We start from the raw sequence: 72,089 nt of genomic DNA, 5'->3' as shown, positions 1-72,089 counted from the left end.
ATTTAAGGAAAAATTAAAAAAAAAATCAGAGTTTTTTCATGTATTATTCCTCACTCAGTATCAGAGATTTCCAAAGTCACAAAACATTCATATCTCCCTTCAATAGGTGATTCAAAGATAAGGGACACAAATTATTTCTTTCCAAAACAAAGAAGAACATACAACAATCAGACAAAAACTTCATCAACATTCATATAGTGTTTCCAACTTTCAAATTCATTGAATTTGTCTCACACAAAAAATGGAAAACAAATTGTATGCATTAACTAAAAAAATCAAGACTTTAATATAATGTTTTCTCAAAACTACAGTATAAAATGAGGTACAAGTTATGCAGTAAGAGGAGAAGAAAAAGACGATAAAAACAAATTCCACAAAATTCTACAACTTTGACGGAAGATTCGAAAAACTCGCAAACACAAGGAGAATTATTTTCACACCGAGAACAATTCTCATACAACCCTAAGCCTCTTCCCGGTAGCTTTGTCATCGACATTCACACCTCGCTGTAGCAGAAAAGAAACTTATGAAGCGATTCGAAGGAAAGCAAAGAGGAGTAGAATATAACTCAAAAGAGTAGTGTTTACCTAACCAAGTTCTCTGGAATCTCGAATTCCATTTGGTAAGTTTTCGAATGCTTGCTCCAATTTACTTGCTTGCTCATGTACTGCTTATACATATAACTTCCTATCTAATTCCTGCAAATAATCATAAACTAAGTCAGTATAAGTGGGATTTGTTTGTTTTTGGTGTCATATATTATGAATCATATTGTGTGATTGTTGTAAAGTAACAAAAGGGAGAGATTAGGATAATAATTTTAAAACAAATTAGGTAAAATCATAGACATATTTGCTTAACAAAACTACCATCCGGATCGCACTGAGTCGGGACAACACTAAATCATATTAAAATCTAATAAAAAAATATATAATACCAAAACTTGACTAAACTATAACCCAATATTGAAATCTGAAACAATATCAAGTTTGGCATAAAAAACCACCTCTATAAAACTCAGGAATCAATTCAAATTGAAACCGCAACCCGTCAAAACAAATCATAATTAAAATTTGTTTCAAATCACAAAGCACAAACAGTTACAAACCTAGAAATTTCTTAGTAATAGATCACATCCTCTTTCAAACCATAAACCAATGTAGAATGAGACCAAAACCTCATACTATATTGTTATGGGTTTATTTTCTAAAATTAAAATAATCATCATGTTTTTGTAAATTAACTAAGGGATAAAATCAGGATAAGAGATATATTAAATTGCATCTTATTTAATTTAATTTATTAATCAAAATAAAGTTTTACAATTGAATAAGGGATATAAATATGGGATAAAACATGAGATAAAAGTTTAGGATCTTCAAGGGGTAAAATCAGGGATAAAATCGGGATAAAGGGGTTATGTCTAATATTCTAGTGTAATCACTAATTTATTTTCTTAAATAAATTAAATATTATCTTTACAAACAATCAAGGGATAAAATCAAATTCAACACACTTCAAATTGTAAGACCTCTACCATAGTGTATTGAGGCATTTTCTCTAAATTAATTACTTCAACGCCCCCGATGCGTGGGAATTTTCAAGGGATAAAAATAACAAACAAACAAAATACTTTCTACCAGAACTACAGGGCTATGATCCTTCAATAAATTTGAGGGTACGTAGGCATAAAGTTGTAAGACTCTAGCGAGTATAATAATCAAAAACATTTCTTAGGGATTCCCTTATTATAATAATAAAACATTTTTGCAAATAAATAAATAATTAATAAATAATTAAATATTAAAGCATACACCCTAGAAACACACATTAACCCTATATTTGAAGGAGGATCCCATTGAGCACAATGGAGGTAAGGGGTGCCTAACACCTTCCACTTACTTAACCGACTCGCGAACCCAGTCTCTCACCTTTAATTCATAGGTTTTATCATTATTTCCCTGTTCATTAGGAACGAATAAAAGATGGTGGTCACTCTGTCATTTTCCCAGCCGCGACATCAACCATGAAAATTGAAAAGGATTATCAACCGTGAAGGTAAAAAACAAAGGATTATCAACCATGAAGGTTGAAAGCAAAAGGGTTATCAACCACGAAGGTTGGAAAAAGATTCATCAATCATGAAGATTGATAAAAAGAGGATCATCAACCATGAAATTTGGAAAAAGATTCATCGATCATGATGATTGGAAACGAAAGATTATCAACCAAAAAGGTCAGAAACAATGATCATCAACCATGAAGGTTGGAAACAAGGGCCAACAACCATGAAGGTTGAAAACAAAGAGATTATCAACTGTGACGGTCGAAAAAGGATACCAAGAAAACTGGGCCTTAAAAGATGCCAAACATGTTGGATTTTGAGGGAAATGTCAAACAAGACTAGGCTTTTAAAAGATGTCGGGCGGGTTTGGGGTTTGGAGATGCCAATAAAATATTGGGCTTTAATTTTTCTGATTTTCACACACGGCTTCATGTTATGCTAAATGAATGATATACATGAGTGAAGCGACGTGATTAGTACATGATGTTGAGTTATGCAATGGTTAAACCAAATATCATATGAAGGGATGTGGGGATTTTGGGCTAGGATAAGGGTCATACATACATGATTCTACGACACCTATTTCAAGCTTATCAATTGTTGTCACACCTCTGGACTTGATATGAGGCATGGAGAGAATTGGTACCTTTGTGGCGTATATTTGCATATATTTCCCCTGTTACAAGCTATGAAGCAGTCTTATTTTTTGAAGATCTCAAACTGGCTTGCCTCAGTGTCTTGAAACTGTATCTCCTTGATTAACCATTTCTAAGAGTGATTGACTTCTCGTGCTCTCGAGGTAGCCTGCCCCAATATGAGACTTGAAGTAACTTTGCCCCGACCTGGCTGATTTAGAGAGATTTTTCTAATCTTGACGTGATTGCCCCATATTAACTGAATCCTGAAGAGACCTGTGCTTCGAGAACCAAAAGAATGTTCAACATTCCCAATGTAAGCTTTCTTGAAGTCAAGTGCTTGTTGGCAAGTAAAAATGCTCAGATGACATATAGTGAATGAATCACTAGTTAGAATTTCATATTAGTATCAATACAAATGACAAGCAAATCTTTAGGAGTCAGCTTTGACGTGATCTTACCATAGTATGATTTTGAAATAAACCCCACTTCAATTAGGTCTTTTGAAGGTTGTAATGTGGCCTGGTTCACGGTTTCCGAAAGAAAGGATATAAAGCTCAAAACCTATTCTAACCCATCCATTCTCCGTGATATTCTCCAGTCCTACGTTCATTCAGCTTGAAACAAGCGTTCATCTTTTAGAAAGGAATTTTGAATATTAGCAATGATGGTTATGGAACCCAATGAGAGTTTCGAGTAATAGACACTCACCTTCTGCTTTTGTTTGTAGTCACAAATTTTCTCTTATTGAGGAATTTTGCTATTTATCCTCTTTTCTTTTATCTTTTGCTTTCCCTTATTTTTTCCTGGACGGGTCCTTTTGAATTTGTAGTCCACCGGGATGCCTTAACTTTTGCCTAAGTCAGTCTTGTTTTCAAGCTTTTGACTTAGCGGGCTCTTCTTTTGCTTTTGATTTTTATTTCTCGTCTTTTTTTTTGTATTAGAGAAAATCATGTGACGTTTGCTTGCTTGATTTGGTGCAAGGGTTGTGACTTTCTCACCCCTTTTGTTGGTAAGGGATAACCATTCTGAATTTGTGATTCAATCCTCTTGAGAGGGATAATATGTGACTGATCCTTTGATGGGATATTCTCCTTCTAAATTTTGAACGCAAGGTTAAGCTAACTGAAGACTACCCTACCCCTGGTTAAAATTGAGGGGTTTTATGTATTTAAAGAAACTCCTACTTCAAGGCCCAAAGGAGTTGACTAGGGTTTGTCTTCCTTATATCTCTAGTGTTTAGGGATTTGAACAATGCCTTACATCATTAACACGATCTTATTTAAAAGCATACAGATAGTGATCTTGTGCATTTTATTTGCATCATCTCTTTTAATTTTGCGTGAGAAAAAGTTTGATACTGATAAATAAAATATGATTGAACACGAATGGATTTATTCAAAACATGCAAGTTTATTTCATTATTATTATCATCTAAAAACCAGACAAGTTTTACAAATGAACAACAAATAACAAACAAGAAAAATTACAAATGAGACATGATTGATCAATGGGATATTGTTGACATGACTAGCCTTGATACTCATCCATGGAGGTAACCGAATTTGTGCCATCTCCACCAATAACTGCATCCACTACTTGTCCACTATGATCTGGCAACGGGTTAGTTATGACATTAGGCCCTGCCTCAGAGAAGGACAAGATATTCTGATTGATCAACTCTTGTACCCTGGTTTTGAACAGTCCAAAATCTTGGTTTGATTACCCTATATAGTCGGGGTGTAATGCATAAGAAGCATTAGAATTAAACTTCGGGCCATAAGGGTAAACAGTTGGTGGTTTTTCTTTCGACACAATGGCTCCTCACTGGACAATAAATGGTAGTAAGTGAGCATATGATACCAGGATCCGTGCACATTGAGGACACTTCTTATCATAACATCTCCCTTGACCCTAACTCCAATTTCTATTATCTTACAGAGGTCGTTGATTCTGAGGTTGGTATGCAGGTTGTTGATATTGGGCAATGGCAATGTATGGATAAGGGTTGTATGGCACGGGAGCCATGGGAGCTTGAACTTAAGGGTAAACATTTTCTATTACAACACTTACCTTAGCCTCTTTCTTCTTAGAAAAACCCTGTTATTTCTTAACCATTGTTTGATTATCAACACTAGAAATCTTCCCTATTTTCATCCCATTCTCAATTAGTTGTCCAATGGTTACTATATCGGCAAAATTGGACAATAAACTGTCAGCCATCTTCTTATAGTACATACCTTGAAGAGTGATCATGAAAATATCGATGAGTTCAGCGTCTGTCAGCACAGGTCTAACTCGAGAATCCATTTCACGCCACCTCTGTGCATATTCTTTGAGTATTTCGTCGTGCTTGCATGCTGTATTTTGCAGTTGTAACTTGGTGGGAGCCATATTCAAGTTATACTTTAATTGCTTGAGAAAGGCTTCAGACAAGTCCTTCTATGATCTAATTTTACTACGCTCCAAGCTCTTGTACCAATCTAAGGATGCCCTATATAGGTTATCCTAGAAGCAATGGATAAGAAGATCATCATTGTCAATGTAGGAAGCCATTTTCCTACAGTACATCGTAACATGACTTCTTGGACAACTTAATCCTTTGTACTTTTCCAAGTCTGGCGCTTTAAACTTATGATGGAGCACCACATTAGGAACTAAGCATAAATCATTAGCATCCATACCGTAAGCAGAGAAACCTTCAATGGCTCTTATCCTCTCATCTAATAACCGATAATCTTCCTATCTATTTTGATTTGTACCTAAAGCAATCTGGTTGGCAGGCTACAGATTAGTTTGATGATTGGGGATTTGAATGCCCTGAGAGGTTGCTTGAGAAAGGACTAGAGGAGAAGAAAATTAGGGACATCCTTGAGGATACATCAATCCAAGATTAACTATTTGACCAGCAGCCTGACCATACTAACCCTGATATGGAGCATAGGATGCCCCAGGATACACAAATAGAGGTGTAACATCAGAAGATGCCACAGGATAAGGAAGAGGTATCTGAACACCTTGATTCAAATTCTGAACAGTAGGTTGAGCAGCTTGAAGAGGAACATGAAAATGAAGGTGAGGGTATATGTACTCATCTTCGTTATCATCAGGAGTTTCAACAGTAACTGGCGTAGAAGTCTGAAGAGCCTGTTCAGGGTTAAACTCATGATTGTCAGCACTAACCATCTAAGGAGAGTGATTGGTCATGCCCCAAGGATGGGCAACATAATTCCCATTGGAGGGATGTGCAACAAAAGGTTGATATGGCATAAAAGCATTCCCATTAACAACTTGGGTAGTAAAGTTTAGAGGCAAACCCCAAGGATAGGTAGCAACATGCCTACTAGGACCTGACTGACAGATCAACTAGCTTACCACAGGTTGGATCATATTATTAACAGCAATATCATTAGTAGTAGTAGTGACAACAACAATATCATCAATAACCACAGTAGTAGCAGGATTGGAAAAAGAGTTAGAGGTAGTAGCCTTATGAGCTTGAAGGTACTCCATTATGGTGTTCATATTACCCTGTAAAAGATCCCTCTTTCCTTGGAACTGAGCAAAGGTTTCCCTGTATGTAGCATTCTCTTATTCCAGATATGCCATAATCTTCTATTTATTAGCTCACATAAAGTACTGGTGTCGAAGAGTCGTCATCTTTCTGGCTGAAAAAAGGACAAAGTGAGCTCTTTCTGGTTGATAAGCATGAGATGCAAATGAATGAATGCACATGTTGAGGATGGAATGCAAATAATTTTGCAACATCCATAGATTAAAAGCATTGATGGTATAATAACTTAGGTTCAAAATTATGGCATATATACAACAATGCAAAAATGATATGCAATAATGTATGTTAACAACATAAAATAATTTGGATAATCTGCATATACTGCCCGATGCAGGATCAAAGGTCTGAGGTATCCATGAGAATAAAGGTATGTGAATTCTATAGTTTCCTGAAGAAAAGCGCATATACAGGTAGTTTCTAGCCTTCAAAAGGTAGTTCCTATAAGGTTCCCAGAGTCATCGATCCAAAAGGAAAATACCCTTCCGTAGCGAATTCTCGCAGGACAAAAGTACTTCCAAGTGAATCTAGCTTGGGTGTGGTTCTCGTGGCAATCCAAAATGTGAAACGCAGGTGAACACGACTATCCACGGATCTATCATGTGTGTGTACTCAGTGTCATACCCTAATTTTTAACCCTAAGATCCCACATACCATTGGCATCCTTGCACATAAACAAGGTCACATCTTGATCATCCCCCCTTTCATCTTTGGGTTTGCTTTTTGCAGGGATCACCAAGCACCTATTTATTGGTGTTTTACCTTTGTGTTTATATGATTAATTTCTTATCTAAACACTAATCAAAATAGCAAAAATATGTTTTATTTTCCTGAAGTTTATTGTGCAAGATAGGGTTTTCCAATCAAGAGCATCTCAAAGTCTTGTTGCTTACTTCTCAAGGAAATTCAAAGGTTCGTGTGTTTACTTCCATGCCTTCTTCAATAAGAAACTTCACTTTGAGCAATCTAATCAAGAGGCAATCAAGTACGTTTTATCTTGAGTTCATATGATCATCCATTTGCTTTGAAATACAATAAAAGTCCAAGTACACAAGCTTGTTCCAAGTGGTTTGACCTAAAAGTCAACATTTTGAAGTCAAAGTTCCAAGGATCACAACTCCTTCAATTATCAACATTTTTGAATACTTCTTTTTACATATGACTCTTTTCAACATCTACTTATTTAATTTATGCTCTAGGATAGTCTCTTCTTCTCCTCTTCTTCTTTAATTTTAAAAATCTCCTCCCTCTTTTTTTCAAAACATTATTGTTTTCCAACTTGAATCATTTTCTTAACAAACCTTGACTTTTGTCAAGTGATTTTCAAAACTTTTTCCTAATAAATGCTAATTCATCTTAAGCATATCCAGACCAATTTCAAAAGACTTAAAAAATGCATAACTCATTCAAATTGTTTTTGTGCCCTTTGTGACCCTTTCCTTTTAAAACTTTTCTCAAAGTTTAGACATGAGTCATTTCCATAGTTGAGATATAATTCTCCTATCTCCATAGTATTGATGATAATTATTTTCCATCCAAGAGAGCTAGTGGTATATTTGTTGATCCTTATTCAAGTTGGAGCCGTTCTTATTATGATGCAAAGTTCTCATACTTGTGGGTGACTAGTTAAGTATTCTCCTTAAAATGTCAAAATTTATTTTCATTAAAAATAATTCAAAGCAAACACCTTTTTTATTTTTACTACAAACTACGAGATTTTGATCCTTCATTGCACTTTTTTGACACGTAGGTATGAGACTTCAAAAGATCTTGGCAAACACCAAAAATCATAAAAAAAACATTTCTTTTCCCATCACTCCAATCTTTTGCAAACAACACCTTTTCAAACTAAAATCTACATATTTTCAAAGAGGTTACCATTGAATACCATGGATGTTTAGGGTGCTAATAACTTCCCTTTGCATAACTAACCCCCAGACCCTTGTTCTATTTTTATTAGTTTTCTTTTAAAACTTCTTCGGGTTTTATTCGTACTTTTTTCCCTTTTCTTTTGGAAACAATAACAACATGGTGGAAACTCTTGCTTTATGAGTTAAGTTCATCAATGGCTTAATCTAAAAAATTTTACCGCTCCCCTCAGCTCGGGTATAAAGCTTCTCTCATGTAGCATAATCCCAACCCAACAAAGAGTATAACAAATATCCAAGACATATTGAATATTTTAAAGCAATAAAGAATGCGATAAATAAAGAAAGTAAAGCATAAAGATAAACACCTAAAGCAAGCAAAAAATAACCAAATCTAGGTGTAACACCTCAAAATTTGCCCTCCTCTCTTGGGACTAGCTTAGCATATTGCATTTCATTTTTAGGGCATTAGTCATTGCATATTTGCATATCATGTGGGAAATAAACAAGTGATCCTCCTAAGTCTTGCTCAGAAGATAAAAGGTTAAAAGATTCAAGCCTGAGGGTCTCATAAATTGATCACTAATCATCTGGGGTTTGTGCTTCAATTAGGGTTTATTGGTTCCTCAAGGAGGATGAGTGTTACCTTATTGGCCAGAGTATATCATCATCATCATGGTTCATTATTCCTGATCAGATTCCTTGGGATTAGGGTTTTGACCTCTGGTCAACCCTAATCAGTTGCATTGTACCAATCAGGGTTTTTCAAGGAGATGAGGTTTGCATTGATGTGGAGATCATCATGTGATTTTGTTGAGCCTGTATAAGCTAGGGTTTCATTTTGGAGCCATTTCATCCAGAGGTTGAGGCTCAAATTCATCTGTGCATGGCCAGGTCATCTATCAACTGCAAAAGTCAACTGCAAAGTCAACTGTTGGATTTGGAGGTGGGAAGTGATTGGAAATACTTCATTCATATTCAAACAAGTCTCATTTGACATTTCAAACGTCAATTGTGAAGAAAATAAAGTCAGGACAAAACTTTCCAAAAATAGAAAGTGACTTGTAATTTGAAATTGCCAAAAATGGAAAGGTTTTCAACTCAAGATTACATCATCAAGAAAGCTTCAAATGAAATTTTGTTGAACATGAAAGTTGTAGATCTTTCTCTCCCATTTCCAAAAAGTCCAAGATCATCAATTTCGCATGTGTGGTTAAGGAGATATGGATCAAACTTGGCCAAGTGAACATGGAACTTCAAATGAGCATAACTTCTTCACCGAAACTCCAAATCAAATGGCTCTTTTTGCATTGTTCTTGTGTTAACCTCTAGTTTCCAAATTTGGCATTACATGGCATGCATTACATGGCATGCATTACATTCACATAAATATTTGAAAATTCACTTGATTTTTGGAGGGAAAAATGAAATTCAAAATTGGTGAATTATTTACACATGTGACCATCACCATTGGCTTCAAAACAGGTTTTTGAGTGAGATTAAGTCCAAATTCGTACTGTTCACCATGCATTTTCATGCATAAGGGTGAAAAACCCAATTTTGCAAAACACCTCCAAAATTAATCCATTCCATTACCACTTGGCTTAGGCTTAATTAATCATGTTTAGCATAGCATATAAATAGCAAATCTCTAACTGTTTTTCACAATTCCCAATCTTAGATCTAGAATCACAAAAGTCTCTCAAAATTCTCTCTCAAAATTTCTCCAAATTTCTTCACATAACTTCACTTTCTCTTGATTAATTCCTCATTCTGAAGCATTTGTGAGCAAGATTGAAGGAAGAATCAAAGGAAATCGTGGCAAGGTTGAAGCATACATCAAGATTAAGCAACAATGGTGAAATCAAAATTCTGTTGAATCAAGAGCATTTGAACCTCAAGCCTTCATCCATTCACTTGTACAAGCATTCAAGAAGACTTTTGAAGCATTGCCAGGCCTGGAACACGCGAATTACAAAGCTGCACTCCAAGAAGTCACAGATTCGATCTCTTTATTTCTTGAAATTGTTATGCTAATCTTGTAGATCTCTTTGCTGTGATGATTCTGAGCTTTGAACCACTAAAATCCATGCATTATTGAACAAGTTATGGTGATTTGAAGTTTTGTGTATGAAACTTGAATTGTTCGATTCTCTTTGTTTATGATGTTATATGCTTAGCCAATAGTTGATTCTTGATCTATGATGAAAGATCTTCATGTAAATGTGCTCAATTTTGAGATCTGGAACGAATGTTCTTGAGGTGGTTGAAGGATTCACTGTTCATGCATGAACGCGTGAAGAAGATGAGTTTCAGAGCTAAGGCCACGGTTTTTCTTGATGCATTCTGGCCACGTTAAAGCGTTGTCTTAGGTTGCGCTAGGGCTCGCCTGTGATTGGCTGCATGGAAAGCCATGCAGCGCGCCAATTCCATTTTGAAATGCTACTCAGTTCGAACCTTGGCCGTGTACATTTTCACATGCTTCATTCAATTTTCCCTCCACATGTTCATATATGCTCCACATGCATTTTTTTTATTTTTCTTCATCTTTAAAAAAATAAAATAAATAATAATCATCCAAAAAATACCAGGATTTTTGTATTGTGTCAGATTTTCTCTCTAGTTTTTTATGGACATTTTTCCTTAAATTGTGCATGGCTGGTTTATTTTTTGTGCTAGGGTTCTTGTACATGTATCATGTTTTGACTTTGCCTTGTTTCTTCATTTGTGAAATGCTCAATTTTAATCCAATGCTCATGAAATTTTACATGTTGAAACTAGACATCTTGCTGGACATTTTGGTGTTGAGTTTGCATTTTTATCAATTTCCATTGCTGATTTATGATTTTTCTAAGTTAGGTGTGACAATTTGTGTCACACCTTGTGATGTCCAACATGATTGATGAATTTTCCTTGCCAAATGAATTCCAAATGTTCTGATTTTTTGTATGGTGCTTGATATTAATGTTGTGATTGCTCATGAATTTTCTTGGAATTTTTGGATTGATTCTGATTTGATTAAGATTTTTCATTCTGGTTGATCATATGTGAGCTTTTGAATTGCCTTGATTTTCATTTGATTGTGAAATGCTTGTGGTTTATCCAATGGATGTGAAATTTTGCACACTCTTTCTAGACATGTTAGAGGTTGTTTTGGATTTGGTTTGAGGTTTTTATCATGTTTCATTTCTGTTTTAGGCTTGTGCTAAGTTGGTGTACCAAGTTGTGTCACCTATGTGCTTGTTTGTGCTTGCCTTGACTTATTCAATTTGATTACCATACCTAATATTGTCCAAATGCTCTAATTTTTTGTGTGATGATCATGTTATATGTTCTGTTTACCCATGAATTTTGCCAAAATTATTTGAACCATTTTTGATTTAATGTGCATTTGTTCATTCTGTTGTCACAATGTGGTTACAATGTGCATACCTTGCCATATTTGGTTCATGAAATGAATTTGGTGATTGATATTGGGATGAGACCTTTTGGATGATGTTCTTAATTGATTGAAGTTGATTCATGTCAATTTTCATGTTCTGTTTTGAATTTTTTCTCCCTCTTTGACCCTAGGCCTTGACCTAGTGGTTTGTCTCATCTTTGAGCTTTGATTTCAGGTTGAACATCCAGGTTATATGGTTCATGATGCTACCTCACTTGAGCATTTGATGCTTGCTTTTGGCTACTAACTTTGTGTGTTTTGTAGGGTTGTTAACTCATTTGAGTTTGACTTGTTGGCTTATGCCTTTGCTCATTGGGTTTGACTGTTTGATATTCATGATTGTCTGTTTATCTGTATAGTTGAACTGACTTGTGTGATGTTTCAACAGGTACATAAGTTGCTTAAGTTCAATTTGAACTTGCTTTTGCTTGGTTGCTTAACCATTGAGGTATAACCTTCTGACTTCATGTAGTCTGGAAGACCTGTCCTGTTATGTGGGCAGGCACCTGTCTGAAGCCCTCCTTAAGAGGCAATGCTTGTGAATGTTTATTTTTGTGCCAAGCAGGAAAAGTCCTTTGATAAGGCAATTGGCAGATAAAAGAGATGTGTAGTCCATCTCCTGCTATTCAGTGTGTCATCCACTTTGCTCACACCTTGTGTTGATGCATTGTGGATATTAACCCAAGATCCATGTTGTGTCAGTCTTGTGGAGAAGAGTTCCTACTTTCTGAACTCCCACTTTCATTTGTCTGAAGCTCTCCCAGGCCAGGGATAAGAGCTGTGAGGTCTTACCCTCACTTCCCACTTCATCTGCTTCACCCTAACTCTCAATGTTAGGGTTAAGAGCTAACTACACCCGATTCCAGTTGGCTTGTGTTTCACAGCCTAACCTTGTATGAGCCCAATTGATTGCATATAGTGTGTGTGATTATTTATTGTGCTTGTGTTGCTTTGCTGTGCTGTTTAGGATAGCTTGCTGCCTGTGCAAGTTAGATAGAAACCTCAACCTAGGACCATTGTGGATTGCATGATAACTATTAGGCTCGAGTCAGTCTCCCTTTTAGTTTGTCATTTCCCAGTCTCTGGTTAGGTTAGAGTTTCTCCCCTGTTAAGGGGAACTACGTTGCCCTGATCCTCATACCAGATGAGGTACGTAGGCAGGAGATCGTGCGAGATCTCTCCGGGCACCCTTTTTCTTTTTGTGTGTGTTTGCTTGACAGCTAGCAGGCTCGAGTACCAGACTCCCTGTTAGCTTGCTTGTTCAACTTTGCTGTTGCTTTTGACGATTCAGCGTCCGGTTAAACCCTTTGTGTGTGTAGGAGTCTGACGTAAGTCCAGCGATTGACAGTCGGTTTCCTGTGTGTGGTTTGTTTCTGTGGAGTCTGACGTAAGTCCAGCGATTGGCAGTCGGTTTCCTGTTTGTGTTTGTTGGTTCGGAGTCTGATGTAAGTCCAGCGATTGGCATTCGGTTTCCATGTTTGCCTGTTTGTGTGGAGTCCGACATAAGTCCAGCGATTGGCAGTCGGTTTCCTGTTTGTGTTTTGTTTGGCGTGCGTGAGCCGAACTACGGTAGCTCTGATTCTCATTCCAGATGAGATACGTAGGCATAGGATGCGATATCCTAGCGAGCCCTTTCCCCTCTTCTTCCACCTGTGTTGTTTCCAGTGTGTGTGTGCATTCTTTTGAGCAGTGTTTAGCAACCTTTCTTCTATTCTTTCTGAGCGTGGATCCCGTCGAGTACGACGGATGCGTAGGGGTGCTAATACCTTCCCTTCGCATAACCGACTCCCGATCCCATCTCTCTTTGGTCGCGAGACCATGTCTTTTCCAGGTTTACTTCGAGCGTTTCCTTTCCCTCTTTGGGATAAATAACGCACGGTGGCGGCTCTGTTTGTTTTGTTTTGCCCGCCGGTTGTTTTTCGCGGATGCGACAGCTGGCGACTCTGCTGGGGAAAAAGAAGTTGACCTCTTGCTGGTCCATCTTCCCTAAGCGAGTCATTCCTAGCGCTCTCTAGGATAGTTTAGGTTGCTTGTGCTGCTCTATTTATTGCATTTATGATTATTATGTTGTATATATATTTGCATAAATGTTTGCATGCATCATACTATCATTGTGTTGTCTTCTGTACAGGTGGTTCCTCTGATTTGGGGTGGGTGTTCTGAGTGGGGCTAAAACCCAGGCCCGAGTATACACCTAGGATTAGTGTGGTCTCACGTTCCTCACATGTTGGTTGGACATGTTGTTGCGACGTGACATACCACAAGCCGGACGAGGTTCATCTGAGAGAGCTCTTCCATTGTGGAGTATTCCACTCTGGTTGGGTTACCTCTTTTGAGCTATTGACTTCGGTGACTGTGCTTTCCCGGATCTTTGGTTTAGGCGATCTTATGAGAGATGCAACGGCACACCCGAAAGGGCAAACCCGTTGAGTATCTTTGCCCGATTGTCGAGACCATTATCCGCTTTAGGATGACCTGATTAGAATTCACCTGTGAGGGGAGGGTTGATTCTTACAGATGCATGTTCGGATGGTGACTTTGATGGTGACTAATGGTTCCGTTATTGATCAGAGTCCTATTTATAAGTCGGATTTATGGATTTATTTCTGAGACGCCGGAGTTCTGTCCGTGGTATTTATCAGTGGGGATCCGTTTATTTCAGGATTCCCTGGGCTGGTTCAGAGGGTCTTAGGGTTATCTGTTCAGAGGATTCTCCAGTGATGATGGTGATGTATCATTCCGTTCCGTTTATTTCGGAACCCCAAGTCAGATTTGTGGGTTGCTCAGTACCTCAGATGGTTGTGATCAGTTCAGAGGCCGTAACTCAGTGCAGTAGATGTTCAGATGACTCGGAGGATGGCACAGTGCATTGCATTCATACATCAACATCATTCACATTTTGCATTTATCTGCATCTAACACATGTTTATCCATATGCAGGGGACATTTTTGATTGAGATCCTGGTTGAGAGACTTCTTTGTTCCAGACATGAGGACCGGTTTGAAAGACGATGTTATCTACAACTTCTTTGATCCAGAGATTGGTGTGCTGAGAGATATGATAGCATTGATTACACCTGACCATGTGGGGATGTTCCGTGAGACTTATGGTGGTATCCTGAAGTTGGTTTTCAGGCTCACAGACAGTGACAGGAGTGCCATCCATACTTTTCTCCAGTTCTATGACCCGGGCTTGAGATGCTTCGTGTTCCCGGATTACTTGTTGGGACCATTGATGGAAGATTATGCTAGCATCCTGGGTATCCAGATCCGAGATCAGATTCCATTCTATGTCACTAAGGCAGAACCCGATATTGCGGAGATTTCTCGTGCTCTTTATTTGAGCCCGGAAGTGACCAAGGGGGGTTTGAAGGAGAAGGGAAAGTTACCCGGTTTTCATCTGAGTTTCTTGGAGGCTAGAGCTAAGGAGCATGCTGTTGTGGGTAATTGGAGGAATGTCTGTGCCTTGATTGCTGTGGGCATCTATGGTATTATCCTGTTTCCTAACCAGAAGAACTTTGTGGATATTAATGCCATCCGTTTGTTTGCTCAGAAGAATCCTATTCCTACCATGGTTGGGGATGTCTATTACTCGGTCCATAATCGGAATGAGAAGAGGCGAGGGGGATTGATCAGATGTTGTGCTCAACTGTTGCACAAATGGTTTATGGGGTATCTGCCTTCCAGAGGTGCTTTTGTTTCTCTTGATCCTACGATTAATTGGGCGACCAGGTTGATGGGTTTGCGGGCCAAGGACATAGCTTGGACTCACAACGGTATGGCTGGACAAAACTTCATTTATAGTTGTGGGAGCTTTCCCAATGTGCCTCTTATGGGAGTTCAGGGTTGCATTAATTATAACCCGACGCTTCTTAGGAGACAAATGGGGTTTGCTATGGAGGTTCCTCCTCTCGAGCGCGAGATTCAGGAGTCTTTCTATTTCCCGGCTGAGGATAATCTGCCACGGTTGAGGCAAGTGTCTGGGGCATGGCGAAATATTTAGAGGAAGGGCAAGGTTCCTTTTGGCAAGGTTAACAACAGGTCTCTTCCTCCATTTGATGATTGGCTTAGGAAGAGGATTGAGCTCACACATCTACCATTTCCTGGAGGTGATCCTTGGTGTCCAGTGATTGAGGGGCCACGTTCTTCTGTCAGCATGGAAGAGTTCCTTGAGATGAAGAAAGCCAGAGATCAACTGCAAGTGGAGAAGACTGAGTTAGAGATGAGTGTTGCTAGGATTCAGATGGCTAATCAGGAGATCAAAGGGAGAATAGAAGACCAGGATAAGAGACATGCCATGGAAGTGAAGCGCTTTGAGATAGACACTGCCTATTACCGCAAGATTAGCCAAGCATTGGAGTCGTCTACAAGGGAGCATGACATCACCAAGGAGAGGTTGGCTAGAGCTTCGAAGGTCATTGAAGATGAAAAGAGGAGACAAATCCTTGTGAGGGATCAGAGGGAAGACAAAGTCAGAGTCCTTATCGCCGAGTGGGAGGCAAAGCTGAAGATTAAGGAAGCAGAGAGTGTGAAGATTATTGCTGAGAGAGATCACTGTAGTGGTGTATTCGTCGCTATATGATCTATTGATTAAACCATAAGCAAAGCATACAATGAATCGAGTCACCACCGCACTTTTATTTATCCAAAGGACTGGCTAAAAAGCGAACAAAAGCCTAAGAAGTTTTACACATAGAAAACTAATGAAAAGATCAGAGAGTCTGGGTAAGGGGTAAATTACGCAATGGGAAGGTGTTAGGCACCCACTACGTCCTAGGTACTCCTAGGGAGCCCTTTTCACACTTGTTGTATAAAATTGTTATTTGTTATGAAATATTTATTGTGCAAACATGAATGGGATGATGAGAAAAGAATATACAATTTTTATTGTTTTTGTGTTCGAACGGATGAACCCGTTGCCTACGTACCTTCCATCAAAGGTAAGGATCAAAACGCCGTAGTTCGGCTAAAAGATTTCCAAAAATTAGTGGATTCAATTTTAAACACAAGCCCTAAGGTCTTACGTTATCCACGAGAGAAAACTCAACCATATACAAACAACGAGTCCACCATGTGAGAAAAGCTTCAACTTGCTAGTGAGGGGTTAACCCTATAATAAGCAAGGAAGACTTACAATTCAATCAACTAAGGACAAATAGGTGAGGTTAACATCAACCAACTAGGATAAATCAAACCTATGGCTAGTGTATGAAAACTTAACAAGAATGGACAAAGCCACACAACAATTGAATGGGTGAAGTTAATTGATTATGATTATTCACAAAAAGGGGGGTCAAAGTATGATTAAGATTGATTCAAAAGAAGTATTATGAAATGGAGTTTGAAAAATCAAGGACTTAGGGTCCAGGTTTCTAATTTGAAAGCATGAAGATGTTTGCACAATATTTATCTCAAGTTTTGAAAGTAATGTGTGAAAAAGGTTTAGGACAAAATGGATGAATGGATGAAGATGGAGTGTAAAACTTCCTAGAAGGTTCACCTCTTGAGATCATATAGAAGATGATTCAAGTGTGTCCTTTGGAATAGACAATGAGTAATAACAAACAAGCAAAGCAAGAAAGTCAACAAAAGCGGATACCGGATGCCAATCACTGGACTTATACCAATCTCCTAAAACAAAACTGGATATCAGAGGCCACTCTATGGACTTATACCAATCTCCTCAACGAAGAAATAAAAAGTGGATACCGGATGCCAATCTATCTGGACTTATACCAATCTCCAACAAAAACAAAGCAAACACTTGGATGTCAGATGCCAATCTATCTGGGCTTACTCTAACTTCCAACATATGATCATGGGAAAACAAATGCCAAATTACATGGACTTACAATTGCATCCTCACATAAATCAAACAAATGCAACAAGCAAAGAGAAGATGAGTGGCCAATGAAATGGTCTTATACTCACTTCCATATCATAGGAACAATGGCCAATGAATGGTCTTACAATTGTCCTCAATGGGCAAACAACAAAGATATGTCACAAAGACAAATGAAATGATCATGAACTAATGAGCAATTAATGATGATAAATGCACAAAGCATGCAAGCAGACATGTACAAATGAACTAAGTAATCAATCAACCAAAGTCACTCAGCACACTCTATAACCAAACAATTAGGCTCATACAAAAGGGTTAGGCATTGAAGCCAACTGGAATAGGGTTAATGGTGCTCTTAACCTTGACATTGAGAGCCAAGGTGAAGCAGATGAAAGGATATGAGGGGTGTGCCTCATGCTCTTATCCCTGGTCAGGGAGAGCTTTGAATATCAGAAGGTGTGGGAGTCCAGAAAGATGGGACTCTCTCCACAAGTTAGACTCGATAGATCTTGGGCTTTTACTCACTATGCATCAACACATGTGGTGTGAGTGTCGCATCCTGCGAAAAAACAACCGGCGGGCTGAAACAAAAAACAACACAGAGCCGCCACTGCGCGTTATTTATCCCAAGATAGGGAAAGGAAACGCTCAGAGAAACCTGGAAAGGAAATGGTCTCGCGACCAAAGAGAAAGGGTAAGGGAGTCGGTTACGCAAGGGGAAGGTATTAGCACCCCTCACGTCCGTCGTACTCGACGGGATCCACGCTCTAAGAAAAGAAAAGGTTGCTAAAACATCACACACACACAAGGAACACCGAAGACAACACAGGTGGGGTTAAGAGGAAGAGAGCTCGATAGGACGTCGCATCCTATGCCTACGTATCTCGTCTGGAACGAGAATCAGAGCTGCCGTAGTTCGGCTCACGCACGCCAAACAAGCAAACACAAACACACCGGCAAACATGGAGCCTGAATGCCAATCACTGGGCTTACATCAGCATCCGAACCAAAACGCACACAAGAAGGCAAACGTGGAGCCCGACTGCCAATCACTGGACTTACGTCAGCATCCGAACCAAAACACACGCAAGAAGGCAAACGTGGAGCCCGACTGCCAATCACTGGACTTACGTCGGCATCCGAACCAAACACATAATCAGATAACAGGCAAACACACACAAAAAAGAAAAAAAGGTGCCCGGAGAGACCTCGCACGGTCTCCTGCCTACATACCTCGTCTGGAACGAGGATCAGGGCGATGTAGTTCCCCCTCAAGGGAAAGAAAATCTAGCCAGAAACCAAGGGAAGACACACTACCAGGGAGCTGTACTCGAGCCTAGTGTTGTCATGCATCATTGCCCTATGTTGAGGTTTCTACCTACTTGCACAACCGCAAGCTAATCCTATCCAGGAAAACAAGCATACAAGCATACAAGCATCAACAAATCAAAACAAGCATTTCAAGCAAGTATTCACATAGCACACACTATAGCCAATCAAGTGGGCTCAAACAATGGGTTTGACTGCCTCAGCAAGTCATCTGTACATGGGTATTATTCGCTCTTAACCTTGCCATTGAGAGGCTAAGGTGAAGCAGATGAAAGGTGAAGTGAAGATTAGACTTCACAGCTCTTATCCCTGACCAGGGAGAGCCTCAGACAAAGGAGCGTGGGTCCAGAATGGAGGGACCCTTCTACGCTCAAAGACTCTGACTCGATTGTGCAACAGCACAAGATCTTGGGTTTGTGTCCCAATGCATCAACACACAGCCGTGTGAGCAGGGGGACGACTCAACAGAATAGTGGGGGATAGATTGCATATCCCTTTGATCCACCAATTGCCTCATAGAGGTCTTTACCTGCTTGGCACAAATGTAAACAACCACAAACATCGCCTCTTAAGGAGGACTTCAGACAGTTGCCTGGCCAAGTAACAGGCCAGGTCTTCCAGACTACATGAAGAATAGAAGTCCTACCTCAAGTGGTTTAAAAACCAAGCAGCAGCAAGCAAGTTCTTAAAGAACTGTAAGCGACTAAATGTACCTGAAATCAATCAAGTATCATCAGTACTCAGACAGACAAACAGTAAACAGCAAATGTTAATCTATACAGACAACACAAGTCAATGCACACAAATGCAAGCTATAAGCTCGAGCTCAAGCTTCACAACCTACAACACAAAGTCATGTTAGTAGACAACATCAACCAAATTCAATTTTCACTTTTCAATTTCCTTCTTAAGCCTTTTGCACTTTTAACCTGAAAATCCAAACCAAATGTGAGAAACTAGACCACTAGGCCAAGCCTAGGGTCCAAAGGTGACAAAAAAATCTAAACAGCAAGTAATATTCAACCAAAATCAAATTAAAACAAATCAAAAGCAAATGCAATTGGTCCCATACTCATACCATTCACCATATTCATTTCATGCACAATTTAACATCAATCATGTAATTTGCAACACCAATTGACCAAACAGCACTATTTCACTCAAAAGCATACCAAAACCATTCAATTAATTCCACAAAAATTCACACCAAAACAGGACATATTCAAGGTATAGCATGTCAATTTTCAGCTCAATTGGACAAAAGGAACTAGGTCAATAAAAATCAAGAAATCCAGACACAATTATTCAAGCCAATTCATAGCACCAACACATGCATTCACTTCAAAAATTCACAAAACAGTGAGAACAATTAAGAAACGAATGGGACCAAAAGCATGATGTCCTACAATGTGTCTATAATCAGCACACCAAATTTCACATTCATCCAAAACCATATGAGAATTTCACAAAAGATATTCCAACATGTATCACACAAGGTTGCAAAATGAATCAACAGAGAAGAAAATTATCAATCAATTGAAAAATGCCATAGAAAAATCCATAACAATTCATATGTTATCTTGACACATCAATGATCATTCATGCAAAAAATTGGCTTAATCAAACAATCCTAGGTCATGCAAATAAATTCATGAAGTTGACTTAGCTTGGTGTGACACAAATTGTCACACCTTAATTCAAAAATTCATATCTAATCAACCAAGCATCCAAAATTCACAAACTCTACATGGAAATCACCATCAACATGTCCAGAATAAGCACAAAAATTTTCATTCATTTCTTCAAAGGTATGAGCATTTCATGAAGGTTTTGGTGAAACATGCAAAAATTGTACACAAGTCAAAGATCAATAGGCCAGGTCAACATTTTTCCATGCACAACTTATGTAACCATGCCTATAAAAAACTAGAGAGAATTTGGGATCTATCAAAAAAAGTCTCACTATTTTTGGACTAATAATTAATTTGTTATGATTTTTTAAAGTTTGTTAGTTTTTGTGAATAATTATTTAAGATGTTAATGAATTAAAATGAAATTATTAAGGTCCAGTGGCATTTTCGTTATTATCACCAGCCATGCCAAAACGCAGGCGTTTCACTAATGTGGTGTCAGCGTGTCATTCGTCCAATTTGCGCGGCAAACAAGATTTAAAAATGGCATTGCAAATGAACGGATCAAACGATCCTTTTTTCCAGAAATCATCATCAATTTCCCAGCAAGGTTCAAGAACACATGAACATCCAAACTCCATGAAAATTCACAAGCCTATAGTCATTGGAAAGGTCTAAGTGCGTGAATCACAAATATGTAACCTAAATTGCCTAATTCTCACTACATAATCCGGATCGAGCATTTAAAGAAACAACATCAAAACTAAAAATCACGATTACTTCTTCAGCAGTTCACCAAATCAAAAACTGAACCTAGCATGTTGATCTACGTTGGATGAACTATAATAAGCATATCACAATTCAAGAAACCATGAGATTCGATTTTAGGTACCTTGAATGGAGCAGTGATGAATCTTGAAGCCTTGGCGCGTGTTGATCCAAAACAGATGCAAGAGAAGCTTCAGGATGTTGACTGGAGATGTTAGGTTCGCTCGAAATTGCTTCTAGTGGAAGAAAATTCAATTCACCATGGATGAGTTCTTCACGAACAGTCACGGATTTGGTGTTGTTAGCAATGAATTTGTCCAAACAGATGAAGATCCATGTTCATAGAGCACGAAGCAAGAAGAAATTCACAAAATGATGAAGAATTGGAAGAGTTTTGTTGAATTTTGTGGATGAATGTTCTTGATGAATTTGGAGAATTGGAGGGAAAAACAGTTGCAATTTCTTGTGAAATGTGATTCTGATCAAGAGTTAGTTATGATTAAGTATTTAAACTTCCATTTAATCACATCCTTAATCATGAATTAGCAAAATGCAATGTGATTAGCAAAATGCATTTTACTAAGCAAGGGTAAAATGGACTTTTCACATAGGCCCTGTGACAGCTGTATGACAGCTCACACACTCTCAAAATGCCATTTGTGATGAGTTGGCATAGGTCCCACATCCATTGGCATTGTAATTTTCATTTTCACTATGCTATGCCACTTTGTGCAATTTCAAATGCAATTCAAAAATGACTTGGTCAAATATTGAACCTTAACATGTTATGACAGTTGAAACAATTTCTAATTTGCATTTGTGAGGTGTTGCAAAAATCCCCATTCCAAAATTCCCATTATTTCTCAACTTGGACCATTTTGCCCTTGGATTTTTAACTGTACACCTGAAAATTGACTTTTTGCATTGACCATTTTTGATGAATTCCAATTATGCACCATGAAATTACATGTCAAATGGAGTTTGCACATAAAAAGATCACTCAATTTGGACACTCCATGTGAAAGTTATGCCCCTTTGATTATAGGTCTTTTTTTGAAATTGAATGGACCATAACTTGCCAACCATACATGGGAATTTCAAGTTCTTGGACTTTTTGGAAAGGTGAGAACAAGATCTACAACTTTCATGTTGAACAAATTTTCATTTGAAGCTTCCTTGGACATGTAACTTTGTGGTCAAAAACTTTCCATTTTTGGAAACTTCCATTACAAGTCACTTTCTATTTTTGGCAATTTCTTGTCTGACTTGATTTTCTCCATTCTTGAGCTTTGAAATGTCAAATAACCCTTGTTTCAACATGAATGAAGTGTATCCAACTCATTTCTACCTCCAAATCCATAAAATCAAGCACAGTTGACCACAGTTGATTTTTTCAACTGATAGATGAATTTGGCAATGCATAGATCAAATTGAGCCCCAATTCTCTGATGAAATGGCCCAAGGATGAAACCCTAGCCTCAATAATCCCCATAAAACCAAATAATGATCCCCACATCCATCATAGACCCCATCTCCTAGCCATGCCCTGATTGGCTCAATGCAACTGATTAGGGTTGACCAGTGGTCAAAACCCTAATCTCAAGGAATATGCTCCAACACTTGATGATGACAAACCATGATGATGATGATGTATCATTTCAAACAAGATGAAGATCAATCTCCTTTGAGAATCATGAAACCCTAATTTGGACCTCCACATCCTCAGATGGTTAATGATCAGTCAATAAAACCCTAGGCTTGCACATGACCTCTTATCTTCTGATCAAGACTTGAGAGGAGGACTTGCACAATGTAACCACATGGTATGCAATATGCAATGCCTAATGACCTAAAATGATATGCAAATATGTTATGCTAGTCCCAAGAGAGGAGGGCAAATTTTGAGGTGTTACAGCTGCCCCTATTCAATCCACTGTGAACCTGTCGATATGAATAGCCTCGGCTTTCAGATGATCAGGATGAAGAGTGATTGAATACCAAGAACAGACGAACAATTTGCACTCTGATGGGATATAATTAGCAACGCCTGTCAGAATCGGCGAAGAACACAGTCTCTGAAAGAATCCGTCTGGAACGGAAAAAAGTCGGCCTGAATACCGAAACAGCAACATCAACCCGGATACCAAAATAAATGGTAGCACAGGGATAACCATGTGTTAGAACACCACACATCCGCTGGGGATTATATTTCTTTTTTTTTATTTTCTTGAACCCCGAAAATTTTTCTTCTTTTTCATTTTCTTGAACCCCGAAATTTTCTCTTGCGCAAATGATCCTCGGATCACCGCATTTGAACCCCGCTCTCCTGTTTGCCACATAATGAACCCCATTCTCCAGTTTGAACCCCAGTCGCCTGACGATAACTCGCGATCGCCAAATGTGAACCCCGTTCTCCAGAAAATGCCGCAACATCTCCCTTTCTCCATTTGAACCCCATCTCCAGAAAATGCCTCAACATTTCCCTTTCTCCGATTGAACCCCGTTCTCCAACTTCTTGTGATAATTCCGCTGGCAACGCCGGAAATAACACCAACACCACTCTGAGGGCGACATGTCAGAGGGTATACCTTCACAAAGGAAGGTAACATGTGTATCTCTTCCTCAGAAGACACCTATAACGACCTCCATTGGCCTCAGCCCGAGTCTAAGGTGACACATGAACAGAAGATAATCCTGAGGACCTCATCCTGGATACAATCTTCAACTCCAATCTTCATTTGAACCCCAGAAAATGCCTCAACACTTCCTTTTCTCCGTTTGAACCCCAATCTCCAGAAAATGTCTCAACATTTCCCTTTCTTCATTTGAACCCCATCTCCAGAAAATGCCTCAACATCTCCTTTTCTCCATTTGAACCCCGGAATCGCGCTGATCGCGTAACGTCTTCTGATATTATTTCCATCTCTGTCTGACGGAAAAACTTCCTCCAGTATCGCACTACTGGGGAACCTTGCTGATCTTACGTCATGATGCTGAACTCCTCAGAGTAACACTTTCAACCAGACACTGACTGATGACTGGGAGAAAACTCGACGTTTACTGGACATCGAACAATGATTTTTACCTGACACCAAAGAAAGGTCGACCAGACACTTACTGATGACTGGGAGAAAACACGACGTTTACCGGACATCAAACAATGATGTTTACAGGCATCAAACAATGATGTTGACAAGACATCGAACAATGATGCTGACAGGCATCAAACAAGGATGTTGACAAGACATCAAACAAGGATGTTGACAGGACATCAAACAAGGATGTTGACAGGACATCGGATAATGATGTTGACAGGACATCAAACAATGATGTTGACAAGACATCAAACAAGGATGTTGATAAGACATCGAACAAAGATCGACCAGACATTAAACAATGACTGGGAAATAACTCGACGTTTACTGGACATCGAGTGATGATGTTTACTGACACCAAAGAAAGCTCGACCAAACATTAAACAATGACTGGGAAATACTGCTGCTCCAAAATCCCGCTGCTGAACTCCTCGGAGTATCGTCTTCACTGTCCAGCAAAACCAATCCTCAAGCGGTAACCACGGCTTGAATCGCGCTGATCGCGTAACATCCTTTGATGTTATTTCCATCTCTGTCCGACGGAAACATTTCCTCCAATATCGCACTACTGGGGAACATTGCTGATCTGACGTCGTGATGCTAAACTCCTTGGAGTAACATCTTCACCCAATTTGTGAACCCAAACTTCAAGCTGTAACCACGGCTCGAATCGCGCTGATCGCGTCATGACGTTGAACTTATCCAAGTAACATCTTCACCATCCGGCGAAACCAAATATCAAGCGGTATCCACGGCTTGAATCGCGTTGATCGCGTCATGACGTTGAACTTATCCAAGTAACATCTTCACCATCCGGCGAAACCAAATATCAAGCGGTATCCACGGCTTGAATTGCGCTGATCGCGTCATGACGTTGAACTTATCCAAGTAACATCTTCACCATCCGGCGAAACCAAATATCAAGCGGTATCCACGGCTTGAATCGCGATGAACGCGTCATGATGTCGAACTTATCCAAGTAACATCTCCACCATCCGGCGAAACCAAATATCAAGCGGTATCCACGGCTTGAATCGCGCTGATCGCGTAACCTTTCCATCTCTGCCCGACGGAAAAACTCCTCCAGTATCGCACTACTGGGGAAATACCTTTGATCAAATCATGAGGCCAAACTCCTCGGAGTAACACCTCTACTTCTGGTAAAACTGAAGGTGAGAAAAACAAGAAAGGGGGGGTTTGAATTGTTTTGAAAAATAAGCGCTTTTCAAAATGAAAATCACACAAGGATTTTATACTGGTTCGCTTATAACACAAAGCTACTCCAGTCCACCCGGCCAAGGTGATTTCACCTTCAACAAGGACTTAATCCACTAATCTTGAAAGATTACAAACAACGTCTAAGATAAAAATCTCTTAGCCCTCTCAAGTATACAGACTACACAGAGTCACTTGAGGAAATCAACAAACAATAAATGAAAGATTTATGTAATCTAGAGTGCTTCTAAGAAAGCAAATATTACAGTGTTAAGAACAAGAGTTTTTCACGTTATAAGCAAAAGCTTCGTGAATATCTTAGAGAGAAAGAATGTTTTTCTTGACTTGGTGTTTCAGTATAATTTTGGCTTGTTGGCTTACTGACTTGTTAGCTAGTATATATTTTTGAAAGTTGATTCTCAATCCTTTATATAGATCAGTGAGGTAGTAGTTGAAACTGGTGGATATTGAGATGAAGTTACGCCATCACATAAATAGCTTCTGCAGGATGACTTTTTCTTCTTGAAATGACTACTTACCACAAGTAGTATTTTCTTTATTGAAGTTGGAGATTAACGTCTCTTTCTCAATTAGGAAATCCATTTGCAAATCTTTTCTTGACTTAAACGTTACTCTTTCATGATTGGCAATTCCATGCTCAGAGTATTTGTGTTTCTGGAGATCTTGGAATCTTGCTTCTGATGTGGATCTCTTGTGAGTTCAGATAGCGCTGAGAACTTCTGGAGCTTAGAGATAGCGTTGTTCAGAGTCAGAACATCTAGAGTTTACTTCTTGTTCAGATGCTTCTGATACTTTGCTGTTCTTGCTCAGAGTTAGACTTTCTTGAACGTGTTCTCACTTCAGATGCTTCTGATCATTTGATGTTTTGCTCAGAGTTAGACTTTCTTGAACTTGTTTCCACTTCAGATGCTTCTGATCATTTGATATTTTGTATCTGATCTTGTTTTGTATCTGATGACATCATTAGATTCCTTCCTTCTTTCTTTAGAATCCTGCACACTTAGAAACTTTTCGTTAGGGTGCCATTTTTGGTTTCATCCTTTGTTATCATCAAAATCAAGGAATCTGTTGTAGAACAATTTTTGTTCTTACAAAAACCACCTCTCAAACGGTAACCACGGCTTGAGACTAGCTTGTGCTTGCAATATGATGCATGATTTTTTTCTGCGTAATGCTCCATACTTATGGAAATGCTACGCGATTTATTATTTTTCTATGCAACATGCTATGCTATTTTTTTCATGATGAATGTATAAAAAGTATCCCCTTCAAGGGATTCTGCTGAGGAGCACGAGACACTCTGCTGAGGAACTCGTCAATACACCAATCTCCACCCTGCTGGGGAATAAGCACTGCTGCTGGGAATAAGGCAACCCTTGCCGGGGAAGAACCTCCTTTACACCCAATCCTCTCGGGAATTGCTGGGGATAAGAACCACCAACACTCTGTGGGGATACCACGATCTTTGACTTGCTGGGGATGTACATCCTACCTCTGCTTGGAAAACCCTTACAGATACCTGACGACTTCACTGGGGAAATGCTCACAGATACTCTGCTGGGAAACAACCCCCTCCAGGCCTGGCGACTGGGGAAGCACCGATCTGACACCTGCTGGGGATAACCATCCTGACTCAGCTAGGGGAACCATAGACCTTGGATCTGCTGGGGAGTTAGTCCTCACAACTCTGCTTGGGAATATAGCTGGGGAAATGAGAAAAGTTGGTACAGAACACCCGTTGACTCGTCGAACCATAGTATCCACCTCCCAATCTCGCATCAGCTTTCCACTTTTGAGAACTCCCAGACTCGTCTGGACCTTTTCTGCTCCATCATCTTGTATTCCCAATCGCTTCGTGCTCGACGGAAAGCGAACTCCTGGGATTTATACATACTTTTCAATCTTTTGACTTTGAAGAGTCTTCTTGATTAATTCCAAAGGCCGTCGAACGTCCCACGTCGTCTCTCCGTCATCCCTTCACATTCATTCGTCCCTGATTGGACCCTGTAGGGAATTTCTACAGATTTTCCAGTCTTCCGACTTTGAAGAGTCTTCTTGATTGTTATCAAGAATCGTCGTACGTCTCAACGTCTCTTCGTCATTCCTTCACATTCCCTCATCCCTGATTGGACTCCATGGGGATTTGTTTTCCATCACAACCTGCAAGTGAGTGAAAATACCTAACAGTTCCTGCAAAACAGACCGTCAGATAAAACCGTGCCCCAGGCGTGTCAAGATTTCAACACTTGGGTCACTCAACCTTCCGAATAAGATTTCAAACTTTCAATCTTATAAACATGCATTGGAAGGGACCTGTATGTCTTAAAATGCAAAATTCTTGATCAAAAATAATCGGATGTTTTTGCAATCAAAGCGGTAATGAAAACAAAAACAAAATTATTTGACTGAATATGCATTTTATTGATTGGAAAAGTGTGTGGCTCAAATTGAGCAATACAAAGGAAGCAATTCCTGAAAAGAGGTAATTGCGCAAAAGGAAAAATCTATCCTAATGGCAATGTGAAACCCGTGATCTCATCGAGTTCCAACTTGGTTACACCCCATATGTCCTCAGACTCTCCGTGCTTTCTGCCTTTTGAACAAGACGATTCCAACTGATCCCTACCGGGTATTATCCATGATGCTATAACCAAAGCGCAAACGATCATGCTAGACGCAGTTATTCGTTTCAATCCCTCTTTTGCCTGGACCGCCCTTTCAGGTTTTCAGTCCACCGGGATACCCCTTTTTGCCCAAGTCGCCTTTTCAGGTTTTCGACTTGCCGGGTGTACATTTTTCTTTTTATCCCTAATTTTTGCCCGAACCTTTTCTTTCTGTTTTTTGGTCCGCCGGGATGCCCATTTTTGCCTGGACTATTTTGTTCTTTTCTGTCCAGCGGGTCTCTTTACGAAGTATTTTTTAACTGTGTCCGCATTCACAGGGGATGGAAAATCTTCGCCATCCATGGTTGTTAACAACAAGGCTCCGCCAGAGAAAACCTTCTTGACCACGAATGGACCTTCATAATTCGGTGTCCATTTGCCCCTTCGATCGTTTTGAGGAGGAAGGATCCTTTTCAGCACCATATCACCTACGTGATATACCCGAGGTCGCACCTTCTTGTCAAAAGCACGTTTCATCCTTTGCTAGTATAACTGCCCATGACAGATGGCTGCCAGCCTCTTTTCCTCAATCAGGATCAACTCTTCGTACCGGGTTCTTACCCATTCCGCCTCTTACAATTTTACGTCCATCAGGACTCTCAAAGAGGGAATCTGAACCTCAACTGGTAATACAGCCTCCATTCCATATACCAATGAAAAAGGAGTTGCCCCAGTAGGCGCACCGAGGTTCGATACCCAGGCAACAAGCTTTGTACTCAGCCACCCTTGCTGGTGCATTTAAATGTTATCCGGGCAACAAAAGCTTATTCACCTTAACCTCCCCATCAGACATCAGAATCCGTTCGGATTCAGGGTCAAGCCCCTCCTCCGGGATCGGTTACTCTCAATCTTTCGATTTGAGCACCTCGAGATGTCCTCATCAGGGAACTCAAACTTCATCAGTTGATAATCCTCCACGAGTTGTGTAACACCCTTCTAAATACCCCAAATATTTAATTAAAACAACAGCATATAAATCAATATCAGAGTAATCATGCACCAAGGGTGTCACATAATACTTCACATAATTCACCGTAAAAATCAGTCATGCTCATTATTTAATTCAACATAACACTTCTTTAAAAATTCGCAGCGGATAGAAACATTCAACATCTGTAATATCTTAAAATTAACATTTATTCAACAAATAAAACATCCCGTCCCGATGTTACATCTATCAGAGCATGACCCACTAAAACCACTCTAGACTTCAAGCACTAGCTTCTACCCAACTCACTGCTCGTTACCTGAAAAATATAACTGTAAGGGTGAGTTCCTCAATCGATATAACAAATATTATAAATCATCATGTTATGTTAAGTAACTTTACACGTTAATCACCCACATCATATCATGCATTCGGTAGCAGCATATTCAACTCAACAGCATATTCAAACACAACGTAAATGCAACTCAAATGAGACTCGACTCTTCATGCATGTGGTACCATTTGGAGTAAAACTCCCAACTTAAAATCATTGCCAGTTTAGTGGGCATCAAGGCATAAGCCTTCAACTTTCAACTTAATATTTTTGCCAATCCAGGCCAACGTGGTGTGAGCAAAAGCCCCATAATTTTGCCAATCCAGGCCAACGTGGTGTGAGCAAAAGCCCCATAATTTTGCCAATCCAGGCCAACGTGGTGTGAGCAAAGCTCCGACTCTATGCATATGAATGTATATGGCATGTACGACTTGAAAGTTCAACAACATAATAACAACGACAACATAACAGCTTTTTCAGCAACAACAACTTAAAAATCAACTTTGGCTCATCAGCCTACAACTCAGCGTTTTTAACAAAACAACTTATATTCAACTTTGGCTCATCAGCCTACAACTTAATATTTTCCACAAAAACAACTTATCAACATATTTGCATCAACATTTCACAACATAGACTCCACGAATTTATTTATCACAATTGGATACAATAGGCCAATCACCAATTACACTTACATCATAAAAATCAACCATTTTTACATACTGCAACAGTGTTAACCGGTTAACGCTATAGGTTAACCGGTTAACGCAGGAAAATTACACTTCCAGGCGAAACGCAACAGTGTTAACCGGTTAACGCTATAGGTTAACCGGTTAACGCAGGCAAAACTCAACATTTTTCACAATTTATAACAGTGTTAACCGGTTAACACCCTGGGTTAACCGGTTAACGCAGGCGAAACAGCAGTTCCTGCGCTAACACAAGGCAGAATGCAGAGTTACCGCATTTTCCGCCGTTGGAGGACTTCCGGACCTCCGATTCAACTTCCGTAAAAAGCTATACGCTCAGAAATTCACAATACACTCAAACACAAATTCAATTTCAGCTTTAATACAACTTATTCAACATAATTTCTCAACATTCTAAATCTCGATTAGGGTCAATCGACGGCTTATCACTACCCATTACATGTTAATCGATAATACCCATTAAACGACGATAAACCCCCCTTACCTTAACAATCCGGCAACTCCTCGAGCTTCAAGCTTTTCCGTTCTCCAACCTTTGCTCTACAGCTCTTTGCCCTTTTCCTCTTCTCTGCAGCTTCTCAGTTTTCACGTAAAAACCTTTTCCAAAAAATGAAAACCTTTTCTCTTATTCCACTTATATATTTTCCAATAATAATTATTATTCCAAAATAATAATAATAATCCAATAATTCAATTTATTTAATTAAATTATTAAATATATTATTAACTTAATTAAATAATTCTTTTACTTTATTTGGGGTGTTACAACTCTCCCCCACTAAAAGAGTTTTCGTCCTCGAAAACATACCTCAAACAAATAACTCTGGATAGGACTCCTTCATCTGACTCTCCAGTTCCCAAGTCACATTGCCACCTGCTGGTCCTCCCCAAGCTACCTTCACTAAGGCAATCTCTTTACCCCGCAACTGCTTCAACTCTCGATCCTCGATCCTCATAGGCGATGTTTCAACAGTCAGGTTATCTCTCACCTGTACATCATCCACTTGGACTACATGCGACGGATCATGAATGTACCTCCTCAACTGAGACACATGAAAAACCTCGTGCAAATTCGCAAGTGACGGCGGTAAAGCGATACGATAGGCTACCTCTCCTATCCTCTCTAAAATCTGATAAGGACCAATAAATCGAGGTGTCAACTTCTTCGACTTCAAAGCCCGACCAACACCTGTTATCGGAGTAACACGAAGAAACACATGATCTCCCTCTTGAAACTCAAGTGACTTCCTCCTCTTGTCATGATAACTCTTCTGACGACTCTGAGCCATCCTCATCTTCTCCTGAATCATCTTAATCTTTTCTGTAGTCTGTTGAACAATTTCCGGTCCGACCACAGCACTCTCACCGGACTCATACCAACATAACGGTGTCCGACATCTCCTACCATACAAAGCTTCAAACGGCGCCATACCAATGCTCGAATGAAAACTATTGTTGTAGGTAAACTCAATCAACGGTAAATAACAATCCCAACCACCTCCTTTTTCCAAAACACAAGCTCTCAAAAGATCCTCTAATGACTGAATCGTCCTCTCAGTCTGACCGTCAGTCTGCGGATGATATGCAGAACTCAATCTCAGCTTAGTTCCCAAAGCTCTCTGCAAACCTTCCCAGAACTTCGATGTAAATCTAGGATCTCTGTCCGAAACAATACTCGACGGAATACCATGCAAACTTACAATCTTCTCAATATACAACTCAGCCAATTTTTCTAACGGATAATCCATTCTAATCGGAATGAAATGAGCCGACTTTGTTAATCTGTCAACAATCACCCAAATAGCTTCAAAATTCTTACTTGTCCTCGGTAAACCAGAAACAAAATCCATACTGATACTATCCCACTTCCACTCGGGAATAGCCAACGGTTGCATTAGCCCAGACGGCTTCTGATGCTCAATCTTTGACTTCTGACAAGTCAAACAAGAATAAACAAAACTCGCAATTTCTCCTTTCATTCCCGGCCACCAAAATAACTTCTTCAAATCATGATACATCTTCGTAGCTCCAGGATGAATACTCAGACCACTACAATGTCCTTCCTCAAGAATACTCTTCTTAAGTTCGGTAACATTCGGAATGCACACCCGATTACCAAATTTCAAAACACCATTCTCATCAACTCTGAATTCGCCACCTTGACCTTGATTCACTAGAGTCAACTTATCAACCAAAAGCATATCAGATTTCTGACCCTCTCTGATCTCATCCAGAATACCACTCGTCAACTTCAACATTCCCAATTTAACACTATTGTGAGTACTCTCACACACCAAACTCAAGTCTCTAAACTGCTCAATCAAATCCAATTCCTTAACCATTAACATAGACATATGTAATGATTTCCGACTCAATGCATCAGCCACTACGTTTGCTTTACCCGGATGGTAATTCAACCCAAAGTCATAATCCTTCAGAAACTCTAACCATATTCTCTGCCTCATATTCAGCTCTTTCTGATCAAACAAATACTTTAAACTTTTGTGGTCACTGAAAACCTCAAATCTTGACCCGTACAAGTAATGTCTCCATAACTTCAGAACAAACACCACAGCTGCCAACTCTAAATCGTGCGTCGGATAGTTCCTCTCATGAACCCTCAGCTGTCTTGAAGCATAAGCTATAACCTGCTTATTCTGCATCGACACGCCACCCAAACCCAACAATGAAGCATCGCAATAAACTTCAAATGATTCCGACGAACTCGGTAATATCAGAATAGGAGCAGTAGTCAACCTTCTCTTTAGCTCTTGGAAACCTTCTTCACATTTTGAGTCCCAAACAAACGCTTGCCCCTTTCTAGTCAACATCGTCAACGGTAACGCCAACTTAGAAAATCCCTCAATGAACTTCCTATAATAACCAGCCAAACCAAGAAAACTTCGAATCTCAGCAACAGACTTCGGAGCTTCCCACTTAGATACCGCTTCTATCTTAGAAGGATCAACAGCCACACCACCTCTTGAAATCACATGACCAAGAAAACTCACCTCTTCTAACCAAAATTCACATTTAGACAGTTTAGCAAATAACTTCTTTTCTCGTAGAACTTCTAAAACCACTTTCAAATGCTCAGCATGCTCTTCTTCAGATTTCGAATACACCAAAATGTCATCAATAAACACCACAACAAACTTGTCTAGATACGGATGGAAAATCCTATTCATATACTCCATAAATACTCCAGGCGCATTAGTCACACCAAAAGGCATTACAGAATACTCATAATGTCCATACCTTGTTCTGAAAGCAGTCTTCTGAATATCCTCTGTTTTCACACGGATCTGATGATACCCAGATCTCAAATCTATTTTACTGAACACACTTGCACCAACCAACTGATCCATCAAATCATCAATCCTCGGCAAAGGATACCGATTCTTGATCGTCACTTTATTCAGTTGCCTGTAGTCCACACACAATCTCATAGTACCTTCTTTCTTCTTAACCAATAGCACTGGTGCACCCCACGGTGACACACTCGGACGAATAAATTTCTTATCCAATAGATCTTCCAACTGGCTCTTCAATTCAGTTAACTCAACAGCATACATACGATACGGAGCCATCGATATCGGTCTAGTACCAGGTACCAAATCAATAGAGAACTCCACTTCACGCTCTGGCGGCAATTCATTCACTTCTTCCGGAAACACATCAGGAAAATCACACACCACAGCTAGGTCGCAAATCATCAGTTTATCTTTAGCCTCCAAAGTTGCTAACAGCATAAACAACTCTGCCCCATCAGCTACTTCCTCATCCACTTGTCTCGCTGATAGAAACAAACTCTTTCCTTCCTCACTCTCAGGAAATATCACAGTCTTATCAAAACAATTGATAGAAACTCGGTTAAACACCAACCAGTTCATACCCAGAATAACATCAATCTGCACTAGTGGAAGACACACTAGGTCCATTCCAAAGTCCCTACCAAAAATACTCAAAGGACAGTTTAAACAAACCGAAGTAGTAGTCACTGAACCCTTCGCAGGAGTATCAATTACCATACTACCAAACATCTCAGATATCTCTAACTTAAGTTCCACAGCACAATCCAAAGATATAAAGGAATGAGTCGCACCTGTGTCAATAATAGCTACAAGAGGAAAGCCATTAATATAACACGTACCTCGGATCAAACGATCATCTGCAGAAGTCTCAGAACCCGATAAAGCAAAGACCTTGCCTCCTGACTGATTCCCTTTCTTCGGCTTCTGACACTGGCTTCCAATATGCCCTTCTTCGCCACAATTAAAACAAATCACTTCTTTGTGCTTGCAATCAGCTATTGCATGGCCAATCTTACCACAGCGAAAACACCTCTTTACTTCAGCAGTGCATACATTACTCTTATGACCAGCCTGACCACACTTGAAGCAAACTATACCAGTAGGAGCACCTCCCCCACTAGCTCTCTGAGCCGGAGCAGCTCTTTGTCTCCCTTTTCCAGCTGGAACATCATACGGCTTGCCACGGTTTTGATGTTGCTTGCCTCTGCGGTCACTGACAATCTTGTAATGAGCATTATTGTCTTCTTCAAATATCCTGCAGCTATCAACCAAATTAGTAAAAATGCGTATCTTCTGATACCCAACAGCCTTCTTAATTTCAGAGCGCAATCCGTTCTCAAACTTGATGCACTTCGAAAATTCAGCACCACCCCCAGTGTAATGAGGATAAAATTTGGACAACTCCACAAATTTCGCAGCATAATCAGTGACAGACATGCTTCCTTGCTTCAGCTCAAGGAATTCAATTTCCTTCTTACCACGGACATCTTCCGGATAATACTTCCTCAGAAATTCCCTACGGAATACATCCCAAGTAATGACTTCACCTGCCACGATCAACCTCTCGTGAGTCTCTAGCCACCAGTCATCAGCTTCGACTGCTAGCATGTGAGTACCATACCGAACCTTCTGAGCTGGAGTGCAATCCATAACACGGAAGATTCTCTCAATCTCTTTCAACCATCCCAAGGCTGCATCTGGATCATGCTTCCCTTTAAACACCGGCGGATTCTCTCTCTGAAAAGTCGCCAAGCTACGTGACCCAGCATCACCACCAGCATTTGGCAAGTTCTGCACCGCTTGTGCCATTGCTTGCATTGCGGCAGCCATTGCAGCGTCATTCCTTCCAGCCATTTCAACTTATCAATACAACACAACTTAACGTTAGATTAATAACAATTACACAATTGTTAGACAGTAACGACACGACAACTGGCCGGACAGACCAACCTGCTCTGATACCACTAATGTAACACCCTTCTAAATACCCCAAATATTTAATTAAAACAACAGCATATAAATCAATATCAGAGTAATCATGCACCAAGGGTGTCACATAATACTTCACATAATTCACCGTAAAAATCAGTCATGCTCATTATTTAATTCAACATAACACTTCTTTAAAAATTCGCAGCGGATAGAAACATTCAACATCTGTAATATCTTAAAATTAACATTTATTCAACAAATAAAACATCCCGTCCCGATGTTACATCTATCAGAGCATGACCCACTAAAACCACTCTAGACTTCAAGCACTAGCTTCTACCCAACTCACTGCTCGTTACCTGAAAAATATAACTGTAAGGGTGAGTTCCTCAATCGATATAACAAATATTATAAATCATCATGTTATGTTAAGTAACTTTACACGTTAATCACCCACATCATATCATGCATTCGGTAGCAGCATATTCAACTCAACAGCATATTCAAACACAACGTAAATGCAACTCAAATGAGACTCGACTCTTCATGCATGTGGTACCATTTGGAGTAAAACTCCCAACTTAAAATCATTGCCAGTTTAGTGGGCATCAAGGCATAAGCCTTCAACTTTCAACTTAATATTTTTGCCAATCCAGGCCAACGTGGTGTGAGCAAAAGCCCCATAATTTTGCCAATCCAGGCCAACGTGGTGTGAGCAAAAGCCCCATAATTTTGCCAATCCAGGCCAACGTGGTGTGAGCAAAGCTCCGACTCTATGCATATGAATGTATATGGCATGTACGACTTGAAAGTTCAACAACATAATAACAACGACAACATAACAGCTTTTTCAGCAACAACAACTTAAAAATCAACTTTGGCTCATCAGCCTACAACTCAGCGTTTTCAACAAAACAACTTATATTCAACTTTGGCTCATCAGCCTACAACTTAATATTTTCCACAAAAACAACTTATCAACATATTTGCATCAACATTTCACAACATAGACTCCACGAATTTATTTATCACAATTGGATACAATAGGCCAATCACCAATTACACTTACATCATAAAAATCAACCATTTTTACATACTGCAACAGTGTTAACCGGTTAACGCTATAGGTTAACCGGTTAACGCAGGAAAATTACACTTCCAGGCAAAACGCAACAGTGTTAACCGGTTAACGCTATAGGTTAACCGGTTAACGCAGGCAAAACTCAACATTTTTCACAATTTATAACAGTGTTAACCGGTTAACACCCTGGGTTAACCGGTTAACGCAGGCGAAACAGCAGTTCCTGCGCTAACACAAGGCAGAATGCAGAGTTTCCGCATTTTCCGCCGTTGGAGGACTTCCGGACCTCCGATTCAACTTCCGTAAAAAGCTATACGCTCAGAAATTCACAATACACTCAAACCCAAATTCAATTTCAGCTTTAATACAACTTATTCAACATAATTTCTCAACATTCTAAATCTCGATTAGGGTCAATCGACGGCTTATCACTACCCATTACATGTTAATCGATAATACCCATTAAACGACGATAAACCCCCCTTACCTTAACAATCCGGCAACTCCTCGAGCTTCAAGCTTTTCCGTTCTCCAACCTTTGCTCTACAGCTCTTTGCCCTTTTCCTCTTCTCTGCAGCTTCTCAGTTTTCACGTAAAAACCTTTTCCAAAAAATGAAAACCTTTTCTCTTATTCCACTTATATATTTTCCAATAATAATTATTATTCCAAAATAATAATAATAATCCAATAATTCAATTTATTTAATTAAATTATTAAATATATTATTAACTTAATTAAATAATTCTTTTACTTTATTTGGGGTGTTACAAGTTGCGGGGCGATGTAATCAGACAATACCCCTTCAATTGCTTTCTGAGAGCATCACAAATCAGTCAACATTCTTTCGCACTCTTGCAACCCGTCCGGTTACTGCTGGCTCTTTCAAACATCTACCTGATCAGATCCATCTCGAAATCCACAAAGTGGTATGAACCAGCATATACTGTCTCAGTCGGCGAGCAGCCTACGCCAAAGTACATCAAGTTTTCTCGAACAGTGAATGTACTGTTTCACAGTCGATAAACTTTTTGCTAAGGTAAATTGCATGCTCTTTTCGACAAGACTCGTCATGCTGACCCAATACACCTCGTAGACCCCTCGAAGGCCGTCAAGTATCAGATTAACAATTTCTCCCTCCACATAAGGCATCAGAATCAGAGGTTCCTGCAACTTATTCTTTTATTCTTTCAATGCCCCTTGGCAATCATTATTCCACCTGACCGTTTGATTCTTTTTTCCAACAACTTGAATATAGGTTCGCACGTGGCTGTTAGATGAGATGTGAACCATGACATGTAGTTCAATCTACCCAGGAGACCACGAACCTCTTTTTTGTTCTCGGTTCAGGCCTTGTTTCCTTTTTTTTTTTTTTTTTTTTTTTTTTTTTTAGCAGGATCAACCTCGATTCCTCTCTTACAATGAACCCCAGCAGCTTACCGGACTGCACTTTGATAGTGTACTTACTCGAATTCAACCTCAGTTTGAATTGTCTCAACCGGTCAAACGACTTGCCCCGGTCTACCAGATGCCCCTCTTCTGTTTGGGACTTTGCTATCATGTCATAGCATAGCATTCGATTTCATGATGAATCATATCATGAAACAAATTCACCATGGCTCTCTGATACAGGCACTGGCGTTCTGCTTCTCTAGAGGACAGTCTTCTCTCCATGGTAGCTTGTGCGCAACGATATCGGTGTTCAACCCTGGCATATTCTGACATGACCAGGTGAAGATATCCACAAGCTCTTTTAACAAGGCTACCATCCTGCTCTTGACTTGCCTCTGAAGCGGCCCAAATTTCACTCCCTTTCCTGACCTCGGCGGTGCTTGGAATAACAATCTCAATCCGCTCCTCATGCGGCTGAATCACCTTCTCCTCTTGTTTTAACAACCTGGCTAATTCCAGCAGATCACAGTCTTCTTCGCCTTCTTCTTCAGCCTGATTGCTCGGATTGTCGAGGTCATATGAGGTGTAACCAAATTGTTATCAACGAGATCCGGAGAATTATTTTTCGACTTTGGGACGAGACAAATCAAAAAAGAGAGAAAAAATGAAAATAAACATTGCCATTTTTATTTGTTTTTAAACTGCAAAAATAAATGAAAAACAGGGAACACCGCTTTTTGACTGAAAAACATCCATTTATTAATGATGCAGAAATGTTGCAAATTATGAACATGAGGTGGCCCTTACAATGAACCATTACGTGTCGGGCAACACGTATGACTTTCATGCAAATAAAACTGAAAACAAGAAATTATTACTCTTCCAAACGAGCGACAGTGATGATCTTTTTTAGGCCTTCCAGTTCCCTGGTACGCACGCTTTTATCCACCCATCAAACTCGCAGTTACTGTCAGTCTCTTCACCTACCGCACCGGTGCGACCTGAATCTTCAGCAATTGCACTCACCATCGCCTGACCATGCGCCGGCATGGGATTAGCATTAACATTTGGTGATGGTGCAAAATTGATTGCTTTGGAGTCTACCAGATCCTGGACAACATTCTTGAATGCTCTACAGCCCTCAATGTTATGCCCCGGTGTTCCAGAATGAAATTCACACTGGGCGTTCTCATCATAGCTGGCAGGCCTCTGATCAGGTTTCAACGGAACCATCGCCCTCGACTGAACCAACCCAAGATCCATCAGTCGAGGAGTATTGCGTCTGGTGAAATATCTGTGAGGACGATTTGAGTGCAAAGGTACAGTTCTGCGAGCACGAGCAATGATTCCTGCAAAACAGCAAACAAGTTAATATGCATGAATGCAACGTCTATCCATATGAAGAAGATTCTGTCCTTTGATTCTGGTTTCATCGAGACGGATAAAAAATCGACAATAATATTCTGACATCCGGATGTCTCTCAACCAGATTCTTAATCAGTAGTACTCCCCATATGGCTAGGCGTAGGTTTAGTGCAGATGAATGCAAAATGAGAATGATGCAAATGTATGCAATGCACTGGGCCATCCTCCAAGTCATCTGATCATCTGTTGCTCTGAATCACAGCCCTGATCTCTGAACCGATCACAACCATCTGAAGTCTGGTTAACCACAAATCCGACTCAAGGGTCCCGAAATAAACGGGAGATACATCATCATCATCATCAAACCATCTCTGAGCAGATACCCACAATTCTCTGAATCGGCCCGGGGAATCCTGAAATAAACGGATCCCCACTGATAACTACCACGGACAGCATTCCGGCGTCTCAGATATAAATGACCATAAATCCGACTTATAAATAGGACTCTGATCAACGGAACCCAAAAGTCTCCATCAAAGTCACCAACAGAACATGCATCTGAAAGAATCACCCTCCCCTCACAGGTAAATTCTAATCAGGTCACCCTAAGGCGGATAATAGTCTCGACAATCGGGCGGAGATACTCAATGGGTTTGCCCTTTCGGGTGTGCCATTGTAGCTCCCTTAAGATCGTCTAAACCAAAGATCCGGGAAATGATCGGTCACCAGAGTCAATAGTTCAGATGAAGTAACTCAACCAAAGTGGAGTACCCCACAGAGGAAAGCACTATCAAATGAACCTCGTCTGGCTTGTGGTATGTCACGTTGCAACAATATGCTGATAAAGCAAATGAGGAACGCGAGACCACACTAATCCTAGGTGTATACTCGGGTCTGGGTTTTAGCCCCACTCAGAACACCCACCCCAAAACAGAGGAATCACCTGCACAGAGGACGGCAACATGATAGTATGATGCATGCAAATATTTATGCAAGTATATATGGTCAGAATAATAAATGCAATAAATAACACAACACAAGCAACCTAAACTATCCTAAAACGCTAGGAAGGACTCGCTTAGGGAAGATGGACCAGCACAGGTCAACATCATATATTCCCCAGCAGAGTCGCCAGCTGGCGCATCCTGGGAAAAAACAACCGGCGGGCTGAAACAAAAAAACAACACAGAGCCACCACTGCGCGTTATTTTTCCCAAGATAGGGAAAGGAAACGCTCAGAGAAACCTGGAAAGGAAATGGTCTCGCGACCAAAGAGAAAGGGTAAGGGAGTCGGTTACGCAAGGGGAAGGTATTAGCACCCCTCACGTCCGTCGTACTCGACGGGATCCACGCTCTAAGAAAAGAAAAGGTTGCTAAAACATCACACACACACAAGGAACACCGAAGACAACACAGGTGGGGTTAAGAGGAAGAGAGCTCGATAGGACGTCGCATCCTATGCCTACGTATCTCGTCTGGAACGAGAATCAGAGCTGCCGTAGTTCGGCTCACGCACGCCAAACAAGCAAACACAAACACACCGGCAAACATGGAGCCTGAATGCCAATCACTGGGCTTACATCAGCATCCGAACCAAAACGCACACAAGAAGGCAAACGTGGAGCCCGACCGCCAATCACTGGACTTACGTCAGCATCCGAACCAAAACACACGTAAGAAGGCAAACGTGGAGCCCGACTGCCAATCACTGGACTTACGTCGGCATCCGAACCAAACACATAATCAGATAACAGGCAAACACACACAAAAAAGAAAAAAAGGTGCCCGGAGAGACCTCGCACGGTCTCCTGCCTACATACCTCGTCTGGAACGAGGATCAGGGCGATGTAGTTCCCCCTCAAGGGAAAGAAAATCTAGCCAGAAACCAAGGGAAGACACACTACCAGGGAGCTGTACTCGAGCCTAGTGTTGTCATGCATCATTGCCCTATGTTGAGGTTTCTACCTACTTGCACAACCGCAAGCTAATCCTATCCAGGAAAACAAGCATACAAGCATACAAGCATCAACAGATCAAAACAAGCATTTCAAGCAAGTATTCACATAGCACACACTATAGCCAATCAAGTGGGCTCAAACAATGGGTTTGACTGCCTCAGCAAGTCATCTGTACATGGGTATTATTCGCTCTTAACCTTGCCATTGAGAGGCTAAGGTGAAACAGATGAAAGGTGAAGTGAAGATTAGACTTCACAGCTCTTATCCCTGACCAGGGAGAGCCTCAGACAAAGGAGCGTGGGTCCAGAATGGAGGGACCCTTCTACGCTCAAAGACTCTGACTCGATTGTGCAACAGCACAAGATCTTGGGTTTGTGTCCCAATGCATCAACACACAGCCGTGTGAGCAGGGGGACGACTCAACAGAATAGTGGGGGATAGATTGCATATCCCTTTGATCCACCAATTGCCTCATAGAGGTCTTTACCTGCTTGGCACAAATGTAAACAACCACAAACATCGCCTCTTAAGGAGGACTTCAGACAGTTGCCTGGCCAAGTAACAGGCCAGGTCTTCCAGACTACATGAAGAATAGAAGTCCTACCTCAAGTGGTTTAAAAACCAAGCAGCAGCAAGCAAGTTCTTAAAGAACTGTAAGCGACTAAATGTACCTGAAATCAATCAAGTATCATCAGTACTCAGACAGACAAACAGTAAACAGCAAATGTTAATCTATACAGACAACACAAGTCAATGCACACAAATGCAAGCTATAAGCTCGAGCTCAAGCTTCACAACCTACAACACAAAGTCATGTTAGTAGACAACATCAACCAAATTCAATTTTCACTTTTCAATTTCCTTCTTAAGCCTTTTGCACTTTTAACCTGAAAATCCAAACCAAATGTGAGAAACTAGACCACTAGGCCAAGCCTAGGGTCCAAAGGTGACAAAAAAATCTAAACAGCAAGTAATATTCAACCAAAATCAAATTAAAACAAATCAAAAGCAAATGCAATTGGTCCCATACTCATACCATTCACCATATTCATTTCATGCACAATTTAACATCAATCATGTAATTTGCAACACCAATTGACCAAACAGCACTATTTCACTCAAAAGCATACCAAAACCATTCAATTAATTCCACAAAAATTCACACCAAAACAGGACATATTCAAGGTATAGCATGTCAATTTTCAGCTCAATTGGACAAAAGGAACTAGGTCAATAAAAATCAAGAAATCCAGACACAATTATTCAAGCCAATTCATAGCACCAACACATGCATTCACTTCAAAAATTCACAAAACAGTGAGAACAATTAAGAAACGAATGGGACCAAAAGCATGATGTCCTACAATGTGTCTATAATCAGCACACCAAATTTCACATTCATCCAAAACCATATGAGAATTTCACAAAAGATATTCCAACATGTATCACACAAGGTTGCAAAATGAATCAACAGAGAAGAAAATTATCAATCAATTGGAAAATGCCATAGAAAAATCCAGAATAATTCACATGTTATCTTGACACATCAATGATCATTCATGCAAAAAATTGGCTTAATCAAACAATCCTAGGTCATGCAAATAAATTCATGAAGTTGACTTAGCTTGGTGTGACACAAATTGTCACACCTTAATTCAAAAATTCATATCTAATCAACCAAGCATCCAAAATTCACAAACTCTACATGGAAATCACCATCAACATGTCCAGAATAAGCACAAAAATTTTCATTCATTTCTTCAAAGGTATGAGCATTTCATGAAGGTTTTGGTGAAACATGCAAAAATTGTACACAAGTCAAAGATCAATAGGCCAGGTCAACATTTTTCCATGCACAACTTATGTAACCATGCCTATAAAAAACTAGAGAGAATTTGGGATCTATCAAAAAAAGTCTCACTATTTTTGGACTAATAATTAATTTGTTATGATTTTTTAAAGTTTGTTAGTTTTTGTGAATAATTATTTAAGATGTTAATGAATTAAAATGAAATTATTAAGGTCCAGTGGCATTTTCGTTATTATCACCAGCCATGCCAAAACGCAGGCGTTTCACTAATGTGGTGTCAGCGTGTCATTCGTCCAATTTGCGCGGCAAACAAGATTTAAAAATGGCATTGCAAATGAACGGATCAAACGATCCTTTTTTCCAGAAATCATCATCAATTTCCCAGCAAGGTTCAAGAACACATGAACATCCAAACTCCATGAAAATTCACAAGCCTATAGTCATTGGAAAGGTCTAAGTGCGTGGATCACAAATATGTAACCTAAATTGCCTAATTCTCACTACATAATCCGGATCGAGCATTTAAAGAAACAACATCAAAACTAAAAATCACGATTACTTCTTCAGCAGTTCACCAAATCAAAAACTGAACCTAGCATGTTGATCTACGTTGGATGAACTACAATAAGCATATCACAATTCAAGAAACCATGAGATTCGATTTTAGGTACCTTGAATGGAGCAGTGATGAATCTTGAAGCCTTGGCGCGTGTTGATCCAAAACAGATGCAAGAGAAGCTTCAGGATGTTGACTGGAGATGTTAGGTTCGCTCGAAATTGCTTCTAGTGGAAGAAAATTCAATTCACCATGGATGAGTTCTTCACGAACAGTCACGGATTTGGTGTTGTTAGTAATGAATTTGTCCAAACAGATGAAGATCCATGTTCATAGAGCACGAAGCAAGAAGAAATTCACAAAATGATGAAGAATTGGAAGAGTTTTGTTGAATTTTGTGGATGAATGTTCTTGATGAATTTGGAGAATTGGAGGGAAAAACAGTTGCAATTTCTTGTGAAATGTGATTCTGATCAAGAGTTAGTTATGATTAAGTATTTAAACTTCCATTTAATCACATCCTTAATCATGAATTAGCAAAATGCAATGTGATTAGCAAAATGCATTTTACTAAGCAAGGGTAAAATGGACTTTTCACATAGGCCCTGTGACAGCTGTATGACAACTCACACACTCTCAAAATGCCATTTGTGATGAGTTGGCATAGGTCCCACATCCATTGGCATTGTAATTTTCATTTTCACTATGCTATGCCACTTTGTGCAATTTCAAATGCAATTCAAAAATGACTTGGTCAAATATTGAACCTTAACATGTTATGACAGTTGAAACAATTTCTAATTTGCATTTGTGAGGTGTTGCAAAAATCCCCATTCCGAAATTCCCATTATTTCTCAACTTGGACCATTTTGCCCTTGGATTTTTAACTGTACACCTGAAAATTGACTTTTTGCATTGACCATTTTTGATGAATTCCAATTATGCACCATGAAAGTACATGTCAAATGGAGTTTGCACATAAAAAGATCACTCAATTTGGACACTCCATGTGAAAGTTATGCCCCTTTGATTATAGGTCTTTTTTTGAAATTGAATGGACCATAACTTGCCAACCATACATGGGAATTTCAAGTTCTTGGACTTTTTGGAAAGGTGAGAACAAGATCTACAACTTTCATGTTGAACAAATTTTCATTTGAAGCTTCCTTGGACATGTAATTTTGTGGTCAAAAACTTTCCATTTTTGGAAACTTTCATTACAAGTCACTTTCTATTTTTGGCAATTTCTTGTCTGACTTGATTTTCTCCATTCTTAAGCTTTGAAATGTCAAATAACCCTTGTTTCAACATGAATGAAGTGTATCCAACTCATTTCTACCTCCAAATCCATAAAATCAAGCACAGTTGACCACAGTTGACTTTTTCAACTGATAGATGAATTTGGCAATGCATAGATCAAATTGAGCCCCAATTCTCTGATGAAATGGCCCAAGGATGAAACCCTAGCCTCAATAATCCCCATAAAACCAAATAATGATCCCCACATCCATCATAGACCCCATCTCCTAGCCATGCCCTGATTGGCTCAATGCAACTGATTAGGGTTGACCAGTGGTCAAAACCCTAATCTCAAGGAATATGCTCCAACACTTGATGATGACAAACCATGATGATGATGATGTATCATTTCAAACAAGATGAAGATCAATCTCCTTTGAGAATCATGAAACCCTAATTTGGACCTCCACATCCTCAGATGGTTAATGATCAGTCAATAAAACCCTAGGCTTGCACATGACCTCTTATCTTCTGATCAAGACTTGAGAGGAGGACTTGCACAATGTAACCACATGGTATGCAATATGCAATGCCTAATGACCTAAAATGATATGCAAATATGTTATGCTAGTCCCAAGAGAGGAGGGCAAATTTTGAGGTGTTACAGTGAGCAAGGTGAGTAACACACAGAATAGTAGGAGATAGGTTACATATCTCTTGTGTTCTACCAATTGCCTTATTTAAAGGACTTTTCCTGCTTGGGACAAAAGTAAACAAGCACAAACATCGCCTCTTAAGGAGGACTTCAGACAGTTGCCTGGCCAAGTAACAGGCCAGGTCTTCCAGACTACATGAAGAAAAGAGATTCTACCTCAATGCAAATGCTATCAAGCAAAGCAATGCAAGTTCTCAAAGAACTATTAGCAACTAATGGTACCTGAAATCAATCAAATAAAATCAGTACACAACTCAAATTCAAAACCAATATAAGATAAGGATCAACAGTCAGTCAAATGTGCAATGCACAAAGCTCAAAGCATATGAGCTAAGCACCTACAAAACAAACAAGTTAGTTCATGATAATCAATCAAACTCAATCAACTTGCATTGATCTCCTTAAAGCATTTGCTTCTTAACCTGAAAAACCAAACTCAAACATGAGCAACAAGACCACTAGGACAAGCCTAGGGTCAAAAGGAGATAAAAAATCCAAAACAGCAAGTGAAAGCTATCCAAAATCAAGTTCAAACAATTAAGAAACAAACCCAAGTGGTTCCATGTTCATATCATTCATCATTATCATTTCACAAACAAATTAGGTCAAAACATGTCATATAGAACCTCAAAGAAGTCAACAGAAAGACTCCACTCAAATCCAATCACAAACATTTCAAAACATTCTCAAATAATTCATGATCAAACATCATCCATAACATGTTAAGCATACCAAATTTCAGCTCATTTGGATCAAAGGAAGTAGGTCAATAAAAATCAGAAAGTCAAAGCAAGTTCAAGCAAACACATACAAAGCATCAAAATATGCACCAACTTCAATTAATCATAAAACAGTGACAACACATGATAAATGAATGGGACTAAAACCATGACAAACTTTAAGATGTCTACAATTCACATGTCAAATTTTAAGTCCATCCAATAATGCATGAGGATTTCACAAACATAATGAAAACATGTATCACAAAAAGTCAACAAATGATCAAACAGGGGAGAAAATTCCAATCAAATAGGAAATGCCATCAATAATTCCAGAAAAATTCACATGTATTCTCAACATCCATAAGTATATTCATGCAAAAATCCAGACCATTTTGAGTTTAATAAGCATGGTAATTAAAATCATGAAGTTGGACATGAATGGTGTGACACAAATTGTCACACCTCTATTCAAAAAATCATATCTCATCAACCAGCAATAATAAAATCACAAACTATATACCAAAATCACCATGAACATGTCTAGTTTAAGCACAAAACATTTCAGAGGCATTGGATTAAGTATCATCATTTCACAAGCAACATGGCATGGCATACACAAAATGGACACACATGAACAAACCCTAGCACATTTAAAAATCCACACGTGAAAAAAATCTGGAAAAATCACCATAATAAACTAGAGATCATGAGGAGCATTTCACAAAAAATCCCATCAAATTTGGACAAATATTGAAGAACTTATGAATTTTTGAAGATTGGCATACCAAATGAAATAAATATTGAAAAGAGAAAATGATTTAAATAAATTAAACACGGCAGTGGCAATTTCGTAAATAACCGGCCCCTTAAGTGAAACTCTGCGTTTCACTTAAGGGCGTGTCCACGCCTGATTGGCTTCATGGCAATGAAACAGTGAAAACACATGCAGACGCGGGTTTTGGAGATCTGGCACGGGTTTTGGCAAGGAAAATTAGGGTTTCGAGCTACAGTTCATCATCATCTTTCCAGATTTTTTCAGCAAGAACGAAATGCAACCAAAATCTACAAACAATATATCATTGTGTTCATCTCATCATGTACATCAACAAACCAACAATCATTAACACTAAATCATGCTGAAATGGAAGAAATAAACAACACAACATTCACATATGAAACTTCATGACAACATAACTCTCAAAATACTTGGTGAAATTTCACGATTTAAAGTTCAGTATAACCAGCAAGGCAAGATCTATCCAAAACATGACATGATTTCAAGAATAGAGAGAATCGAAAACCAACCTCTTGGAAGATGCAGTTTCGAAACAGTGGTTCTTTGGCCTTTTTGAGCTGAAACAGATGCACAATGATGCTCCAGGAGGTGAATGGAAGAAGGGTTCTAGCTCACTCTTACTCAATCGTGCTCCAAAGTCCAACTGCCATGGAAGAGCTTCAATGGAACAGTGTTGGAAATGGCTCTACAGTTGGGGGATGATGCTTGCAAAGACCTCAACAATGATAGTAGATGGTGAATCAATGGACCAAGGCACCAGTTCTTTGACAATTTTCCAGAAAAGTTCCAAGTGAAGAATGAGAATTTTTTGAGAGGAAATGATGAATCTGAGTTTTGTGAATAGTGGCTAGGGTTTTTCAATCAGAAATGAGTCATATATACTCTGTTTAATAATGCATAAGCTTGGTTAGTGGAATGGTAATTGCATTTAGCTCAAATGAAGTGTTTTGGTTAATTGGTGAAATCCACTCAAATGGCATGTGCATGGCATGCTACAGTGCGAAATGGGCTTAGGCAATCTCCAAATGTAATTTCTGAACATTGGCAATTGGTAAAAAGTGTAGGAAATGGTTAATTTGAAAGTCCATTTTTCACCCCTCTCTTTTTTAAATTCAATGCACTTGAAAAAGGCCATTTTGATTGGATGATTTTTGGTGAAATGTGATGAAGGATTTGGATAGAGCACATCAAATGTGACTTGTAGCAAAAAACCTCACTCAATTTGGCCAAATGGTTTGAAAGTTATCTCACTTTGAAGTTCAAAAATTCTTGAGAAAGATTTAATCATAACTTGCCAAACATAAATGAGAAATGAGTGTTCTTGGACTTTTTGGAAATGGGAGAACAAGATCTTCAACTTTCATGTTGGACAAAAATTCATTTGAAGCTTGTATGATGAAGTAATTTTGAGGAGAAGAACTTTCCATTTTTGGCAAATTCCAATTACAGGTCAACTTACTATTTTGGGAAACTTTTTGTCTGACCTCAAATTCTTCACTGTGGATGTTTGACATGTTATATGAGGCTTATATGGACATGACTGAGACCTCTCAAACCAATTCCCACCATCAAATCACTGATTAAATGCACAGTCGACCACAGTTGACTTTAGTTGACTTTGCTAGGGTTTTGGTTGACTGAACCATGTTCTGATGAATTCCAAGCCCCTACCACTTGAGATCTTGATTCAAAATGATGTCACAACTCATATGAACTCTTGATGAATGATCATGGTGCCCAAATTCTTCAAGAATGGCCACCATCCACTGCTCAATGAATAAATTGACTGTTTTGACCTAGCTTGCTTCATCTGCAAGTAACATGGTTAGATGACAATATTTTTGTACTTTTGGTTAGTAAACAGATGAAAAGCAATGATATACAAATGCAAAACATGCTTGGTGATCAAGAACCACACTCACAAGATAACCCACCCACTAGGAGGGAAGCAAAGGTGCAAAGAGATCCTTGAGGCAATGATATGATATGATATGATGCCATGAGGGATCTTAGGGACAAAATTGGGGTCTTACAATCACTACCTTGCTGAGAGGGATCATTATTTCCGACAGATGAAAATTTACCAGAAAGAGATAGGGAGATTGCAGCAGGAGAACACTGAGCTTAAGTTCCCGGTGAAGTTTACCAAGATGGTTGATGATGCAGAGCCGTCTGTGGGACCTCCTTCAGTGTAGACCTTTCTTATTTGTGTTGGATTACCGTCATGCCTGCTGACGGAATTCACTTGCCTGTATTTTCTTTCTGATTCTGGAGAATTGTATGTGATTTGTATCAGACCTGATGTATGACTCTCGCACTATTTGTGCCCTTTTGATATACGATGGTTATTATCATTCAATGATCAATCTTCAAGCTTTATTTGCTTATCTGTGCACACTCACAACACACACATGGTTGGGTGATATCTTTGCTAAATCATAACTTCCGGCTCTGTATGGCAAAACCAGACGATTGATGTTAGAATGTTGCTGCTGAATTATTATCTGTCTCGATGAAACCAGGATCGAAAGACAGAGTGTTCCTCATATGGATAAACATTGCATTCATGCGTGAGTCATAATAACCTGTCTTCTGTTTTGCAGGTGTCAGTTTCTAACATTGTTTGATTGACTTAGGAATGATGAATCCACCCAGCGATGACATTCTCGAGCTGAAAGAGAAGATGAGTGAGCTGATCAGTGTCATGCAAGAGTTCGCCTTGGGGCAGAAAGCAATTGCCGAGAAGGTGGGGAGGATTGAAGACTGGCTGAAGAAGGGGAAAATACAAGGAAACGCTTCGTTGTCTGGATCAAAGAAATCCTTTGGTAATGGTCAGCATAAGAGGGAGGATGGCGCGAGTGTTGTGTATGCCCAGAGAGGATACGGTGGGGATCATTACTACCAGCACACTGCTGTGGTAACGATTCCTGCTGGTAATCAATCTGTACCACAGCAATATCAGTTCCCTCGACAGAGAACACAGAGAGCTGGGTACCAATTGAGAGGAAAGGGGACTGATCGTCAGTTTGATAAGCCACCCATGACGTATGCTCTCCTGTTGAAGAAGTTGAAAGATCTCGGAATGGTACAATTGAGGACATTAGCTCCATTGAGATCAGATCAGCGGCCTCCTAATTATGATGAGAACGCCAAGTGTGAATTCCATTCTGGTGCATCTGGACATAACATTGAAGGTTGTAGAGCCTTTAAGCATGCCGTCCAAGACCGGGTGGATTCCAAGGCCCTCAATTTTACACTGTCACTGAATGTTGATGCTAATCCTATGCCGGCGCATGGTCAGGTGATGGTGGGTGTAATTGCTGGATCCAGGTCACGCTTGTGTGGTGGGTGAAGAGATTGACAGTGACTGCGAACTTGAGTCGTGGATAAAATCGTGCGTATCAGGGAACTGGAAGGCCTAAAAGATCATCACTGTCACTCATCGCGAAGAGTAATATTTCTGTTTTTCAATTCTGTTTGCATGAAAGCCATACGTTTTGCCCGAAACGTAATGGTTCATTGTAAGGGCCACCTCATGTTTCATTTTGCAACATTTTGCATCATTAATAAATGGATGTTTTTCACATTAAAAGCGGTGTTCCCTGTTTTTCATTTATTTTTACAGTTTAAAAATAAAAATGGCAATGTTTGTTTTCATTTTTCCCCCTTTTTGATTTGTCTCGTTCCGACTTCAAAAAGTAATTCTCCAGATCTCGTTGATAACAATTCGGTTACACCTTTGTATGACTTCGACAATTCGATCTATCATGCCGAAGAATAAGGCGAAGAAGATTGTGAACTGCCGGAGGAATTAGCCAGGTTGTTGAAACAAGAGGAGAAGGTGATTCAGCCGCACGAGGAGCAAGTTGAGATTGTGAATCTGGGTACCGACGAGGTCAGAAAAGAAGTGAAATCGGGGCCGCTTTGGAGGGAAGTGTCAAGAGCAGAATGGTAGCCTTGTTGAAAGAGCATGTGGATACCTTCGCCTGGTCGTGTCAGGATATGCTAGGGTCGGATGCCGATGTCGTTGTACACAAGCTACCATGGAGAGAAGACTGTCCTCTAGAGAAGCAGAACATCGATGCCACATATCAGAGTGACTTTGTTTCATGATATGATTCATCGTGGAATCAAATGCTATGTTAATGACATGATAGCAAAGTCCCAAGCAGAAGAGGGGCATCCGGTAGACCGGGGCAATTTGTTTGATCGGCTGAGACAATTCAGACTGAGGTTGAATCCGAATAAGTGCACTTTCAGAGTGCGGTCCGGTAAATTGCTGGGGTTCATTGTAAGTGATAGAGGAATCGAGGTCGATCCTGCTAAAAAAAAAGATATAAAGAACAAAAGCAATACAAGAAATGCCTGAACCAAGAACAGAAAAGAGGGTTCGTGGTTTTTTAGGTAGATTGAACTGCATTTCACGGTTCACATCTCATCTAACAGTCATGTGTGAACCCGCTCAAGCTGTTGAGAAAAGATCAAACGGTCAGGTGGAATGATGGTTGCCGAGGGGCATTTGAAAAATAAGAGAATAGTTGTAGGAGCCTCCGATTCTGTAGCCTCCCTATGGAGAGAGACCGTAAACCCTATACTTGACAGCCCTTGAGGGGTCTATGAGGTGTGTACTGGGGCAGCATGACGAGTCTGGTCGAAAAGAGCATGCAATTTACCTTAGCAAAGAGTTTACCGACTGTGAAACAATACATTCACTGCTCGAGAAAACTTGTTGTACTTTGGCATAGGCTGCTCGCCAACCGAGACAGTATATGCTGGTTCGTACCACTTTGTGGATTTCCAAGATAGATCCGATCAGGTATGTATTTGGGGAAGCCAATATTGAGAAGCCAGCATCGACCAGACGAGTTGCAAGAGGGCAAATGATTTTGATTGAATACGATATTCAGTACACCTCTTAGAAAGCAATCAAGGGGAGTGTATTGTCTGATTATCTCGCCCAGCAACCCATTGAGGGTTATCAACCGATGAAGTTTGAGTTCCCTGATGAGGACATCGAGGTTCTCAAATCGAAAGATTGTGAGGAACCAATCCCGGAGGAGGGGCCCTTGACCCTGAATCTGAACGGATTCTGATGTCTGATGGGGCCATTAACATGAATGGAAGCGGAGTTGGTGCTGCTTTGGGATCCCACGTTCTTTTTGTTACCCGGCTAACGGTCGAATGCACCAACAATGGTGGCTGAGTACAAAGCTTGTATCTTGGGTATCGATCTTCGGTGCGTACGTCTACTAGGGGCAACGCCGCGCTCGCTCGTGTATGGAATAGAAGTGGTATTACTTACAGAAGCCTAGATCCCATTGTGGAGAGTCCCAATGGACGTGAAATTGCAAGAGGCTGAATGGGTAAGGACTTGGTATGAAGAGTTGAGCCTGATTGAGGAAAAGAGGCTGGCGGCTATTTATCATGGGGCAGTTGTGCCGACAGCGGATGAAGCGTGCTTTTGACCGGAAAGTGCGACCTCGTGCGAAGAGGTGGTGCTGAAAAGGATCCTTCCTCCTCAAAACGATCGTAGGGGCAAGTGGACACACAGTTATGGATCCCATTCGTGGTCAAGAAGGTTTTCTCTGGCGGAGCCTTGTTGTTAACGACCATGGAGGGCGAGGATTTTCCATCCCCTGTGAATGCGGACGCAGTTAAAAAATACTGTGTATAAGAGACCCGCTGGACGAAAAGAATAAAATAGTCCAGGCAAAAAAGGGCATCCCGGCGAACCGAAAAAAAAATGATGAAAAGGTTCGGGCAAAAGTTAGGGATAAAAAGAAAAAATGTACACCCGGCAAGTCGAAAACCTGCAAAGGCGGCTTGGGCAGAAAAGGGTATCCCGGTGGACTGAAAACCCGAAAGGGCGGTCCAAGCAAAAGAGGGATTGAAACGAGAAACTGCGTCTGGCATGATCGTTTACTTTGGATATGACATGGATAATCCCCGGTAGGGAGCAGTCGGAAGCGTCTTGTTCAGAAGGCAGAAAGCACGGAGAGTCTGAGGACATATGGGGTGTAACCGAGTTGGAACTCGATGAGATCGCGGTTTCACATTACCATTAGGATAGATTTTTCCTTTTGTGCGCAATTACCTCTTTTCAGGAATTGCTTCCTTTATATTGCTCGGTTTTGAGCCACATTTTTTCAATCAATAAAATGCATATTCAGTCAATATAATTTTGTTTTTTGTTTTCATTACCGCTTTGATTGCAAAAACATCCAATTGTTTGTGATAAAGAATCTTTGCATTTTAAAACATGGAGATCCCTTCCAATGCATGCTTATAAGATTGAAAACTTGAAATCTTATTCGGAAGGTTGAGTGACCCAAGTGTTGAGACTTCGACACGCCTGGGGCACGTTTTTGTCTAACGATCTTTTTTGTAGATGCTGTTAGATATTTTCACTCACTTGCAGGTTGTGACGTGAAGCCTTTTTGACAAAAGATCCCCGTGGAGTCCAATCAGGGACCGAGGAATGGTGAAAAGACGGCACAAGACGTACGACGATCCTTGAGAATTAATCAAGAAGACTCTTCAAAGTCTGAGATTGGAAAGTCTGTATGAATCCCAGGAGTTCGATCGCCGTAGAGAATGGAGAAGTCAAGAATACAAGGTGATGAATCAGAAAAGTCCAGACGAGTCTGGGAGCTCTCAAAAGTGGAAAGCTGACATTAGGATTTGGATGTTGAATACCAGGGTTCGACGAGTCGACGGGTGTTCTGCGCCAGAATTTCCTTGTTTCCCCAAGCAGAGTTGGGATTGTTATCTCCCCAGCAGATTCAAGGTCCACTACGCCAAAAAGGTTTTTTAACAGCGCATCTTAGACAGCGCTTTTAAAAGAAAGCGCTGTCTAAGGTTAAAATAAAAATAAAACACGGAAAATGTTCTAAAAAAATAATGAAAGCGCTGTCTAAGGGGGGGTCTTAGACAGCGCTGTCTAAGACCCCCCCTTAGACAGCGCTTTTAGAAAGCGCTTTTAAATATAGACCTTAGTCAGCGCTTTTGAGAAAGCGCTGTTTAAAGTCTTTCAATTAAAAAAAACTTAAAACCAAAAGCGCTGTCTAAGGTGGGGGTTTAGAAAGCGCTTTTGGAAAGCGCTGTCTAAGGCATATCTTAGAAAGCGCTTTCCACAAAAGCGCTGTCTAAGGTCTAATTAAAATTAAATTTCAGACTTCTATTTTCGTTCTCAGTTCTTTTTGTTTTCCCTCCAGAGAACCCACACACAAGCCGATTCGCCGTCATCCAGCTCTGCCAAAATCAGCAGCACCGCTGCATCTTTCTCGTTCTCTCTCCCTCTTCCTTTAGCTTCCTGTGTCAGGTAAACCTCATACACTCTCTTTCATTTTTTTAATTTCTATTCATTTCTGAATTCCTGCTATCGTAACTCTCTTTCATTTTTTTAATTTCTATTCATTTCTGAATTCCTCATAAACCTCATACAGATTTTTCACGTGCAACTGATTGTTCTGCTTGAATTGTTTCTCTTGATAGTGTTTCATGTGGTTTTGATGTTTCTTGAGTTAGCTATTCTTTTGGTATATGCTTTGATTTTGCAAACAAGGTGTTTGTTGAAATGTCACAATGAGTTTGGTTGTCTTGGTTTTTAGCTGAACATGTTTCTATTTTTATGACATTCAAGTTTCAACAAGGCTACAAGTTGCTCTGTTTCCTGTACAATTAGATTGAGCCATGATCAATGTTAACATAAATGCTAAACTGGCCTAGAAAGTTGTCTTTGTTTCGCTAATTTTGCTAAGAAAATAATCTCCATCCCCAACATAATACTAATGATGCCAACATTTTTTGTTAAGGGAAACAAGAACACAAGCTGTGGGAATCCTACTACATTAGCTATTGATAGATGATTCCCACAAGAGTGTTCACCAGCTACTTACTCTCACATGTTGATCATTAACCAGTTGTTGATCTTCCCTAAAATCTCTTCCATCCATTTTTTGGGCCTCTTGGTTATGGGGTATGGTTATGGTCTTATGACTTTATTTTTGTTTTTGGGTTGTCTTATTATCTCTTTAACTTCTAAAACCTTCATACAAAGCACAGTTTTGGCAAACTGAGTTAGAGAAAACTGTGTTAGCCCAAAAGCCTTCAATTCCTGGTATCTTTGATTCATTCTTCTTCACTTTCCCTTGACCAAAAAACAAATATAATTTCCTTTTCTCTTCTTGTAAGCTTTAAAACTTAGTTGCCTTGCTACAAAATGTTATCCATTCTAGATAGCGGCCGATCCCAAAATGCCATAGTAGGACATCAGTCATCCTGCTATTATGTTTTTTTATTTTTAAATTAGAATTCAATTTATGTTTATACCATGTACATAAAATCTCAGCAACTGGCCGTAACTGACCAATGAGGAAAGTGAAATCAGAATGGATTTGGAATGCTTTTTTGGTTATAGTTATGTATTTTCGTCTGGATTAATTGTTTACTTTAATAAGTAGGAAAACCATGGATAAAACATGGATCTGTGCCGATCGAATGACCAAAGAGTACGAGAGTGGGGTTTTGGAATTCGTTAAGTATGCTGTTCAACATGCTGAAAACCCCAGACGAATGCATTGTCCTTGCTTGCGTTGTTGTTATATTGGTAAGGTTGACGCACATGGATTGAAATCGCATTTGCTGAGGCATGGAATTGATCAAAGTTATCAGTGTTGGATATTTCATGGTGAGAAAATTAACGAGAATGTTGAATCGAGTGGAAAAAGTAATACGACCTATGCTTCATACGACAAAGACACGGAAACATACGATTGTGATCGAGTTGAAGAGATTGTAGAAGCACTGGAAGAAGATCTTCATGATTGTCCTGAAATGTTTGAGAGGATGGTAAGCGATGCAGAGAAACCGTTGTACAAAGGTTGCACTAAATTCTCAAGACTTTCTGCGGTATTAAAGTTGTACAACTTAAAGGCGGGCAATGGATGGTCGGATAAAAGTTTCACAGAGTTGTTGGCCCTTATGAGAGAAATGCTACCGGATGATAATGTTCTTCCTAATCGAACCTATGAGGCAAAAAAAATGTTGTGCTCTATTGGCATGAGCTATGATAAGATACATGCTTGTCCTAACGATTGCATTTTGTTTCGTAACGAATATGCAATGTTAACTGAGTGCCCTAAATGCGGTTTGTCTCGATATAAGAAAAGATTATCTCCCGCAAAAGTCTTATGGTATTTTCCGATAATTCCGAGATTTAGGCGCATGTTTCGTAGTGAAACCGATGCAAGACATCTTACTTGGCATGCAAATGAAAGAATTATTGATGGAAAGTATCGGCATCCGGCTGATTCACCACAGTGGTCGAAGATTGATAATGATTATCCTGAGTTTGGATCAGAAGCAAGAAACCTTCGATTGGCATTATCTACTGATGGAATGAACCCACATGGTCTTCAAAGTATCTCACATACCACATGGCCTGTGATTCTTATGATTTATAACCTACCTCCGTGGCTATGTATGAAGCGTAAGTACATGATGTTATCTATGTTAATCTCTGGGCCTAAACAACCAGGGAATGACATAGACGTATACTTGACACCTCTGATCGAAGATTTAAAGATTTTGTGGGAGAACGGTGTGGAGGTTTATGATGGATATAGGAAAGAAAGTTTCAATTTGAGGGCGATGTTGTTTGGCACAATTAATGATTTTCCAGCATACGGGAATCTATCTGGGTATAGCATTAAAGGTCAACGTGCGTGTCCTATTTGTGAAGACGGAACCGATACGATTCAATTGGAACTTTGCCAGAAGAATGTGTTTCTCGGTCATCATAGATTCTTACATTCTAAACATCACTACCGTGGGTGGAGAAAAGCATTCAATGGAGACACCGAACATCGTAGAGCTCCACCCGCATTGTCAGGTGAACAAGTTTTTGAAAAGGTGAAAGATGTGCGTACTGAGTTTGGCAAGCCTTTTGCACATAAGATTGTGAAAGGTGGGTGGAAGAAAAGGTCAATATTTTTTGAATTGCCATATTGGAAGTCTTTGTACGTGAGACATTTTCTCGATGTTATGCATATTGAAAAAAACGTATTTGAAAGTGTTATCGGTACATTACTCAATATAAAAGGCAAGTCTAAGGATGGCCTTAAAGCAAGGGAGGACATGTTAAAAATGGGAATGAGAACTGAATTAGCACCCGTGAAGAAAGGAAGACGAACATATCTACCACCTGCTGCTTTTACTTTATCTAGAAAGGAGAAAAAAATTTTGTGTAAGTCTCTGAGTGAAGTTAAGGTTCCAGAAGGATACTCATCTGATATCAGAAGACTTGTTTCTATGAAAGACCTCAAGTTGAAGAATTTGAAGACACATGATTGCCATGTTATAATGGAACATTTTCTACCGATAGGTATACGTTCTATTTTGCCAGAAAAAGTAAGAAGTGCCATAACTAAATTGTGTTTTTTCTTTAGGTCAATTTGTAGTAAGGTGATCGATCCCGAGATCTTACCAACACTACAAAAAGAGATTGTAATTACCTTGTGTGAGCTTGAAATGTATTTTCCTCCGTCTTTTTTTGACATAATGGTTCATTTAGTTGTTCATCTTGTGAAAGAGACACAACTGTGTGGACCAGCTTATATGAGATGGATGTACCCTGCTGAACGGTATATGAAAATATTAAAAGGGTACGTGAAATCCCGAAGTCGACCAGAGGGTTGTATTGTTGAACGATACATTGTTGAAGAAGCTGTTGAGTTTTGTACTGAATATTTGTCTAACGTTCAATCGATTGGACTCCCCAGAGCTCAGATTTTCGACAAAATGGAAGGTAAAAAATTAATTGGGAATAAATTTGTGACAATATCAAGGGATGAACGGGATCAAGTTCATTTGTATGTTCTGCACAATAATAATGAGGTTGAGCCATATGTTGAAATGCACAAGGATGTACTCCGAAGGTTAAATCCGAACAGAAATGAAAATTGGATAGTTATAGAGCACAATCAAAGTTTCATACAATGGTTGAAGGATCATATTTATTTGAAGCGCTCTTCAGATCCTTCTTCGGTAACAGAAATGTTGAGATGTTTGGCATATGGTCCAAGTTTGCATGTGTTTTCTCATAGCGCATATTCAATTAATGAAGTTGTGAACCAAAGATGCTACCATATTCTGAGACTCCCTAGGGTAGGAAAAGATATTGCTAGGGTCTGCACTCTACACGGAAGAATGAGATATACAACCAAAGTCCGGACTCCATAAGGTGAGATAGATGAATACCATGGGACATGAGCATAAAGATGTGCCATAGTTTGAACTAAATATAAGGGCATGAAACAAATTTCTAAAGTCTGTACTCAATAAGGGCAAAGGAATAAGATGCCAAAGTCTGAACTTCAAAACAGTATCAAAGGTTGCTAGAGTCTGAACTATACAAGGAAATGGAATGATCTGAATTCCAGAGTCTGAACTCCATAAGGACAATAGAGTATGGTGCCAAAGTCTGAACTATAAGGAAATGAAAGAGGTAGCCAAAGTTTGTACTCCACGAGGCAAGAATGAACGAATGCCAAAGTAAAAACTGTATAGGTAAGATGCCAAGGTTTATACCTTATGAGAAAGGAACAAAGCCAGAGTCTATACTCCATGGGCTGAATGCCAAGGTCTGCACCTTATGGGAAAGAAACAAGGTATGCTACAGTCTGAATTATATGGGCACAATCAAGGGTTGCTAGAGTTTGAACTCAATAGGGCAAGAATGCCAAGGTCTGTGTACCTTATAGGCAAAGAACAAAGCATGCCACAATCTGAACTGTAGGCATGATGCCAAGGTCTGTACCTTGTAGGCAAAGAATAAAGCCAGAGTATATACTCCATAGGCTGAATGCCAAGGTTTGTATCTCATGGGCAAGAAATAAATAATGCCAAAGTATGAACTGTATAGGCAAGATGCCAAGGTCTGTACCTTATGGGCAAAGAACAAAGCCAGAGTATGTACTCCATGGGATGAATGCAAGGGTTTGTACCTCAGGGGCAAGAAATAAAACATGCCATAGTTTGAATTGATAGGCAATGCATGAATCAATTGATTAAGAAATGGGTATGTGACCTTAAGATGTTGATCCCAAAAGATGTATGGACATCGAGGAGGAAAGTCTGGTACTGAGTCCAAGAGGAGAGTATTGGTGCTTCACTGTTGAAGAAGGATTGATGTGCAATGATGCTTCACTATTGAAGTGTTGAATGATTGATGCTTGCTTGAAAAAAACTTGTCAATTATATGATTCAAATTGCACTAAAGTCTATGAACAAAGGCGAATACCTTAAACAACTGGGTCATTCGTCTTGTACCCAAAGATATTCTAGACAAGGATATGAATTCTACACTCTCATCATTCTTTGTTACTTAAGAGTCATGGCGTACAAGTCAAATTAGAATTGACAAGTTGTTAATAGGAGATCCTAAATGTTGATCTTGATGTAGAAGAAGACTTGACAATCACATAATTTGAATTATGCTAAATTCTATGAATAAAGGTGAATAAGATGAGCAATTGGTTCATTCGTCCCGTACCCAAAGATATTCCAAATGAGTTAATGTAATTCTCCAATATCATTCGTTCTCTATTTCTTAAGGCTTGTGGCACACAATATAAATTATGATTGACAAGTGTTGACCTTTGTTGTGTTGTAGAAGTAGTCCACTATGTCATTTATGCTTGATTGATGTTGACTTTGAAGTCTTTATCTTGCATTTGTACCTTGAGGCCTTGAGCTCCTGACATTCAGCATATCCAAAATAGCTTGAGCATAATGGACTTGTCCTATCAGGTGATCAAGGGTATTTTGATCACTTGAATAGGCTTGGGGATTTACAACACAATACAAAAGATTTGGTTGACCAAAGCGACAATTGGTCAACACTAATCAATGGGATTAAAAATAATAGTTGAATTATGTACAACAATAAACCTATTGAATTAATCAGCTAAATGAAATCAAACAATTCTAATTAAAACCCTAACTTAAGGGATCATGCTAAAAAAGTAAGATTTCTAAGCCCTAAGGGCAAAATGGTTATTATGTACAAAAAATAATTAATTAGGAAAAAAGTTTCTAAAACAATTTTTAATCAAGAACTAATCCTAATTATATTAAAAATCTAATTATCATTAATTTAATTAGAATTGTAAAATTCTACAAACTTAATTAATCTAATTAACTACTAAAATTCTAATCAATTCTTCGAAATTTAATTCTAAAATTCCAATTTCAATTATCCTAAGATTTACAACTAATTAAAATCCTAAAAATTAATTAAGACTTAAATTGTCAATTATTCTAAACATGAAAACTCTAATTAATTTAATTAGAACTTTCATTAGCATAATCGACCATAACTAATCCTTAACACAATGTTAATTAATTATTAATTAACTTAAAAACAATAATATTGGGCTCACCAATGATCTTGACCCAAGAATATGGTCTGTTTGGCTAGGAAGCAAAAAAATGCATGGGCCTAGTTCAAGACCCATGGTTGAATTGATGAATCGGAGGGGGGTGCGTTGGATCATGTGAGCTATTGTTCTGGCAAAATAGAATGGGCCTGAGGCCCAAGGGAATGTCAGCTCGTGAGTTGAAAGAGTTCAACTATATTAGTCAAACCAAAACTTGCTTTAGGCCTCACCGTCCTTCTTCCATCTCCTCCGCACCGACAACACCTCTGCCGAGCTGTCCACTTTTGGTGTTAAATTGTTGATTTGTTTTCGACTGTGATGTGAAAACTTTGTTAATGCAATATGCTAGAGTTAATGTGTTATGTTAGCTGTTAGTATGGTATGCTACTGAAAAATTAGTTAGCCTACTTATGAAGTGAATGAGTTAAAGTTCTGAACTTCTGTTAGGACTCTGTTATACACATGAAGATAGCTTAAATTCTCTGTTTGATTTTGTCATTCTATTATTGTTAAAAAGTTGTTAACGATGTTATGGAAATGGCCCTGATAGTGTTAACCTTTAGTCATCTGTTAGTTTAAGTGTGTTAAGTTAGAATAGTTAATTGTTAGTTGTATTTTAGTTAGGCAAAAACAGTTGTGTTGACGAATTCTAGAGTTTATGGATGAAAATGTTAGAAGCTTGTTAGTTAGAAAAAAGTGTTGCAATGTTAGAAAACTAAATGTTAGAGAATTATCAAAACGTTTATAGGTTAGAAAGTTAAAATTGATTTGTGTAGAGAAATTATGGTGGTAGTTTGGTTGGATGTTATGGATAAAATTATGTGATGAACATGCTATTACTTGATCAAAACCAAGTTTGTTGATGTTGATGTGAACTTGACTGGCTGTTTGTGATTGTTTAGTTCATAAAATGATAGATGGCAAATGCTATGGATTTTGATGAATGCCCATATTGACATGTTATGTATTGATGAATTGTACACATTGATGATTGATTCATGAAATGTATTTGACTTAATGGTGTATTGAATGCAGGTTTCCTTATGCTTGGAAGTGGATCATGGCTTCACAAATGTGACATGGAAGCCTAGTGATGGAAAAGCCCAAAACATGGTCTGCTTGCATATGAAGCAAGCTTGAAATAAGAGTCGGGATAATTAAGAATCAAAGAATGGAAATTTAGGACTAGGTTTAGAAAGTAGGGGAGTTGACTTTGGTCAAAGTTGATAAAAAAATCAACAGTTGACCAAAATCAACTATTGGTCAAAGTTGCCATTTATTTTGTAATTTTTGTAGAAATGATGTAAATGATATTGTATGGATGTAATGGACCTTTATGAATGCAAATAATTCTTAGGATTTAATGAAAAATCTTATTTTCAAATTGTGGATTTTCCCTCCAAAACAAGTTTGAACCAAATTGAATCAAATGAATCATGGACTTGCATGAAAAGGATAAAAAAAGGCCTTGAATCATCAAGCAAGTAACAAAACATAATCAAATGATTGATTCCGAAGAAAAAACATGATGCAAACCAAAATGATCAAATGCCACATTCCTTAAAATAGGGTTTCCTAGATAGCCATATGATCAATGCACAAATCCCCTGGTCACCAAATGTCAAACACCCACAATTATGGTGTCATATATAGAACCAACATACAAACCCTAATGTCAGGACTCCACAATTTGGACTTCAAAATCACACAAGGCAGACCATAAGATCAATGAGCACCAAAAGTCAAGAACTTTATGCACAATGCAATCTCCAAGGTCTTAAACACCAAGGATTAGGGTTTCATGGCTTGACCCAAATGAAGGCAACATCAAAATCCATGGGGCTTGATTCTCAAGCAAACCCTAGCTTTTGTTAGGTATAAGTAGCCACAAACTTTGAATAAATGATGTATGTTTGCAATTGTTAATATGAATGCACGATGCACATGTATGAATGCAGATGAATCTCAAATCCAAGGTTGGACGAAAAATGAAAAAGGGAGGGAAAATTTTGGGGTATGACATATGGCAATAAGCCAAACAAGTCTTAGTTCACAAGGTGGACACCGATTAAATCATACTAAAAGGATATGTATGACACCCCAAAGGTAAATGATGTTTGGTACAAGGAACAATATATCATTGTAGGGAACCATTAGTCTGAAACCAAAGGGTAAAGATATATTGGATCCATGAAGGAATAAACTGTGAACCGAAGAGTAAATAGGCATGACCCAACAAGTGAGGAGCCTAAGGCATGGTATCATTGTATTGGAATAACAAAAAACAAAGGAATTAAGTGTCTGGCAATAATTCAAACGACTATTGGCTCAAAGGTGGGCATCGGTTATTGGTCCAAAAGTATACATGGAACCCAAAGGGATAAGGTATTTGGCTCTAAAGAGCAGGAAACATAATACTGCTAAGGGATGGTAATGGTTTAATGAAAGGGGAATAATAAATAAATGTGAATGAAGAATTAATAGTTAGGGTGCTCGCGGAGAATCTGAATCCTCGTGCCTATGTATTCTCACCGTGCAATGAGAAAGTCAGAGCTCCGTAGTTCGACTAACCAAGACGGAACAAATAAAGAAAGAAATCTCCATGGTGTTCAACCGTATAAGGTAGAAAAGGATTTCCAGGGTCTATAACCTTACATGGAAAGATGAAAGATGGCCAGAGTGTATAACTCTACAGACAAGTAGGGATCCCAAGGTCTATAACCTTATAGGGAAATAAACACTACCAAAGTCTATAACTCTAAAGGCAAAGAGATGAACTTCCAAGGTCTACAACCTTAAAGGCAAAGAGAACGGATGCCAGAGTCTATGACTGTAAAGGCAAAGGAAGGCACTGCCAAGGTCCATAACCTAATAGGTAGGGATATTGCCAAGAGTCTATAACTCTACAAGGCTGGCAAAAGATTTGTCAAGTTCTATAACTAAGTGCCAAAGTCTATAACTCCATAGGAACAAAAAATAATTTTCCAAAGTCTACGACCTCATGGGGCAAATAAAGATTGCCAAGGTCTATTACCTTATAGACAAAGAATACTGCCAAGGTCTATAACTTGTTAGGCAGGAGACAAAATTACCTAGGTCCATAATCCTACAAGGCAAATGGAATGCCAAGGTCTATTACCTTATATGAAAGAAAAGGTTGCCAAGGTCTATCACCTTAAAGGAAAAGAAGTGAGTTTCCAATGTCCCAAACCTTTAAGGAAGGGGCACAAATGCCAATAGTCTATCACCATGCAAAGCTAATCCAAATGGTGGTAAGGGTCTATAACCCTATAAGCAACAGAGGAAGTGCCAAAGTCTATAACTCCACAGGCAAAAAAATAATTTTCCAAGGTCTATAACCTCACAGGAAACCGGAAGATTGCCAAGGTCTATCACCTCATGAGGCAAAGAAAGATTTGATTGAAGGAGGGTGTACAACCACAAGATGTTGATATCAAAGAGAATGTGACCTAAAGAGAGGGTGTGATTATCTTGCTTGAAGAAGACATGTCAACTACTTGATTCAAATTGCACTAAAGTCTATGAACAAAGGCGAATATCTTGAGCAACTGGGTCATTCGTCCCGTACCCAAGGATATCCTAGACAAGGATACGAATGCTCAACTCTCATCATTCTTTGTTACTTAAGACTCATGGCGTACAAATTGAGTCATGATTGACAAGTTGCTGATAGAAGAGTCTGATTATTATGGGAGGAGACTTGACAATCATTTAATTTGAATTGTGCTAAAGTCTATGACTAAAGGTGAATACAATGAGCAATTGGGTCATTCATCCCTTACCCAAAGATATTTAGAATGAGTTAAAGAATTCTCCATTCTCACTCCTTCTCTATTTCTTAAGGCTCATGGCACACAACTCAAATTCAGATTGACAAATGTTAACTCCTTTGTTGTGCTTAAGAAGTAGTCCACTTTATCTACTATGATTGACTTGTATTGACGTTCAAATCAACAAAGAATTCAACAATTGAGAAACAAGTTCGTCATAACACAACCTAACCTAAAACAACTTACTTATTCATAGTGTAATTAAAAATACCATAATTGATGAATAATGATAACATAAGAAATCCCTTGAAGAGATGGCCTCCAATGGCTCCAAATGCTCCAAAAATCACCATTTGTGCTCTCTAATTCGTGCTTAAATCTTCCAGAATCATAACCCTTGGAAAACAGCTAAAAATCCTATTTTAAAGGCGTCGAAATGGACCAGAACGCGTCAGAAAAAGGCCCAGAAAAGTTACCATCGCATGCACGATAACCTGAATCGCTCGCGCGATACGAGTTTTAATGCCCTATCGTGTGCGCGATATGGATGTGATTATTTCCGAAGCTTCACTCTTTTTTGCTCCCTTTTCACTCAAATTTTCACTAAGTCCACAATTTTCATACTTAGCTATTTTTCCTTCATTCTTCCTAAAATTTTCTCGACTTTCATTTATTTTACTCCGATTCTTTGACTAAATATATGCCATGACAAACTATCGTCATAGAGAAAGGCCCATATATGATTAGACCATTTGTCTCACTTACTTAAGTGGAGATGATCATTTAGGGTTGAGAGAGATAGAGAGAAAATAAGGATTCAAAATAGAGATAAAAGAGGAGAGAAACCTATTCCCATTTTTTTTGAAACCAGTCTCACTAAATCGACGATCCCTGATTCGTTAACCTTAGGATCGAGCTCAAATTTGGAGGGCAGGTTAGTAATATATATATCTAACTATTGACCATTAAGAATTTTAAAACAAGGTATGAGGTGAGAGATATCTCCTTCGTACTAAAGTTGCATATTTGGGAAAATTTTCAGCTTTTTGATTCTTATTTGTAAGTTAGTTTGCTTTGTGATTTGCGGTTGTTAGCACTAGTTTTTGAATCACTTTAAGACTTTCTTGTACCCTTAATTAATTATAGTGGACCTATTTCTTTGGTTTGGATGACTCGTGGTTATACTCTCATATTTAGGGGTTTTCCATGTTAAAAATGTAGGTGTTCTTTTATGCCTTTATTTGTTCGATTTGCTATCTTATATTTGTTGTTGATCCTCAAGGTTCCTACAAGTATAAGGAATATTATATAAGCTACATATTGATATGTTTTTGCGTCTTAATTTTTCATCAAATATATATAAATGCAATCATATTTTTAAAATTTATTAAATACTCTATCTCATATTTTCTCAAACATTCACAAATATCTTATATTTTTATTCTAATATTGTGTTTGAGCGCACAAACAATCTATTTTGGACACTATTAATCTCATTATAATTTTAAAATTACAAGTAATTTATTTTTATATCTCTTTCCATTAATTTATAGTTGATTTCCATCCTCTCATCCACTCACCTCACAACAATAGAGTACACTCACCACCCACTCACCTCACACTAACATAGCATACTCACCACTCATAACCACCATCTCCCTCAAATTTAAAATATTTTTCTAACCCATATAGCAATAAATATAAATAATTCAATGAGATTATTCCTCCACACCGCCATTTAACCTTGTTATGGTCTTTTTTTTTTCATACCTTCCTCTCCGACAACCCCATTTCCTCCATTATTTTGTCATTGCTCAGATCGATGGTGTTGACTTGGGTTTGATGTGGTTTGGGGTTTTTGTTTTGTATGGTTTAAGAGATCTTTCGACGTCATAGTTATTTTCATATTTCTAAATTTATGGTGTCCTCTCTTCCTCCATAGTGGTAGTTTTAGCTTTGATTTAATGAGGTTTGGGAGTTTCAGCTTGAAGTAATTTAGAGACTCTCTCAATACAGTCTACCATCAACATTGAAAAGGCTTTTGTTGTCGTTCAGTTTTTTATGCTCAACATTTTTATTTAATGGTTTTGGTGCTTGTAGACTCATCTTCTTCGGTATTAAGGTATGGTTGTCTTTTGTGACCCTAGACACTCTATTTGGTTTCAGATCGCTTGAAATTTACAGAGTTCAAGGTTTAGTTTGTTTCTAATATGCCATATGATTTTAGGTTGTTTAGATTTTCCGTGGTTTGTGGATTCTAGTTCTGGTTCGAGTTTGTTGCCTTAAAATCCACTTCAAACCATTGTGGTTGATATCCAACAATTTGGATAGAAAAGGTTGTGATTGCTTGCTGCAGTTTGTCAGTGAGTTATTGGTTAATGAATTCATTACTGTTTTAGTGATCAGATTTATTTTTCGTATTCGAAATATGAGTTTGGTGCTCATCATTTCACGTGTCACAGTTTTTGCAATTTCGTTTCGCGTTGTGGGTGGTTCACTGGATTGTACACTTGATGAGTGAATTTCTGCCTTTGAATTCAGATTTCCTTTAATATTTTATTTGTAATGGGTAATACTTTATATCCCATGTCTTTTATACAGGTTCTTTTTATTTAAACCTATTTAGGGTGTTGCAGGTTTTTCTACACCTTTTTTTATATATAAAATTACATTTTTAGTGTAATGGTAATGTTGAGTTTGTATTGGAGGATGTTAAACTCAAAACTGAGTAGAGAAAATTGTCTTCTCTTTTGTTGTAATGTTCTCCTTTTTCTAGTGTTAATACAATTTGTATCTTCTATATATAACTAGGCTATTTAACCAATACATAATTACATAATAGTGTATAAGAATGTTGTAAAATATTCAACTTAAAATGATAATCAAATGTGTGCAAATGTAATGGTTTAAATGGCAGCTAATCTGCACTAATAAATAATATTTTTTTCCATTCAATTCTATTTACACCCCTCTCAAATTGATGTTGGTAAATATACAAGCATCAATTTGTTAATTAGGAAATTATGACGTTAACGTGTCATGTATTTTGTAAGTATGTAAGAAAGTTGAACATATGTAGAGGCATGAGACAAAGTGATAATCTCATGGTCATAAGCTTCTTTGATTGAATGAAAATCTACTTCTATAAGATTTATTCTTTCATGGTATACATAATTTGTTGTAATTCGTATAACACTTGTGTTTTTAGCATCCAATGGAGTTGGTTGTATTTGTGAATAATCAAGTTCTGAAAGAAGGCCCTTTAACAAAATAATCCCAATATGTTGCAGATGTGGATCGATATTCTACTTCAATAGAAGATTTTGAAACTAGTTCATTTTTCTCGCATTTCCAAAAGATATGGGTGTCTTCTAAAAACATACATCAACACATATTATACTTCTTTGTGTATGGACATCCAACCCAATCAGCATCATTGGGTGCTTGAAGTTGTATTTTTGCACCTGCAGGAAAGAAAAGAGCTAATCTTGAAGTGGCTATTAGGTATCAAATGGCCTATTATACTATTGAAAGAAGCAAGTGTCTAGGATTTTTCATGAATTTACTAACTGCATGGACAACAAATGAGATATCGGGTATTGTGATAGTTAGGTATATAACACTTCCAACAAACTTTTGGTAAAAATTTGGGTCTTGTATAATCTCCCCATCATCCCTTCGTATCTTTACATTAACCTCCATGGGAGTGTCATGTGGAATGGCATTGTTGAGACCGACTAATTTGATAAGATCTTGAGTATATTTGTGTTGATTGACAAATATTTCTTATTGTTGGAATTGCACTTCTAATATAAAAAAAGGTAAGTTGTACAAGATCTTTCATGTGGAAAGTTGTATGCAACAATTGTTTGATTGTAGTGATACCTTCTTGATCTGAGCCAGTAATAAAAATGTCATCCACATAAATAAGAAGTGTCACAACTCCTTCTGAGGTTTTTTGTGAAGTAAAGATGGATCATATATGCATTGAAGAAAGGAGAAGTCAAGTAGTGTTGTCTGAACTTTTCAATCCACACTATTGGTGTTTGTTTTAATCCATACTAAAAACGCTTTAGTTTGCAATAAGTATTGGGTAACAAGGACATACCATTAGGAAGTTTTATGTAAACTTCTTATTTGAGTATAATGAGACACAAGCGTGAGAGGTTTTGAGTTCAAGTCCTGCCTATCTCATTTTTAGTACATTTTTCCTTTTATTGGTTTCTAACTTTATTTCTATTTTTATTTACAAAATCAGAAAAAATCAAAAATTATATTTTTCTTTTATTTCTTTATTAATTTTCGTTTTTCATTAAAATGCATTTTTAAAAATAAATATTTTTTTACTTTTTTCACTTTATATCTAGAAAAATATCCAAAAATCATTTAAAAAAATTATATTATTATTATTATTATTATTATTATTATTATTATTATTATTATTATTATTAAAATTTTCACTATTCCTTGTAAAAAAATCTCTTAAATTTATTTTAAATAAAATCTAAGAATAGCAAAAGAATCATTTGCTATTATAGTATTCATCTAAGAATAAATAATTTTAATTGTTATTAATCTAAAAATAACAAAATCTTCCCAATTCTTAATTCATCTTTAAGCTCCAAATCTTTAAAATTGCATAAATACAATTACCAAAATCTTAACAAATTTTATCTTCCAAATCACTCCATTCCTACGTAAAATCAAATCTTCATTAATATAAATAATCCCGTATTCCACTTTTATTAACCTTGTTTTTTGTATTTTACCTTTTAAAAGGGCAAACTTGTATTTTTCAAATATTTATTATTAATTTTAGTTTTTATTAATATATATTTTAAATAAATATAAATTTTTTAATCCAAAAATAGTAAAAAAATGATCCAAAAAAATAATAATAAAAAATAATATATTTTTTATTTATAGTTAGAAATCATTCATATTAAAATTTTGTTTTTACTCTTGATTTTGTCTTTAATCCACTTTAATTACTAAATAATTTTTATACCTAATTTTCATTACAAATATGAATCATTTTCTAACATTTTTGTTATTTAATGTAGTTACTACTTTAATCTTTAGGATAGTTTATTGAATTTTAATTTTAGAATAGAATCATTATTTTTATTTTTAGAATTTTTTATTTTAGAATTGATTTATAATAGAAATAGAATTTAGAATTAAAATTAAATTAGTCTAGTTTAGAATTATTTTAATTAGAGCATTAGAATTTTTATTTATTTTTATAAAATTTAATAAGTTGGAATTCACTTTTAGTTTGACTAGTATATTTTATTAGATTATATTAGAATTAGATTTATTAAATATAATAAGGTTATTAATTATATGAGGATTCAAATATTTTTTTTTATTATTAGGATTTTATTTAATTAGATTAGATTAGGATGTTATTATTATAAAAATGTTTAGTTTTTAGAATATTAGAAAAAAATCTAAAAAAATATCTCCCATCAGTACATGTATCATTCTCTTCACAACTCATGTTCAAAACTTTCCCAATACAAAAACAAAAAAAATCAAATCATCATTCCTCATCAAATCTCAATTAGTCACTCATCAATTTTTTCAACTCTATGGTATAATTTTGGAAATAATATGAGATAAAATTATTAGATAAATTTCTAGGGTTTTAAGGATAAAAAAATTAGGGATAAAAGATATGTCATTAAATTTTTAGTATTTTTATTAATTGAATATATAATATCATTATTAATTTAAAAAAAATATAATTAGAACATGTGGGGATATAATCAAGGATAATTCATGGGATAATCACGGGATAACTTAGGGATAGTATGAGATAAAACTCTATAACAATTTTTAGGGATAAAATCAGGGATTAAAGTCATGGATAAGGGATATGGTATTTGGGTTTCTAAATCAAACTTTTAATATTGGAATAATTATATAATATCTGAAGCTAGTGGAAATATACTCGAACATATCGCACGCTCGAACATACAACAGAGTCGCCATCGAACTTTATTTATTCCAGAAGGAAAGGGAAAACATCGATAAAACCCGGGGGAAAGAGATATGATGGGTAAGGAAGACGGTTATGCAAGGGGAAGATATTAGCACCCAAAATATCCATGGTACTCCATGGGAACCGTTTTGATTGTTCTCGCTTGAATAAGTGTGATATCTAAGATTACTCGCAAAAGAATAGGGAAAAGGAAAGGAAATAGATAAAGTGCTCGGTGAGGATTGGGGCCCTCATGCCTACGTATCCTTATAGTGCAATGAGGAATTCAGAGCTTCGTAGTTCAAGGAACTAGAGGTGGGAGGTGAAAAGAATGTGATCAAGGTATGGTTTAAACCAAAGAATGGTGTTTTGAACTCCAACAAGGGTGAAAAAATGAACCCAAGAGTAAGGTGGCTATTACCAGTACGTGGGCTAGTAAGATCGCCACTATAGGATAAAGCCGAAAAGTTGAAGAAATAAGTGTTTGGGTACAATCCCAAACATCTCTTGGTTCACAAGGTGACGCAAGAAGGAGCACAAAGAGGTAGTGTATTTGGCTTAAAGATAACTGGTATATCACATGGAGTGAATGAAAGTAGAATATGAGTGCATCGTGGAGATGAATGGAATGAAGTGACCAAAGTCACAAAATTGAATGTTTGATGCTAAGTGACTGAAGAAGTATTGTTTGAAACCGAAAGGTGAAATTGTATTGGAATCTATAAGAAAAATGAGATTCATACCATAGAGGGAAACGACTTTAACCGATGCTTGGACTATTAGGACCGCCACTATAGGGTGATTAGCCAAAAAAGAAAGAATTAAGTGTTTGGGCATAGTCCTAAACAACTCTAGGTAGAAATGAGGACTTTACGTTAGGCGTGCTAAAAGGATGTATATGGATATCCAAAGAAAGTGTATTTCGATGTCAAAGAAACAATATGTCACTAGGTGAACGATTTATGATCGAAGGTAGGTAATGAATCATGAAAGATATGAATGATTCCCTAAGGCGGAAGAAGGAATAATTAGAAGTATGCTCGCCAAGGATTCGCTTTCTCGTGCCTACGTATTCTCATTATGGAATGAGAAAGTCAAAGCAATCGTATTTTAGAACCACAAGAATAGGGAGAGGGACATACAGTGATGAAGGGTATAAGTTGTACCAACAGAATTGTGTCAAAAGGTATTTTCCCAAGCAACGGGGACTCATAAGACAAATCCAATTTCAGAGGTAAACTGCCATGAAACGAGGGGAGAGGTATTTGTCCAAGCAACAGGGACTCACAAAACAAACACCAATTCAAGGAATGATTGCAGTACTGTATAGTAAAAGGAATAGTGTATCACCAAATGGGGAACATACAGTTCCAGATCAAATAAAAATAGTATCTTGGATCCAAGAAGGAGATAGACTCTTAATCGAAGAGCAAGGTAGGCATTTACCAGTACGTGGGCTAGTAAGACCGCCACTGTAGAGTAAATCCGAAAACAAAGACTGAATTAAGTGTCTGGGCGTAGTCCCAAAGAACTCTCGATTCCAAAAGGATAGACAAGGAGTCCAAGGAGAATATGATTGATCTCAAAAAGATGGTATTGATAGAATGAATAAGGAATGATTGATTGATAAATATGGTAGCTCACGAAGAAACTGGGTTCTCCTGCCTATGTATCCTTATAGTGCAATAAGGAAATCAGAGCTTTCGTAGTTCATCCCACTAGGGTTAAAAAGAAGATGATTAATGAGGCAAAAGAATATGATAGATTGAAATGAAGGATGGATTATAAATAAGGTAGCTCGCGGAGAATCTGAATCCTCCTGCCTAAGTATACTTATAGTGCAATAAGGAAATCAGAGCTTTCTTAGTTCAACCC

The sequence above is a fragment of the Lathyrus oleraceus genome, chromosome 3 (assembly GCF_024323335.1).
Source record: "Lathyrus oleraceus cultivar Zhongwan6 chromosome 3, CAAS_Psat_ZW6_1.0, whole genome shotgun sequence".
NCBI classification, from domain to species: Eukaryota; Viridiplantae; Streptophyta; class Magnoliopsida; order Fabales; family Fabaceae; genus Lathyrus; species Lathyrus oleraceus.
The sequence above is the reverse complement of the archived record's forward strand: the minus strand, read 5'-3'. Positions refer to the sequence as shown.